Source organism: Contarinia nasturtii, unplaced genomic scaffold, assembly GCF_009176525.2.
Source record: "Contarinia nasturtii isolate CC-2019 unplaced genomic scaffold, AAFC_CNas_1.1 Cnas_scaffold_1699, whole genome shotgun sequence".
Taxonomy (NCBI): Eukaryota; Metazoa; Arthropoda; class Insecta; order Diptera; family Cecidomyiidae; genus Contarinia; species Contarinia nasturtii.
The window spans coordinates 105337-176351 of record NW_022199032.1 but is presented as its reverse complement, the minus strand read 5'-3'; the positions used below and the strand labels follow the sequence as shown (position 1 = coordinate 176351).

The 71015-nt window shown below is 33.2% G+C and overlaps 7 protein-coding genes and 1 long non-coding RNA gene across 29 annotated transcripts in view; 4 read left to right on the top strand and 4 right to left on the bottom strand.

The window, feature by feature from the left end:
- Positions 1–1643: 1643 nt before the first annotated feature.
- On the bottom strand, positions 1644–2693 carry LOC116347017. Of its 2 annotated transcripts, XM_031777387.1 has the most exons (4): positions 2509–2693; positions 1999–2413; positions 1741–1928; positions 1644–1705 (listed from the first exon to the last, which is right to left on the bottom strand). In XM_031777387.1, the coding sequence occupies exons 1-3, from the start codon at positions 2524–2526 to the stop codon at positions 1798–1800; spliced, it is 564 nt and encodes a 187-aa protein (XP_031633247.1). In that variant the 5' UTR covers positions 2527–2693; the 3' UTR covers positions 1644–1705; positions 1741–1797. The 2 variants fall into 2 exon arrangements, with proteins under 2 accessions (XP_031633247.1, XP_031633248.1); XM_031777388.1 differs by lacking the exon at positions 1644–1705 and having other exon boundaries at positions 1745–1911; positions 2509–2680.
- Positions 2694–14677: 11984 nt separating this feature from the next.
- LOC116347168 (G protein alpha q subunit) lies at positions 14678–28068 on the bottom strand. 16 transcript variants are annotated; one of them, XM_031777678.1, is made up of 10 exons: positions 27801–27915; positions 24603–24838; positions 21255–21439; positions 21020–21174; positions 20590–20718; positions 19655–19783; positions 19037–19166; positions 18791–18944; positions 17584–17691; positions 14678–16404 (listed from the first exon to the last, which is right to left on the bottom strand). In XM_031777678.1, exons 2-10 carry the CDS (start codon positions 24718–24720, stop codon positions 16322–16324), a joined length of 1191 nt encoding a protein of 396 aa, XP_031633538.1. In that variant the 5' UTR covers positions 24721–24838; positions 27801–27915; the 3' UTR covers positions 14678–16321. The 16 variants fall into 16 exon arrangements, with proteins under 16 accessions (XP_031633538.1, XP_031633534.1, XP_031633535.1 ...); XM_031777674.1 differs by lacking the exon at positions 19655–19783; XM_031777675.1 differs by lacking the exon at positions 20590–20718.
- Positions 28069–30877: 2809 nt separating this feature from the next.
- On the bottom strand, positions 30878–56085 carry LOC116347026 (GATA zinc finger domain-containing protein 14). 4 transcript variants are annotated; one of them, XM_031777408.1, is made up of 9 exons: positions 55975–56085; positions 50302–50724; positions 37042–37157; positions 36736–36832; positions 36389–36526; positions 35566–36130; positions 35011–35242; positions 31836–32224; positions 30878–31742 (listed from the first exon to the last, which is right to left on the bottom strand). In XM_031777408.1, the coding sequence occupies exons 2-9, from the start codon at positions 50464–50466 to the stop codon at positions 31630–31632; spliced, it is 1815 nt and encodes a 604-aa protein (XP_031633268.1). In that variant the 5' UTR covers positions 50467–50724; positions 55975–56085; the 3' UTR covers positions 30878–31629. The 4 variants fall into 4 exon arrangements, with proteins under 4 accessions (XP_031633268.1, XP_031633270.1, XP_031633269.1 ...); XM_031777410.1 differs by lacking the exon at positions 55975–56085 and adding an exon at positions 55837–55950; XM_031777409.1 differs by lacking the exon at positions 55975–56085 and adding an exon at positions 55653–55790.
- Positions 56086–59477: 3392 nt separating this feature from the next.
- LOC116346859 (protein THEM6-like) lies at positions 59478–61939 on the top strand. 3 transcript variants are annotated; one of them, XM_031777109.1, is made up of 4 exons: positions 59478–59589; positions 60970–61148; positions 61278–61671; positions 61730–61939. In XM_031777109.1, exons 2-4 carry the CDS (start codon positions 61010–61012, stop codon positions 61785–61787), a joined length of 591 nt encoding a protein of 196 aa, XP_031632969.1. In that variant the 5' UTR covers positions 59478–59589; positions 60970–61009; the 3' UTR covers positions 61788–61939. The 3 variants fall into 3 exon arrangements, with proteins under 3 accessions (XP_031632969.1, XP_031632970.1, XP_031632971.1); XM_031777110.1 differs by lacking the exon at positions 59478–59589 and adding an exon at positions 59596–59757; XM_031777111.1 differs by lacking the exon at positions 59478–59589 and adding an exon at positions 60411–60530.
- Positions 61940–62045: 106 nt separating this feature from the next.
- Positions 62046–64725, top strand: LOC116346857. Its single transcript, XM_031777106.1, has 5 exons — positions 62046–62674; positions 62752–62914; positions 62980–63647; positions 63720–63873; positions 63959–64725. Exons 1-5 carry the CDS (start codon positions 62202–62204, stop codon positions 64661–64663), a joined length of 2163 nt encoding a protein of 720 aa, XP_031632966.1. The 5' UTR covers positions 62046–62201; the 3' UTR covers positions 64664–64725.
- A 508-nt stretch (positions 64726–65233) lies between these two features.
- Positions 65234–65888, top strand: LOC116346860. The gene is made up of 3 exons (XR_004201637.1): positions 65234–65278; positions 65350–65633; positions 65716–65888. It is a non-coding gene; the product is annotated as an uncharacterized LOC116346860 (long non-coding RNA).
- Positions 65889–66066: 178 nt separating this feature from the next.
- Positions 66067–67523, top strand: LOC116346858 (exonuclease 3'-5' domain-containing protein 2-like). The gene is made up of 3 exons (XM_031777107.1): positions 66067–66554; positions 66635–66800; positions 66869–67523. Exons 1-3 carry the CDS (start codon positions 66160–66162, stop codon positions 67310–67312), a joined length of 1005 nt encoding a protein of 334 aa, XP_031632967.1. The 5' UTR covers positions 66067–66159; the 3' UTR covers positions 67313–67523.
- A 1360-nt stretch (positions 67524–68883) lies between these two features.
- LOC116346856 (exocyst complex component 3) overlaps positions 68884–71015 on the bottom strand; it is a 2809-nt gene continuing 677 nt past the window's right edge. The window contains exons 2-7 of the mRNA XM_031777105.1: positions 70854–71015; positions 70493–70774; positions 70230–70412; positions 69885–70166; positions 69654–69800; positions 68884–69588 (exon numbers count right to left, since the gene is read on the bottom strand). The exon at positions 70854–71015 is cut by the window's right edge and continues 289 nt beyond it. Of these exons, the coding sequence (XP_031632965.1) occupies positions 68965–69588; positions 69654–69800; positions 69885–70166; positions 70230–70412; positions 70493–70774; positions 70854–71015 (1680 nt within the window). The 3' untranslated portion in view covers positions 68884–68964. The remainder of the gene's footprint in view (positions 69589–69653; positions 69801–69884; positions 70167–70229; positions 70413–70492; positions 70775–70853) is intronic.

Genomic DNA, 71015 nt, shown 5'->3' with positions numbered 1-71015 from the left:
CATCGTCGATGAAGTTTACAAATGTCCAATCACAGTCGATTCAGTGTCTTTTAGAATGCATTTTTAGCTGCATTTGAACGAAACCAGAGTGGAAAGCTAATATTTTTCATGTTTCGTGTACAAACAAAAGAAAAGACACTCTTATGAATGCGAAAAAAAACTGTAAATTGGTTGATCATCACGACGCTGCTTAAGGTTTTGCATGTAAAAATTCGCTTTCAAGGCATGTGTGGGCTGTAAAGTAAGCAATAAACACGATCCGAGATTAATGTTTGTTGTTGCTAATGAACGTTCCGATATTTTGCAGCAATAATTGAATAAAGATGTAATAACAATATCATTTTCAAATATATTCAGGGCACATAATCGTTGCAATTTTTGTTTGACAGTGTTTGGTTGTCGGGGCGAATTTAATTATGAACGAACACAAATATTGTGAATGATGACATGCGAAGCAACTTTTTATGTGATGAATTTATGTGTGTGTGTGTGTTTTTTTTTCACGTTTCAAGTTTTGCTTTCTTTTTCTCTCTTTTCATAACCTTTTTCGGCATTTTGAATGCGACACGACGCATTCAAGTAATTATGACATTATAGACAAAGAGGTCGATCAATTACAACAAAGCATTTTAATTGTATGTTGCTATGCATACTTTATTCATGTGAGATATGCCTCTTTGCAAGCACTCGAAAACTCGAAAATGAATGTATGTATAGCAATCGTAATTCTATGCAAATCGGGTTTTTTTTTTGTTGTGTTCCGATTTTACTTCAGACGATTATTTCATTAAACGAGAGCTGATGATTTTTTGCTGCATTTTATACTGTTTCAGGCATACTTACGTTACTTATATTATGCGTGACGATTTCGTTTAAAAAAAAAAACAATTTCGACAGCTATAGATTACAAATCGTCAGCACAAATTCTGTGGTAGAATTAAATAGATGAGAGGGAGAAAAAAAAATCTGAATTTTTCATCGATTTATTCAAAATTCATGAAAGATAATGAATTAAGACGGTGGGAGAAAGAATGCAAATGTTCTATAATTTAAGTGCAATTGTTTGTGGCATTTAAATATTATATGCGGTAAATAGTTTGCATTTCATGAATGAAAACTGGTCCATTGTATCGGTATGGCGTAAAAAAAACCGAAGACGGTTTCACTCTTTCTTCTCCATTCGAAGCGAAACTTTATATCAACCTTGATATTTACGTTTCTTTTTTTACATTTTAAAGCGAAAAAATTGATGTAAACCACACCGAGAACATGCTAAATCCAACCTAAATTATTCAAATTAACAAGATTTAAACGAGTAAAAACTAGACAGAGCGAGAGAGAGAGAGAGAGAGAGAAGGGGAGAAAAAGTATTCTTTTATAAATTTTAAAACCAGAATTTATTTCTTTTATTGAGAGTGTTTGCTTACATTCAAAGTTCATAAGTGATGAATTTGTTAATTAAATAGATTTTAATTTTTTGTTTTCTTTTTTATTTGTTTTCTTTTTTATTTGTTTTCTTCGATAAATAAATAATTTGATATGTGATAAAAATTATTAGAATATTAAAGGTCCGCAGTTCATCTGCAGTTCTATATGATTCCCTTCAATTTCTATGTTCGTTTTTCTCCCATTTCTTTTTTTTCCGTTCTTTCAAAAGCTTAAAGTCTAAATGAACGGTCTAGAATAAAAACAACGTACTGAATGGTTGTTACCATTCTGTACGTTGTTTTTATTCTAGAGCGTTCAAATGTGAATTATCCTTAATTATGCTCTATATAATTTGTTGTAGGTATATTATCAATAGTTGAATGGTAATTGCTCCTTTTGCATCAACGTAGACATCGAAAGTCGTCGTCGATTGGCTAGCAAACGGCGTCGTCTGCGTTCTTCCTCACGTGCTAGTCTCCGTTCCTGAAATATCCGATAAACTAAATAAATAAAACGAATCTTATTTTTTTATCATTTCTTTTATAATTGAAATCCATATCAAACAGTTACCGAAAAGTGGACGGAATATCGCCCCCTGTGCACTGCGTTTATAACGTTTTGTTGAATCTTGTGAAATACCGAATATTGAGCTTGTTGGTGGTTCTTGTGTACGAATATAATCTTCAAATGTTGGTTGTTTCTTCTCACTAATGACAGTTGACGGTTTGTTATTGCTGTTACCACTAAATGTTTGACCGTTGCCGGCCTGTTGGAATAAATTATCCACACGCTTCAAATTGTCTTTGTCAAAGCGATACAATTGATGTATAAAATCCTGATATAGTCGTGATGCTAAATTACTTTGCGCATACGGTGCGGTTTTATCATTGAATGCTGTTTGCTCGGGTAGTGGTGCCAGATTGCTGTCATCGGCAGCTTGTTGTGCTAATGCATTCCATATGAACATTGCATTTAGCATAAAACACTACAATAACAAAGAAAAAAAGGGAGATCGCACTTGATTCAACCTTTCTTTTTCCATTCAATTTGTTTCAGAAGGCAAATTATTCTTAAACTCACAATTGTTAACTTATTCATATTGGTACTATTTTCTACTGGTTGGTTCTATTTTTTCGGAATTTCTTTTTTATTTAAGTAGAACTTTTCACAAAAACAAATAATAAAAAAATACGGTCAACAACAATAACAGAAAATTAAAGGTGCAAAAGAATGATGAAAAGAACAAAATCTGATGATAATTTGAAATGATCTCGCGATCGATTGCAACTCAACACTGAAACATCATTCACGTTGGCATTTTGCCTTTATAGTAGCGTGGAAGCGGCATGAACGATGTGTGAAAATCACTAATTTCGCGGCTCTGTGTATATACATTTTGAATTAAGCATACACGTGCTATACAAACATATAGTATTATTATCAATGGAGATACTGATGAGATTCCTCCCTCTCCATTAATCGGACGTGTTTTGATCACTTTTTTTGCGTCGGCATCATCACTGACTTCTTTTTTTTATTTCATCTATGTTTAAGTTTTCACTTTAATGTGGCTTTTTTCGGTTGCAACTCTTAGAGCGAGAGTCGGAGAGACGGGGTAAAGAAGAGAATGAGATTGATTCTCATTGCAACAAGTTCACACTCGTTAAAATACAATCGAAATGCGCTTATTCACATTTCAAAATGGGGACCAAAAGCCAATTTACAGCCTTAATTTACATAAATAGATTTGTTATTTATTTATAAATTTGGGTGATAATTTTGTGGGCAGCATTTCATGATCAAAGTTGAATTTTTAACCGGAACGATGTGACGAATGCGTTCATAATGATGAATATGCGTTCATTTTAAATTTCATAAAGTTATTGAATCATGTCAGTATTGACATTTGTTGATTGGATAAGAAATTATTTTGCGATGACGCTTATCGCAGAGCACGGACCAATCAACAATCTGATTAATAACGAACAAACTATTTAGGCGAGTTCTTTTCACACTTCAACAAATCTTAATTGAATTATCTCCAATTAAGCCATTGAACTATTTAAATGTGGAAAATCAATAAAGAGATCTCAAGCAATGGCATACGTGCGGTTTTTTGCTCTGCTCATGACGTGCTTGTTTTGTTTGTCGCACGCCAAAGAAAAAAATCGACATGTTTGACCAATTAGCTAAAAAACAACAACATATTTTCGAAATGAAATTATTCAGATATTGTGAATTCTGGTTGAAAACAAGACATTTTCGGCTCTCATTGTTTATAAATGTGAATCATATAGCAAATATATAATGTACTTTTGCTATTTACGTGAAATTTCAAGTGCCGGTAAACACACATACACACCAACCAATGATAACCAGTTATGGTTTACATCAAAATCCATTGATGTAAAATAGGCCCCATGCTAGAAATATACATAATAAATGGCGTTCATAGCAAAATGTTGTATGTTCAACAAAAATTTCCAAAAATAAATATTTCATGGTTCCGAATAAATATGCAAATTGTTAAGACTTTGTTCCGGTCGTTATTTAGAATGTTTGATATCAAGCATTTTTTGTGTGTGTTTTGCCATTTGTTTTTGTTTTTAGACCCAGTTGAGATGCCAAGTGATTTGCATGTCGAACCAGTTTAATCATCTTAAATATAAACGATGAATTGTTAACATGCCACCACGTGATTTTAAGCGCATCGCAAACCGTTAACACAATGAACCTATTGCCTTTACGCTTGTCATGATCTTTTTTTTTGCTCGCCACATTTTTCTTGATGACATAACAATAATTGTATCATTAACATACATTGTTTGTTGTCGTCGCTTTTGTTCCATTTTTTATGCTTCATCAAAAACTTGAATTATTTACATTTTCTTATTTAATCCGCATGGGTTGGGTAAGATTTTTGTTTTGTTTTTTGCTTTTGGAACAAAAAAACATAAATTTGGAGTTTGTATGAGACGTCACGTGACATTCCAGTTATTTCAATCCAAAAATAAATAAATAAAAGATCTTTCAACTGATTCGAAATATCAAGCAACCGAATTAATATGATGATGATAAGAAACGCGTTTCAAAAATGCGCCATGCAGGCGCCATAAATACAATTGGATCAATGCATTCCAAAAAAACTTACCTCTGTCGATCAAACTTACTTTCGGTTTCGGTGTCGATTTTGCATTTCAATTTGATTCTGACGCATTTTTTCTTCGTTTTCTTTCGGTTGATGTCGTTTGGTTTTTATTCAGATTGCAAACATTGATTTGCATTTTATGTGTTTTAATTTTGCATTTTCGTCATTTAAAGACTTTCTGTCTCTCGTCAAACGATGACCGCACATTTTCGCAAATAACACATTTGGTTCATGGATTTCATTCCAAAACATCCAATGCATTTTTTTTTTTCTCGAATTAATTAAGAAGATTTCATGTGTATCAATGCATGTGATCGCTTGTAGACCGCTTGTGCAGTGCGTCAATATGTGCTTTACTGATATCAGTCATTCACTGGGGAAATCAATAAATACCAAACAACATTTCAGGCAAACTAAAAGATTGGTAATTTTTTTTTTTTAAATATCACCTTTCACATGCTGCGCATTACTTGACGTATTCAAACCATTTAGCACCTTTGATCGGTTAGACAGTGAATCATTCCGAAAAAAAATTCTCAAACAAATCTTTTCAACGAAAAATAATTCAAATCACCATTCTGAGAAACCATTTTTGCTGTTTTTCCTCTTTCGGAGTCAAGGTATACTGTTTTGCAATCAAGCATAAAAATAGTTAGAAGCATGAAATAAATGTGAATCATGGAAATTTCCATTATTTTTGCCTGAAATTTTCGCTCGTGATCAAATTGATAATAAATGCGTGTTTTTAGTGTGCGGAAGGCAAAACACATAAAAATTAAGTAGTTTTATTGCATTTTGATTACATCAGTTGATTAGTTCAAGATTATGGTTAATAACCATTGCTTATGAGACGGAAGTTCATCGACATTTTAATGTTATTTGCATTAAAATAGTATAGATCGAGGAATTTCTGAAGTTTTTTTTTTACCTCGAATCCCATCGGACATTAAATGGTAATTTATATATCGTTTTTAAATTAAGCTCGAATGAAATTCACAAAATAAATCGAAATTATTGAGGTGGCACCTTAATGAATTCACAGAAGAGCAATAATTATTAAATGAAATGGTTTATGTTGAACTTTAAATTTAAAAGAAGAAAGACGAAAACGTAAAGAAATGTTAAAATTAAGACTTTGAAATATATTTAAACAAAGAATTCAATTTGGCTCCATAAATGTCAGTAGACTTGCAGCCTCTTTTAAAATTGTACCTTCTGCTCATAGAACGTTACGCCCGAAACAAATATATTTTAGTTGAAGTGGTACAAAGTGAATAATGTATTGTTGCCAAAAAAGAGTTTTGGACCTTTCCTTTGTGATCGTCTGAAAAACTGGTCGTATAGCATTGCAAAACACAATAAAGAGCAATAATTCGCCGAGAATTTCTTTCAAAAGGTCAGTGGCCATCACCTACCGAAACATACGAAATTTTGAGCCAAAGCGTTCGCTAGCCTTGGCAAAATAACTTCTATTGCAAAAGTGCTTCTCCGGCTCCTCAAAGCGCCACTGACATATATTCCTCTGACGAACAGTCTGTATAATTTAGTCGAAAAAGATGGCGATCAAAGTCATTGAATTCAATGATTTTTTTTTTAATAAAATTGATGAATTGAACATTTTGTCGGCTAATAATAGTATGCCTATGAGCAATTTTACTACAATCTCAAAGAACCAGGCGCTCAAATCCACTGTCAAACGTACGTATGCTATATTCACAGCTATAGCCTATTGTATACAATGTTATTGTTGTTGTATAAAAGTGACAGTGTAAATTTTCGGTTTTTGGGCGCGTGGTTCTTTCGATACTACAATCAAATAGTTTTTTTTTTTCGTTTTAAATAAAACGCAAAATCCATGTATATTTTTTTTCATTTATTAATTTGAATTATAAGCAAATTTTCATTTTTCATTTATTTTGTATTGTGTGTAATGCTGCGCAGTTTTTTTTTTATTTTATTTATTCATAAAAAAATGTGGTCTGAAGAAAGATCTTTGTTTTAAGTTTTATTTTTACAACTTACAACAAATAAATTTTGTTCTCACAGTTTTTTTTTGTATTTATTTTTTCTTCATTAATGTTTTTTTTTGTTTTTCATTTTGGTATCTTTGGTATTTTCACCCTAATACACGTCAATTTGACAAATCAATATTTGACGGATTTATTATAGTTTTTTTTTCTTCATTTCATTCTGTTTGACACAACACGATAAATAAATAAAAATAAACAAAAGCAACTGGAAATATATAATATTAACTAAAATGTTTTTTTTCTTCTTCTTCTTCAATTCTCCTTAAATACAACCCAAATTGGCAATTGTTTTGAGTTAAGTATTTAAGAAAGAAATCATTTATATATTAATTTATTTATTTATTATTATTTTTTTGTTAATTTTATATTCGGTTCAACACATTTTCGCGGCGAATGTGTGCGACGTGTGAAAATTTGCGAACAAATAATTTACATTTAAATAATAATCTGAAACTGCGTTATATATATTTATATGACAAATTCTTTTTTCCTTTTGTTGTTGCAATAACCAGGCAACGGTATAAATGGAGAAGAAGAAAAGAAAATTAAATGAAATACTCTCATTCTCTAAGTTTGTGCTATTTCTAATGCAAAATTGCCGGAGAGAATCGATGTGCTGTTGCCCACAAACGGATTTCACACTTGTAAATTACAATGTAATACACAAAATTTTCGTGCGAGAGCGAATAAGAGAAAAAAATAAGATGTATGGGCGCACAAGATTCTCTCATCAAACAAAATTAATGGAATTAGATTCATAGTTTGAGTCAAATTCATTTGACATTTCATAAAAAATAAGGATTCTCACTTTTCATGAACAGAAGAAAATCCAGTGATTTTTGCTACTTCGTCTTTTATTTTTTTTATTTTTAATATTCTCTATAAAGATTTCATTTTTTTTTTTAGTTTGGAACGTTGCTGAACAAAGGTCAAATGTTTGCATCTCAGTTTTTAGATAAAAAAAATGTGCGTTCTCCCGCTTTTAATCGAAACACTCGCAATGTGCAGTCAAATCCTTGAACCAGACACAAATTATTTTATCTAATTAACATCATGTTTTTTTTAATATAAAGTGTATTTACGCGTCATTTTTTCTAGCTCATATTAGACGCGACGACGATAAAAATTACGCAGCTACCGTGTTTTGACGAAGAAGAAAAATGAATGTAAGAGAGAACATACATTGTAACCGTTTAACTTTCATCGTTGCCAGTCATAGATCGCTTGTGATTCAATATCACGCGCAATGATGCTTCCGCAATTGATCCACGGCTAATGTGATGTCGGTGCAAATCTTTGAAGTTTGTTCAGACGATGTTGTTAGGGTGATTGTTGTTCATTAACTCAAACAAATTCCTATTTGTTGTATATATCTCTTCGTTTCTCTTGTGAATGTCACTGTGACGATTCTATCTTCCAACACATTTTAATTTTTGTTTTGTTTCATATTTATATTAATAGCGCTTAATAGTAAATTCCTTATATAATTTTGTTCAATTTTTTTTTTTGTAATTTTTTTTCTGTTTCATTTTTAACTTCAAATTTTGGTACAAAGTATGATTTTCATTAGTTTTCTTTCTTCTACTTCTTCTTGCATTTCGGTGAACTTTAGTCCCCTTGTTTCAAGTTTATAAATTTGTATGGTTTTCCTCATCTTTTTGTTTTGTTTGCTTTTTTTGGTTATTTATTAAATATTTCACATGATGTTTCTTTCTTTAGCTAATGTACGAAATGTTGAAAATGGTCAGATTGGAGTAAATATGCTCAAATGGTGTTTTGTAATTTATGAATTAATGGCAAAGATTGTTGTTGTGTGTGTGTGTGTGTTTTCCTTCCTTTTGTTTTGACTTGTGAAACATTTGGAAACGCAAATGAAGAACTATGTAAAAATGTGTTCAATTATCTTTGAATGCACGTTTTATTCACAATACGTTAAATACATAAAGTAAAAATCGTTGATATAAAAATTGGTTTGAAGACATTTTTTTTTGTTTATTTTTATGGTTTATTTTTTTATCATTATTCATATTTATTTGCTATAGTACCATTCTGGCCAAAACAAATTATAGCTATGTCTGCTAAAATGTGCAATGATTCACATCCGCAAGTAATCTTGGCTCTTCGGAACGAATTTCGATCTGGAGATTTTCAATATAATAAATTTGAACATGATGCAAACTGTACATTGCGCATACATGCATTTTGACAAACAGAGTTCGATACCAAACGATACAAATTAAATTTCAATTATTATATATCGACACCGAAATTCTTCATAGCTTTTTTTTTATTTTGATCGTGAAATCATGTGTTTGACAATTGTATGGAATAAATTGAATCGAATGGGATTTGGATAAGGACGACGACCGTTTGTGACATTAACCCTGCTATTTCTTTTGTATATGTGACGAAGTTCATCCAAATTGGCGGTGTAAATATTTTGAATTGAATGTAGAGTAGGGTGTTTCCCAAATCTCTAAATGAGAAAATGGTACTTTTAAATTCAAAGAACATAGAATTCTATTTGATGGTATTTATACAACGGAACAATTAATGTTAGCCCGAAGCGAAAAAGAAATATGAAACGCATGCAAACGTAACATATCTGAAAAAGCAGTTGATTACAGTTTAAAGTTTTTTTTCTTTGACGCTTGCACATATATAGACTCTATTCGATTGCTTTAATAACTTATTGTTGCGATTCCTTTGAATTCGATAAATAAACAAAAGAAAGTATTTATGTTAAGCAATTTTTGGTCAGTGAAGTCTGTCTTTGAATCAATATTAACACAGAAGCAGTCCATACAACACATACAGATTTGAGTATATCCATCGCGACAGGCTAATAATCATGCCGTTTCCTTTGCTCGTTAGTGTTTACACATACACAAACTGTGAGTCCGTTCATTAGTTCAGCACATACAACTTCCTTATTCAAACGGTTTATAAACAAAAAATTTGTGTGATTACAGTATAGGAATATTTCTAACATCGGAATGCAGTGTGAGTTGTGTGTTAGTCGAATGATCTGTCACATTTTGAACGTGCTGAAAATTGTGGGAATCATTGTTTTTTTATTTGAATCTGCATTCCTTGCATAATTTCTATGCATTCAATCGTTAAAGTGCTAAAACATATAATTTGAATGTGTCGGCGTATTTTGTATTTGTTTTATGCTTTCGAAGGAGTTAATTTCACTCTGTTGGTGGTTTTTTATGAATACAACAGATTCAGCATTCGGATCATTGTCAATCAATAAATTGCAAGAGAGATATTTTCAGTGGAACTTGTGTTCGATTTTGATTTGTTTTGATATCAACAAAACGTTCTCAAGCTGAAACTGCAAATATTTCGATACAACTTTAGACTGTGTTAGTGTCATTTGCATTCGAAAGAGTTCTTTTTCGATTTTGAATATCACTTCAGTCGCGACCATCAATCAGGTAATATCAAGTGTCAATTCTATCTCCGTTTTATGTGCTTTCTATTGATTCAATTCATTTACAAATTACACAGTGCAAAATACATATTTGTGATTTTATCAGTGTTTTAAATTGTGCGTGTTTTTTTTTCTATTTCGTTGCAGTTCAACATATCGACAACTGGTGAAACATCGGCTGCAAAGTCGAAAAAGAAACGATATGAATATCAAACAAAAAAGCAACAAGAGGAGGAGGCCGAGGACGAAAACTTCAATGACAATGGCTTATTAGCGATAAAAATGTGTCTCACAACAATTGTTCGGCCGGAGTACCATGATGTTGTCATACCATGGATCGAAAAGAAAAGTATCATGTAAACAAAGATCAGCGTTTTGGCATCGTTGCCGTTCCTTGACAAGGTGAAGTCCGCGCAAAGCAATCGCCAATGGGACTTTTTCACGAATAGAATGTATGTTAACCAAAAAGGAAAATTGGTTGAAAAAATCGTGCCAAAGATGTGATTGAGCGCTGCTTTTATGCAGTTTTTCATAAGAACAAAGAAAACGAGGACATGGAATCACATTTTCGTCGTTTTGTTGAGCAAGAATTGAGCCGAGATAATCAATTTGCCTGGCCAAACAACAAATATTTCGGCAACATCATGAAAACGTTATACCAAATTAAACGCGCCAATTGAAGACGAATCAAACATATTTGCAAATGAGAGGTTGACAGTAAAAAAATGGCAAGTAAACGCAGTGAGTCGCGGAAATCGATGGAGAGGTCGCTCAACAACCGTATGCAGTCGATGATGAATGTGTGACGGAAATCGATGACGAGCAACAACCAATGATTGTGCATTAGACAGCTTGGGATCGTAATATCGTGGCCGCCAAATGCATTCTCATCAAAGGTATGTATATAAAAAATGGATATTTTCATATTATAGATGTGTTATATCTGTGTTAAATGACATTTGTATTGTTTTTCGCTTCGGGAAGTGCTAACATCTATCGCTTCGTTGTATAAATGCCATTAACTACCATAGAATTTTGCCTATTTTGAAATAATAAATACAATTTTTCTATTTACAGATATGGGAAACACCCTAATTGTAGAGGAGTGTTTTGACTTTCGATTTTGACTTTTTAGAAAAAAATGTGACTCTTATTGTTAAAGAACATTCTCTCGTCCATATTCAATTGATTTGTGTTGAAAATGTCTTGTTGTTAATTTATTCAATAAATTCACTCGGACAGACCTCATTAGTGTCGAATTAGAGCAATGATGTGTGTTTGTGCGTATTTTTTTATATTATTTGGATATTTTTGCTGTAGTGTTTTGGAAATTGTATCAAAACAGAAGAGTTTCAGTTGTTCGAAAATCGAAAAATGATGACACACCTTGAAGATTACCGTATAGTGAATATGGTGTAATGATTTATTAAGATTTTGTTCTTCTCTTATTTCAAGGCTCAATTTACATCGCCAAACAAATCAAATGCATTTTGATGAGCGGAGAATATTTTTTATTTCGGTGGAAAATGTATGGTGAGTTCATCTTTCTGGCGAAATTGTTTGGTGTGTGCGTATCAGATCTACACAAATATCAATGTAAACTAGGCTTCAATGGGTGAACACGTTTTTTCTTTTCCAATAAATAAATCAAAATATAATCCATCCAATGCAATTATAGTTTTTCAATGTTGTTCACTGTATATAAAACGGGTTAAGTGTGTGTTTTTTTTTGTGTGCTTATCAGTGATAAATTGTTGAGTAAAAAGAAAGTTCGTCTTTCGAAAAGGCGACCATGGCCCTTTTATTACAAAATTGATCTCGTGCCCAACTTTTTTTCTAAATATTTACTTTTGTTCTTTGATTTTGGTTTGATTCCATCGATTTTATTTAGCCGCATCCTCACCCTATTTTCACATTCTGAATTGGAATTTCGTATGCAATTCATTTTTGTTTCCCTTCAAATACCTAATTTATCTATATTAGCAACTGATGTTGAAACCAATTTTATATGTGCAGCAAAACGTATATAAAATAAAAAATATAAATAAAATCTAAACATTCAATATAATAATTATAAAATTATAATAAAGAAATGAATAAATAAAGAAACAAACAAAAAAAAAATTCAACAGAAAAATACATGAATTTAATGTTTTATTTTTTTTCTCTTTCTCTATCGCTCTCTCACTCTCGACAGATTGTAATTTAAATTACATTTTTTTGTTTATTGTTTGTTGGCTTGAATTATTAAAAATTAACAATTGATTCAGTGGTTTTTATAGGCGGCACAAAATTTAAATGAAAAGTCTGACTTTTTGCAAATTTTAAAATTCATACGCACGCATCGACTGAAACGATTTCTAACTCTTAAACAAATGGCATCAAAAAAAAAAAAAAAAGGAAAAGAAAAACATTTTATAATAATAATTAAATAAATCGTAATAATAATATTAATAATAATAAAATTTCATAAAGTGATCATCATGCGCTATACAAATTCATTTTAAATAATTTAAAAACAAAAACACACACATCCCAAAGGAATCGAAGAACATCTTTGAATACGATAATCATTATGAATTGACCAAACATTTTGACTATGGTGTGTAATCCAGTGTAATCATCGATTACTAATCAACGAACACACCAGAATCGACATGTTTGTTGCAAAAATGTGACCATGAGTGTGTGCCTTTTTTCACCAATATTTTTTTTCATTGTTCATTGTAAACTATTTTTTTTTCTCGAAGAATGTGAAGACCATGAACGTGAACCGACGTAATGAACCGTGGGCTGGTTACCCAAAAACAAGAAATTGAAAGATGAAATGGAACAATGCACCGATAAATTGCCTTTCACCATGATGCAAAACGTGCACATTTTTTTGTGTTTATCAATCGCGCGCACACACACACACAATGGCGTTGAAAAAGGTTTTTCCTATAAAAACTGGACAAATTCCGATACTTCTTTTTTGCTTTTGCTCATTATGTGATAGACAGTTTTGATGTCATTAAATAAACTGGATTTCGTTCAATTGTTGTTAGAGGTTTTATTTTGGTATTGAAACAGTTGAATCAAAAAGAAGGCGGCAATTATAATATTCACAATATGAACGTCTAAAAGTCTGAATGATGTCATTTCTCTTTTTATTCGGTATGCATCTTCCAAACGAATCATGGCAAAATGGTAATATTTATCGTATTTAGAAAAATATTGAAACAATTCTATGCGGTTTTCTTTGTTTCCACTGATGAGGATGCTTTTGTTTTAAATAAATCATTCGAGAAAAAAAATGCAAACTTTTGTGTCATCATCCAAATATGTTTTTTTTTTGTTTTGTATCACATTTTTTTGGGTGATGCTTGTCGAAAGAGCACACACACATTGCTGGCAAGAAAATACCATCAACAAGAGAATTATCATTTCAAATGTTTTATTGAATGGAAAAGCGAATGAAATGAAGCAAACACAAAATCTATTACAAAATGGTTTTTGTTGTTGTTGTTGTTGTTGGTGTTGGTTGTTATCTATCGAACACGGAAAATTTATCGTAAAAGTATTTAGACAAATAACTATTGTGATGAGTCTAATATAGTCTCTATTTTTTGACACTCATTTTTGTTATCTTAAGAATAAACACATTATCAAAACGAAACGAAAGAAATGAAAAATAAACGAATTTGAAAAATGCATAATAATCGAAATGATGTGACGAAAATAGACAAATATTATTATATGTATTTGTGATTCGACGATGGTGTGTGTGTGGTTGGTATGAAAAATTCCTTGAAAAGCTCAAACATTTTTGGAAAATGGACACAATTGAGAAATAAATTGTTTGTTTGTTTGTTCACATCGCACACACATACACGCGCGATGACAAGTGAGTTCGTGGACATTTGCGCGATATAATTTGAAGAAAAACGATTCAATTATACGATTATTACTAAATATATATCAATCAACATGTAGTGTTTTTTTTTTCAACCACTTAAATATACAGGGTCTGTACAAGCATGTCACCGGATGACAAATTTGCAAATTCTTCGAATAATTTTGCGATTCTCGTGTGTATGTTTTATTTTCTCGACTTTTACCACCCTGCTCGCATAGAGCCTGTATATTTTTGCAACGAACTCTTTCTTCCGGTGTATGTGTGTGTATGTGTATGTGTGCGTGTCTGAATACTAAATTGTATCCATGTTGTAAAAATAATTTATTAATAATATTATCATTATTATTTTGTGTTTTTTTCTTCTTCTCTTCATTATTATTACTATTATTAATTTATTAATATTATTATTTTTTTGTTTCAAATTTTCATCATTTTTAAATATCTGTTCGTCTTCAACATTTCGATTATTTCACTAGATGTGGTTATCCCATTTTTGTTATAAAGTCTATTAAACTTGGTCGTTCTTAAATATTGGTTTGGATTCGTTTTTTTTGTTTTGCTTCAAAAAAAAAATCATTTTCCTTAGTGTATATATGTTGTTTTTTTGCTATTGGGATTTTCTTTTTCTCATTTAAATTTGAACCGCATATGTATAACATATGCGCGTGAAAAAATGGCGCATTTTATGTTTTGTTTACGCTTGTGTGCTGAATGAAGGGAGAAAGCGATGATGATTTTTTTTTTTTTTTTTTTTTTTTTTTTTTTTGAATGAAATATGTATGCAGGCTCAGTTGGGCTGTATTTTCTTCTTTAATTTCGTTTAAATTTTAAAAAAATCCTTTCTTCATATTGGATGAAAAAATGTCATTCTTTGATTTCATTTGTGTGTGTGTGTGTCGATAATTTTTGGTCAGCGCACAGATTTTTTTTTTTTCGTTTTGTTGTTGAGAAGATTACATAGAGGTCTTTTTTTGACAAGATTACATTGAAGAGAAAGAAAAACAGCCCAACAGCAACAGTCAAAATCAAAAAAAAAAAAATAATAATAATCGCGAAACCAATTTTTGGGCTTATTTAAATACATTTAGTATCCGATTGTTTGTTTTGTTTTTCTGGTTAAACTGAAAATTGGTTTCCATTTGGCAGAAAGAGGTAATGGAAATTCTCTTCACGGTTTCACTTATTTTACATAACTTTTATCATCCAGAAATACTAACGATCACAGTAATCGAGGTGCGTGTAATAAAAAATATAATATTATTATTATTTTTGTGTGTATGGGGTTGTGTGTGTGGTTTGTTTGCTCGGCTGAATAGAATCATTGGATTTTTTCTGTTTAGTTTCTGCTTTTATTTTACTAAATGATAAACACACAATCTACGATGGACATTACGTTTCAGTACCGTTTGTTTTCAAATATATTTGGGGAGGGGGAGGGGATTACATAGAGGAGGCGGATGCATTCATACGCTAACATCGGATTTGTTTTTTAATTTCCCGGTCTGTGTATTTGCTGGCCCATTCAATCGATTACTGCGATCAATGGCTTTTTGACTCATTCATTTTTATTCATTTCTCTCAGATCGGTCGAATGTTCCTTCGTAAACAATTTTTCATTCTTCATTTTACTCTGGACCTTATTTTCATTAATCGAACTAAACAAAAAAAAAAACAATTCTCGTAATTATTCAACACAACACGGTAGATTTTGTGGTCTTGTTTTATAAAATAATGTTTGTTGCAAATGACAGCGGTTATTAAATTTTTTTTTTTTTTTTTGTTTCTTGTTTGTTTTGGATTTATCTATCAATTTGTTGTTGTTTTCACTCATATTTTGTTAAGTATTCATAAATAAATTTATTACTAGCATTCCTATTTGACTTTAGATTGCTGGTTGTTGTTTTCTTTTGTTTGAAAATTTTCTTTCTTCTTCTTCTTCTTTGTTTTAGTTTGACTTTCTGGTTTTTTTACTTTATCTTTGTTATCATATAAAATATAATATTGTTTTTTTTTTTGCAATTTTTTCTTTCATTTTTTTCATTTTCATCTTTTTTTTAAATATATATCATTATATAGTAGGTATATAAATTATAGTTAATGTGTGTATGTGTAATTTTTCTTTCTTTCTCTTTTCATCCATCATTCTTGCCCTTCCATTCTTTATTTTCTAAATCTTTTTTTTTCATCTTACTTCCACTGTCTGTCTCACTGTGTGGGTCTTTCTATTCTTCACTCGCATTCTTATTTTCAACTTATCAATTTATTTATAATAAATGTGTGTGGGGGGTGTGGGGGTGTGTGTATGGTTTTCTTTTTGTTTGTTTGTTTTTTGATGCATGCGAAACGACGGAAATTGCACAATTCACACACACAAGTGTTCACACCAAATTGTATTCCTTAAGATTCGATTGTAAAATTGTGTCCTTAACCGCAGCAAAAACAAATCGAATATTTTCTGTATCTGTTTGATGTAAAAGAAAACGAGAAAAAGAATTAAAATGGATTAGTAAATGAGATACAACATTTTTAACATTTCAATTTATTCCTATTTCAATTAAGTAAATAAATTCCACTTGAAAAGAAGAGAATTGCACATATTTTTCCGTATATTTCAACTTCGTGAAGTGAGATTAGAAAATTTAAAAGACCTTTTATAGCGAATTTTTTTTTTTGTGAAAAATAAAAAAAATGTACAATTTCAATTCAGGTCAAGTTTCTTCGAAAAATTAAGAAAAAAAAGAGCTTAAATTTGTGGAAAAATGGTGTGTTTATTGACAATAAATTAAAATTCATATTTAAAATGCTTTTGAAAATTGGAATATGACAACCCCGACACTATATTTTAAAGACGATTACAGCTTCATTTTTTTCATCCATTTTAAACAATAATTGGAAATTGGACACATTTTTTTCTTTTATAATTTTCTCAAATTTTTCGATGTGGAGATGTCACAACTAGTTAAATTAGTATTGACTGGATTATTTTATCAAGAGAACCAAAAACAATTGTCTAAATAGATCAAATATTTGATAAGTAATAAAGATTTTAGTAATTTCATCAATGGGAAAAAAATTGATAATCCCATGATGTGCATTCGCAAAACTAGGCCAAATTGAATTCTTTGAGTGCCGATTGCATGATTGTGTCTTTCACCGCACAAAATACTAATTTAATATTTTCCGTATCTAGTGGCGAAAAAAAACGAATCACAAAATATGATGTTAAAGTCCCCGAGGTTGAATTGGAGCCAGTACATTCCAATGCAGTTTGAGTCAACAAAATAAAAAAAAATAAAATAATTTAACGGTTATTAAAAAAATGAATATAGTTTCAATTAAATTGTTCGACTTAAAATGAATAAACAACATTTTAAGAAGATTCAGATAAATAACAATTCAATGGCCATCTAGCGATACGTTAAGCGTGTTCATTTGTAATTTACTGTTGATACTTCGAAATAAGTTCTACTCATTAAAATGTATACCGCAATGGATTTTTGTCAACAACAAAAAGAAAAAAAGTGGGTGGGCGTTCTACAAGCGTATGTGGATTTCAATCAATTTCAAAAGCATTCGAATACATGAATAAAGATGCGAATATAATTCGCAATAGGTTCCGTTGATTTAATGAAACACTTACCTGTTGCACATGTAAAATGGGAATAAATAATTTTTTCTGAATCGGGATTTAAGTCTACAAACATACGCAAGATGAACTCTCTAGCTGTTATTGCATCTCTTTGTGGACCTGTTTTTTTTATATGGTGAAAGACGGAAAAGAAAAGATGTGGAAGCATAATGGTATTGTGAAATTGCACTAAAGGAATATAATTAAATAAATGTGTGCTATTTAGCGATAAATAATCTACTTGGCGTTGAATACAATCTAGCGAATATATTCCAAGAGTAATGCTACACGATTCAATGGGAAATGCATAAAATGTGAATAATTTCAATGCGCTCATAATTTGGGCAGGTTACGCGGAGCTGAACAGCAAACGGGGAATGAAGAGCAACAAATGGATGTTTAGCACATTGATAAAACGGAATTTTGTTTTGTTTTGTGAAAAAGAGAAAAAAAATTCTTTCATTTCGGATACACCTGTAGCAGTAGTGAAATGTGAATAACATGAACGATCTGGATCCGGATTGCACGCCATGTACAATTTCAAAACGAACTCTTTAGCCGGTTTATCTTCCTGCTTTGGCCCTGTGTGGTTTTATATTTAAATGATATTTCAGTATATTTTTTTTTGTATCATCTATATTTACGTAGCCGGTGTCTCAAAAAATTGTTATTTACACAAGATTATATTTTTCTAAAGTAATTTAAGTATTAAAAAAAATCGTTAATTAACTGCAGCCTTTGAGCGTTGAGCTCATCGCAAAATACATAGGCAAACACAGACAATTCACGTTCAGCGATGATTAATGATCGGTTTAGCCATCACATGCAAATTCAATGAAAGAGCATGCAGAGCTATTGAGTCACCATATCATTTAGCTGTCGTGTCATATGTCGCGTATACATTTTTTCTCTCTCTCTCTTGACTTATCGAATCAACTTCTGCAACGGATGTCAATTTTACATGAAACAATGAGAGATTTTTTTACAGGATTTAACAATGGACAATATCGTTTGGAAATGATTCGCTCATTATCGCTTCTTTTCGTTTTGCTCGGCACAGAGAGAAAGAATAGAGGTTGACACAGAGAATAGAGAAATATTCTATTTAAAAATACACTCCGTTGTATACGTTCAACAATAACTGTCCCAAGTGCCGAGAATTAACGGCTTCATTACATCACAAGATTAAAATCAAGAGCAATAATATAGAATTACTTACCATCATACTCTGGAAAATAGTCTACCAAATGTGAATACATAATTTTTTCCTCTAAGAGATCTTTTTTATTCAAAAAAAGAATGACTGATGAATGTTGGAACCACGGATACGTAATAATAGTTTTAAATAAAGCTTTTGATTCTTCCATTCGATTCTGCGAGAAAGAAAAAATTGTGAGAGAAAAAAAAAGAAGTGTGAAATAATTTGATGCATATCGTTAGCCATCACAAATATCAAATGTCATACCTCGTTCTCTGACTCAAACAAAATTTGATCATATTCGGAAAGTGCAACCAAGAATATAATTGATGTTACATTCTCGAAACAATGAATCCATTTTCTTCTTTCGGATCTCTGTCCGCCGACGTCTACCATTCTGTTGTTGGGCATTTTTTTGTTTTTTTTTTTGAAATAAAAAGAAAATATTCGATTGAGCATATGTTTTTTGTTTTTTGTTCTTATCGAAATTCAACGAAATCTTTGGATGACTAAAATAATTTACTATGATAAAATGTACAAATTCATGCAATAAGCGTTCACTTGCGATTTGTGTCAATGGGCGAAATGTGTTATTATGGGTGTTAAGCATGCAACAAATATATCTAAACTAGCAACAACATCAGAAACCTACATTGATGTTGAAAAAAAACATCACATTTCAAAAATGAATCAAATACCTCGGTTGCGATAAAAAAAATAATCTCTAGCGATTTTACATGTGAATTTTTCTTTGCGGCGACGGTGTCATTTGAAAAACAAACAAAAACATTTATTTGAACGAAAAAAAAAGAAAACGAAATTTGAATGTGAGACAAACTAAAATATTCGGAATGTGGGTTCCAAATCGGGACCAACCATATATACCTAAAAACGATTCCATCCAAATCAAATGGATATTCCAGAATGCCGGTAGTCGGAGCACGAGCACGCAAAATGTCTTGCTCAGTTGGCAAATATTCAGGTGCTTCGATTCTTGCCAAATCAGATAAATAACTTTTGTTTTCATTTTCCGACACACATACCAAACATAATATACCATTTGTTATCGAAAGTTTTTTTTTTCGTTTCACAGTCGATCACAGTCGGCAAGTTTGTGTACAAAATAATCAAAACAGAAGAAAAAAACAATTAGCATGCAAAAAAAACCAATACCAAGAACACATAGATGTATGGCGGAGAATGAGAATAACCGGACGCTTGTCTCACGTCATGGCACATACGGCCATAAGTGTGAGCAGGAGGTGGGAATTCTCTGAGTCACTCTCTTTCTCGGCGACACATATGTATTAAAACATATATAGAAAAGTATAAATAAAACACACATCGAGAAAGAATTCTTTGATCACGAGAACTGTCATGCAAAATTAAAACCCAAAACCATTGACGGCCGTTCATATGTGCTGGAAATCAAGTGCAACGATTTTTTCCATAGAAAAATTGAAATATAATTTTTGATTTTTGGTTAACCAATTTAACGGTGCAACACATCAATAATAACGGAGCCACACTAGGCTGCTCGCCTCTAAAGCAAATCGCAAATGTATAGTTATTAGTAAAGAAAAACAAAACAAAAAATATTTGAAAATTATATTATTTTGATATGAGAAAACGGTGAGCTTTTCTTAACCCATTCACATTGGCATGCAGTAATTTTTTGTCATATATGTATAAAAAAAAGTTCAAGAAAAATTTGTGAAAAGTTGTTAGAAACAGATAGAGTGAGTGTAAAATTAAACGTTTATATATGTGAAGAGAGTAGAGAAGAGAAAAAACGTAAAAAAGTGATATTGACTCTGTACCTAAACCGAATTTCCTCTAAATCGAAAGGGTATTCAATAATGCCCGTTGTCGGTACACGAACTCTTAAAATATCTTGTTCAGTTGGTAAATAATTTTGCGCAGCCACACGATCGATTTCCATAAGATAACTGAAGAGTGAAATAAATGTCGGTTAATATTCATTTTAAATTTATTTTGATTGTTGAATGTAGAGCATAAATTGTTCAAAAATCAATTTGTGTGTATGCTTTTTAATCGAAAATCTATAAATGTTTTGATCTCGATGTTGATCAGTGTGCTTTCATTGATGCATTCATTGAAAATGCGTTTGCGATGAAATTGTTGCGGTTTGTGATCAAATTCCAATCGATGTTGTTGATGGTGGTTGTCGTCGTTTGCACAATCGGAACTTTCAGAGAAAAAAAAACGTATATGAACGAACAAACTTACTATTTGGCTGAATCCGTTAGCTGGTATTCTCGTCGTCTATCGTAGCACTCTTGAATGCCAGCATCAGCCCATAAATCTTTGATAGCTTGCACATACGGCGGTTCAAATGAGGTTACTGTTTCAAAATCTACACTTCTGACCAACTCAGCGTTCTCCTGCAACATAAATGAAAAACAATCACAATGACAATGAACGGTAACATTCGGACGATTTCGCAAAATTTATTCACACTTACCGAATTATTTGGTGAACTATATTGAATTTTGAGTATGTCCATGGCACGAATCATGGACTGCATTGCCATAAATATGTTCTGGAATACCAGCTTAATAAAGCCACGTTTATCTTCATCGGAATAACCACTGCCGTGGATAATTCGCATCTGCTTGATAAATGTCGATTTGCCCGATTCACCAGTACCTGTAGTGAGCATCACACAAATGCAGAGCAAAGAAGAAAAATGAAACGAAAAGCGAAAAAAAAATCAAATTAAATGATCAAACAATGGAAAAATCCAAAAAAAAAACTTGGGTAAAATGAAACTTATAAAATGCCGCAACAATAATGTTTGAAAATAAACAATGCATAATTGGTGTGACAAGGGCAGTGAACTGACATGGAAAAATGCAAAAACCCAACATCAACAAACGACACATTGTTGAAAAATATTCGAATAATGTCGAAAGAATTTCCGTAAACAAATAACAAAAATACTGTTGATGACATTGGGGCGGCGACCACATTGTGGTGTGATAAACGCTTAAATATACATTATTGTTTTGGATTCATTTCACTTATTATATCGCACACGAAATAAACTTTATTCACGATTTATTCGGCTCTAAGACCAAAGTATCAACACCAATGTTGATAAATGTTCGGGCATCAAAGTGTTTGCATGTGTGTGTATGTGTGTGATGAGTAAGCAATGTGGTGGGAACTAGAAAAGTTTGCACAGTAAATTATTCTCATCTCATTTTCGATGAACGCAGTAGCGAGAGCCAAAAAAAAAAAACAAATTATGAATGTATGATAATAATAATTAAAATGTTGTCGCCAAGTCGCCACCGCACACAGACACAATCTGATGATGGTGTGATAAAATTCATACATATAAAATCCAAATTTGATTGACGGAATAGAAATTAGCATTCCTTTCTCTTTTTTTTTCGGCATTTAAACGTGTGTGATGTACCGTATTTTGGGCGAAAAGTGTCAATCAAAATCGGTTCATCGCTATTGACACGGAAATAAAAATTTGGGAAATGAACGAATTATTTCAGGTGGAAAGAAACAAATCTACAGAAAATCAAATTACATGAAAAAACCATGGAAATGGAACGATAGCGCATCAACAATAACCACATTTTTGAAAAGATCGTATAGATTGAAGCACATCGAAATCAATCGTCAGTTTTGCAAATTACATTTCGACAAATGCAATGAGTGTGCAACGGTAGAACACATGCACTTACAAAGGTACATGGCATTTCTTTTCATAATCAAAAGACGACACATCATTGAAGGTGCTTGTGTGTGTGTGTGTGTGTGTGCGCTCTCATTCAATGCGTTCAGTGATGAAATCTTCATGCTTATCAAGGCAACTGAACTAATTCAAAATGTTTGGGTTTTGTTGGCGTATACAGTGTCATAAAGTATGCACACAGTTCGTTTTTAATTTTTCGAGAACAGTAGCTGCGGTAGCAGCACAAAAAAGCCGTATTCAGTGAGATGAGATATGAAATCAATGTAATTTTCTCTGATAAACGTCATTCACCGGGAATGTTAAGATCATGCGCACTAAAATTGCGTTCATTTGTATTTGTGTGTATATACATACGGAATATAGTGGCGTGCACACAAGCGTTCCATCTAATTCGTTCGCTTAAATTTTCGAAGACCTCGCCAAAACATGTATATATATATATATTATATAGAAAAATTGCGGTGTTTAGGGAAACATTTACAAATGGATATGGAATGAATCGCATCACAAAATGCTTCTTTTCTCTCTCGCTCTCTCTCTCACTGAGAGAGTGTGTGTGTGTGTGTGTATCGGTTAACAAAATTTTCGATTTAAAAATGCATCAAACCAGAGATACTACTTACTTTTTACCAAATTCAATTTATATTTGATAAAATGCCACCGCATATGATATGGGAGTCGTATCGATAGCTAACTGCACTTAAACATATACAGTCAACAAACTGAATCAATAGTTCAAAATTTATGAATTTGATCCAAAATAAAAAAAAATTCGGCCTGAAAAAAATGCGATTGATACGAATCGAGAGAGAAATAAAAGGACACACGATGAACCGCAATGCAAGATTAACAATTGAATGAACAATTTCCCATAGGAATACATATCCAGATCTATTATATTTGTCTATCACAATTTATTTTCAATCTATTTCAATCTTCCTCTCTCGTTCTCTCTATCTTCCTCTATCAAAAGGAACATTTCTCAAACGAATCGTTCCAATCGTCAAACTGCGTGTGTCTTTCCCCTCCCTCTGTCTCCCTATAATTTCTCTCACGCGCATTATACATATGATCACAATACGCATTTATGGATGCGAATGAAATGTCCTGTGTTTATGTGTTTGTTCATTCATTCACAACTTTTCTCAGTCAATGCAATGCGTCATTCAATGGATGATGTTATGCCGAAACCAGGCACATACACACACTTACACAAGCAAGAACCACGAAAACGCACATAGTGATTCACATTTGTTCGCCCATTCATTGCTGTTACATTCTCGTATTGTATTTTTTCTTGCTCCTTCATTTGAGTGATTTTCCAAGGAAAAGAAAATCTCTTTAAGGCTTTTCTCATATACTCGCATCGAGGAATTTGAATTTTCTTTTCTCTTCAACATCTCTTCTCCTGAATGTTTTATTTTGATAACTGCAATGCACGCCTATATTGAATGAAAATCCAACAGCAGCTAGAAGTTTAATGGAGAGTAAGCGAGCGTTGGCGCGAGAGAGAGAGAGAGAGAGAGAGAAAACTGTTTTGTTTATATCATCGCTGTTTCTAAATATTTATTTACTTTGCTATCGTGCAAGTCAATGCATTGCTACATACATTAAATCGATACATAACGAATGGCTACCGCACCGAGAAATATGTAATATTTAAAAATAAAATTTCTATTAAATCAATGGCGCCATTGAGCAACAGAAAAATACGTATATCGTGAGAGAGATAGAGAGAAAACGAAGAAATATGATTTGTAGAAAAATTCCGTTAGACTATGTTTACAACCGGAATTTCTCCGAATTGAATTTTCATTGCGAAAAAAGTCAAACTCGTAGAGTTCAGGTGAAAAACGTGAAAGTGTGGGCTATGTGAGGTAATAATATTGGAATTTTAGACGGAAACGAATTTTCAGTCAGTTAGATTTTTATTGTTTATTTTTAAGGCCCAAATCGTGGCAAAATTCTTAACCGGAGACCGTAAATAAAAATAAAAACAATCGGACAGACAAAAAAAATAAAAGAACCGACACAGAAAGAAAAAAACAGAAGATGCGAAAAATGTATTATCGAAAAAAAGAAAATAACACGACTTACCGAGCAATAATAATTTGAGTTCACGCCGAGCATCACGTTTGTCGCGTCTCAGCTGTCGCTCGATTTCCTGATTGATTCGCTTTTGCTCTTTGGCTTCCTCAGACAGGCAGCACTCCATTATTTTGATTGGGATGTAAAATTACAAACAAGACTTGTTAATTAGATGTGATTTATGTTTCTAACGACGTTTTCCTACGCATCGATTCGTCCAAGAACAACGATGATGTGATTTCTATCTGTAAAAAAAACCAAGTAAAATAACATAACGATTATTAATTTGAAGAGAAAATAATGAGACGCATGGAAGCATTTTACAGCCACGAAAATAATCATTAGCTAATTATTTTCATGTGATTGCACACGCATACAAATTACATTTAGTTAATATGTTTATTGTTTGATTGGTTTGTTGTGTCACTTATGTGTCCATTTTTCGGTCGTTGAGGATTAGAACAAATGAATCCCGTTAAAATCAACAACCACAATTTCATCAAATTTGCGAAAACGATCTTTGATATACTTATTGCCATCACGATGGTATAAATATTACTTTAGCTACAGTTTTTTTGGATTTTTCTTCCAATACCATGGACGAAGACGAGGACGACGACTATGATTATAAATAAGAAGAAGAAACGCCAAATCGGAAGTGAACAAATGAAGGTTATATATTACAAAATTAGTTATGCCACCGCCGCCGCCGCCGTCGTCGTCGTCGTCGTCGTCGTTATCGTTGTTGTCGCCACAGTATCGATGTGCAACAATAGAGCGAGATAGCAATAGAGAGACCCATCGAAGTAAACGAATTACACGTGCTCATTATTTTGTCATTGAATTTCATTAACTAGATTCCATGTGCCATAATTGGATTATTGACCAAATGCAAAAATATTAAGATAATGGTATCAAGTTTAAAACTGAAGCTATAGAAAATTAGCGGAATCGAAAGTTTTGCACACGAATACACGTGCTTTAGCTGCACGCATTTTCATCGGCATCGATCGGCCCGACCGTTCGTCTTCTCTTCTCATGTCATTCAAGACAATTAACAACAACGACACAAATGTCGTCCGAACATTTCATCGTGAGAGATGAGATTTTTCTACTCCGATTTGCTTGTGCTTTTTACCACAGTTTCCCGATTCGATAAAAGTCGTGGTTTCAAAGATGTGGTTTTTTTTTCAATTGCTATCTTTTTATCTTTTAAGAATTTTTTTTATTTCAAAATCATAACCGAAAAATTTGAGCCGAGATAAAAAAAATCCATTCGTTCGCACAAAAAAAACATTGAACCGGCATTTTATCCGGTGTCACCATTTGATAATTTGAACTTTAGCAATTATTCTTCAACATTTTTCGGCATGTCGTTAACATTTGGCAAACGAAAACAACTTTTTCGATCAAAAATCGAATAATTATCAAAAATAATTGTGTTTGAAACATTCCAAAACGTGATAAGTGTCAAGGTACAAATTCCTTGGAAAAGTCTTTCTAAATGCGAATGAATTACGATAGATCACATTGTGTTTTCCTATCTTGTATTTATCGAACATGTGTTTTCCTATTTTGATCATTCACGTCGGACCAATGGGAATTTTAACAATTCCAAATGTTCCAAAAAAACATTCATCGATTGCTTCAATTGTAGTAGCTCGATATAAAATTCCCATTCAATGAATTTAATTCGAAACCGGCATTGTATATTCGGATGAAAATATTCTCTTCTCAATGATTCACCATTTCATTCAGCCAAAACGATAGCAAATTTGGATAATCAACAGTTGAAATTTTATCAAGAAACCATTGGGTTCCATTAAAAAATAAACTCTTTTATGATTAAAATGGAATTGCCCGCAAAGTGTACAAATCTCAAACAGCGAAAGTAAAATACTTTACCCGACTTGAAATATTTAAATGTGGGGTAGGGGCTGATGCAGGTGGATTGTGCAAATAAGATGAATATTCATCAAAGTTTTACGTTAGAAAAGAATGAACAATGCAACACCCTTTTCTTAGAAGGGTTCATTGGCTTCACAATCGAATGAATATTTTTCTTTAAATGTTGAACTTGAAAAGGATATACGGAATTTAAATTGATTTTAAACACTTTAAATTGTTGCATTACGGATTTTGATGTATACATTCTTGGAATGAAAAACAAATCTGCGCCATTTGGAGCATACTAACAATACCAGTATTCGACTGGGGCGAACTATCTGATAGATATGTTGAGAATACATAAAACATTTGCACATACGATGATATACTTGTTATGGTATACGATATTATATGTTGGTTCAATATACGATGTATTTGTCACGTTTTCAACTATTTGAAGTGTATTTTCTTTGGTTAAAGAGTACTTCCAATACATCTGATTGAAGAAGAAAAAAAAACATGAACTAGAATCGTTTTTCAAACACAATTACTCTTTTCTGTTCACTTAGTAATCCATATCTCAATTTTTAATCCAATAATATCTGTGCACTTCATACGTGGTTTTGTTTCTATCAACAGAGCGCTGTGAACAATGATCGTTGTGGTTTTGTATATGAAATAAATCGGTATCACTCGTTTGAATTGAACAATAAAGCGGTCACTGTGGAAAAAATGCAAACAAACCAAAGAAAAACAAACGAACCACCTGAAAATCACCACTGAACAAACCAATCGGAATGTGATGTATGTGAAATGGTTGGAAAATACGGGGTATTGGTTGTTGTTTGAACAAAATTTTGAATAAATATGACCGCTGTCGAAAGAGGGTTTCTGCTTTTTATACCTCCAAGCACATACAAGCACACAATTTGGCCAACAATTTCGTTAGACATTTCTTAGTCTCAGTTCGCGGTCACACTAATTGAATTTATTTTGAAAAACAAAAAAAAATGCGTTGTCGCTTCTTTCACAACAATCGACAGCATTTTTGACCAAATGTGTCCGTGATAATTGTGACAGAGGGAGATAGAGAGAGAGAGAGAGCGGATACGCTTTCGATGAGTGTGTGTAAGTGTGTTTTCTCTGTAATAAAACATTTTCCGCGGAAACGATTTTCAAATGGACATTGAAAATATTGACGAGTACATGATCCCAATTTCGTTCAATTCAGTTGATGAAAACGGAAAGCGAAACGAAAAAAAAAAGAATGGAAAAAACATTCGCCCCACAACAAACTAATGACTTGGTTTTGTTAAATACATTTTTTGCATTTTGGTGCCCCGTGTTAACACTTCTCGTTTAATTTTTTTTTTTGTTTTTGATTTACGATTTTTTTTTTCGGTTTGACACTTTGTGTGTGTGGTTACTTTTTTTTATTTTCGCGAAAAAACAAAAAGGGAAACAAAAACGAAACGAAACGAAAAGCACAATTTAGTATGCGTTTTATATTTTTGGAAATTCTTTTTTATAATTTGAGAACAAAAAAACTAAATGCTATTTTTTTCCAACTCGAATTTATGTGATAAAGCCGCCTTCAATATGGCGGATTCGAACTGTAACATTCTATGGAAATCCGAGCGAGTCTACCGATGTCATTTTTTTACTTTGTTCATTTGAATATATATGTGTGTACGCCTGTATGTGTGTGTGGTTGTGTGTGAGTGCGTGAGAGTGTTTGCGCGACCACTTTGTATCTGTGTGCGCTACTGTATGTAGCTTACTTTCCATCTTTTAGCCGTGAATATGGAATTATTTGGCCCGCTGCATACATTTGTATTTGTGCATAGTCGATAGTGTACGATACAATTGAAAGCACACAAGAGAGACAGAGACAGGACGAAAAAATGCCGTACTCAAAACGGTACACACAAATGTATATTTAACTTAGAACACGAACATTGATTGCAAATGACAGAAAGAGACAAAAGGTACTAAAAACACCAATCATATTAAGTACATGTGACAATATGAGAACGTTCTTACTGAGCCGACCACCGAATTTTAGTAATCGAACCTTTTTATTTCATTTGTTGCCTTACGCTTGCCTTTCGTATCGCTTGAATGAGATTTTTCCAAATTTGGACATGCTTGGCTTGCTGAACAGAAAAATCATAGTATTCCAGAGAATTTAATGCGATTGATAATTTTGATCAATGATAAACAGCAAAATGAAATGCGTTACTTATCAGAACATCTCAATCAAATCTTTTGAAAAAACATTCGAAAAACGCTTCACAAGAGTATTTTATTCACTCTCGAATCGTGGATCTTCTTTTTCAATCGAATTTGATTTTGTAATTATTTAAATTTATCGATGACAATTCAAACGATTCAATTAAAATAAATATCAATCGTGTGTACTTTGAATTTTGGAGTTTAGAACACATAACATTCAAAACAATTGAGTTGTTCGCAATTTTAGAACCGTACTTGTGTATGTGTGTGTATGAGTTTGTGTATTTGTATTTTGACAACTCTTTTTTGCTTGTATGTTTCTATGTGAATGGTGTATCGGTTGTCTTAAGTTCTCTTTTTTCGGGATTTGGATTTGTGTGAATGATGCAAGTGTCTGTGTGCATCGATTTGCTACATATTGTTCAGTTTGAAATATGGAATATGCGCGATACAATACGATTTTGATTACAATCGAACGAGAAGGAGAAAAATTCTCTAATTTGTTGTTTTCTCTTCCTCTTTTGACAAACGAAAAATACACACATATTTTTGAGGAAAATGTCATACTGATGATTTGAATGGATTAAAAAATATCGTATCTTTTGTAATCTAAAAGTATGCATGCATGATAAACGCAAATGTTCCACTTTAATGATACACACACCCTAAGAAGAAAAAGTGTCATCACATTTTGACATTGTATTATTTCAATAAGAACAAAAGTGTTCGATACAAGATTTTTCATCTGCTTACAAGTGTTTTTTTTTTTGGGCGAATCTGTGCACTGCTGTGCACCAATCCAGTCAACAAAACTTTTTCAACTGTTCAAGTTAAAAACAAACAAAAAAGCTTAGAGTCTTAATGTAAATATTTACGCCGCCGCATCGAAATGGAATTTTAGACGTTTGCAATGTTCAAACTTTGCAAGCTCAGCAATTGGAATTGGTTCAATTTACAACAGATGGCGATTGAATATTCAGCTTTATTTCAGATTCGACTTGCTTTTTATACATTTCAAATATTTCTCAAAAATTGATCAAACCGTTCGAACATCATTGTGAGAAGTTATAAAAGTATGAAATGCAAGTAAATCCATCAGGATCGCCAAAGTTGCAATTGAAAAAGCTAAATTTTGTGGATCCGAACTTGTAGAAATGTTCTCCGATTTAAAACATCCCCTTAACAAATTGTAAAAAACAAAAACGATTTCCTTGGAAAATTACCCAGTCTACTCTAGATTTATCGTGAAATTTCGAAAATTAACCCTCTCTCTAGATTGAATTAAGAAAGTCTGATAGACAGACTCTGGGAATTTTAATTCGAAACGGCTGCCAAAAACGTTAATAGTTTTCAAAAACCATGGTCGACAAATGCATCATGATTTCTCTCGGCGAAAATATGAAATCAGCTCTAAATGAACAAAAAACAAAAATGAACGCAAAAAAATCGTCGGTCAAGCGAACACATCACAAAATAAATAACTCTATTTTCATTTTTCACCGTAAACAATCTCATAATTGCTTGTGCTTAAATATGTTCGAAAGGCCCTTGAAAAACCAAACTGAATAATGAATCGATCGTTGCACTATTTATAATAAAGAATATATGGCATAGGTTTTATAATATATTTTAAAGTCCAATTTAGTTAATGTTTATTTAATTAATATTGAATACACTTTTAGTCACGAAGTAATCGGTAGAGTGTTATTCGTACTTTGTATGCTGGTGACACATATGTCCTACATTTTTATATGGAAATTAGAAAATTCATGCTAAAAATCGAAACGATGCACGTTTGAAATCAACTTAAAAAAAAAACATATTACACAATCAGTCACTTTGTAGTTATGTTTGATCTACAAATTCTACACATATGTGTACGAGACTTGCAACTTCATAAAAATACTTACCGAGAAAAGAAGTGTGACTAACATAGAAAATCTGTTTCACTTTCAAACTTTTTTACTCTCGTACAAATAGCAACTGTACCCTAGAGAGAGATAATTTGAAAAGCAAACCAGGTCTTCAGATTTCGTTTGAAAATTCAAAATTGATGAAAGGTAATGCCAAAAGTCGCAGCTGCCTATAAATACAATGTTTCGATCCGAAACTTTCGAATAAAGCTGTGGGGGTGGTGACAATAAAACATCAATTAAATAGAGTTTATTTAATAAATTCTAATTGGTTTTTTTTATTATTTTTCTTCTTAAACAAATATTACATCAATTTTATACAAATGACTATGTTCTGTCTCGTTTTCTCTGCACATTTCTTGTACTAAACATGAAGAATATTTTTCGACATACTTCAAAATGTCACAATATCTGTATTGAAATGTTCTCTCGAAGGGTTGTTCAATAAATTAATGCGTTTGGTTTTTGGTGACGAAGAGAATGAAAGAACTCCTTTCTTATGTTCATTTAACGGTAGCTTATTTTTCCATCAAACTGATTAATTGATTTTATTGCTTGTTCTATGTAATTAAAATGTCACCGAAATAGTTTTTGATGAAAATCTTGAGAAGTTATTACTATTCGAAAACATTTTAACAGTTTTCACATCAGTTTTTAAATCATAAATAGTCAATTTGATTGTGACAAACGAACGGTGCGTCGAAATTACATGGTTTTTCTTGTTTATGTGTGTGTGTCTATATATGTGTAAGATCAACTTCTTTTTTTTGATAGTGTCCTTAAGCACCTAAAATTTAAAAGCCTTTCAAATTTGGTAAAATTATTCAAAAGTATCAAATATTTGTTTGAAGGTGTCGCCTTTTGGCTCATAAGACGGCTAAACATTTTAAGTGGTTCAAACTCATTTGTTTCTTTTTTTCTTGCTTATGTAATATTGTGGGGTTTTTGTTTCTAAAAAAATTGACAGTTGTAAGTAATTATCACGGCCGTAAATGACGATTTCAAATGCGAGATTGAGCAGCTGAAAATTGACGTCGTCGGGGACTCGATGAGTTATTATTGGGCATTTGATGGATTAAACGTGGCTTTTGTTGAATATCCGAAAATGAGCGATCTAAATGAAAAGAAAATGAAAATGAACGAACATCGGTGAAATGAAAATGGACATTGAAAATGGTTGAAAGAATGAAAAAAAAATCAATCATACCTCTGAATTTCATTGCTTGTGCATCGTTCATGATGTTAAGCAATGCTGGATGCAAAACGGCCGACGATAAACCATTCATATTTCCATTGGTGTTGCAGTTGTTATTGTTCGTTCCATTCAAATGTCCATTTCCGGTGCTATACCGATCATGCTGTTGCTGTTGGTAATGATGATACGAATGCAATTGTGCTTGCGAATTATTATTTGCGGTGGCATGATTTATATTTGTTGCAGACGATGAAATCGATTGTGATGTTCCATCCAATTTATGATATTTATTTTGATTTGGATCATAATAGTCATTTGCAGACATTTTATTCGATGAATATTGATTTAAATATCGATTTTTTTCGTTGCGAAACTGCTGCAAATTCTCTTGCACACTTCGTCTGTTGAAGATAAATGTATTTGAATTAGATTAAAATCAACAGAATTATATTGAGGTGTTTGGGAAAATTAATAAAATGTATGTGTAATTGTCATTTAACTGATTATTTAAAATGTCCATTTATCTGCATTGGACTGCAACTTCTTCTTAATACATTCAAACTAGCCGACGTGCAAAATAGATGGAATAAATAATGAAATGAGTATAAATGAGCATTTTCGTGTTTTGGCATTTACATAATAACAATTTGCTGGATTTTCATAAGTAGAAAACGTGATGAAATGCACACAACACTGCTCTACATGAATGTGCTTAAGCTTATAGGGGTTTTTTCGGATGTACTTGAGATTGCCCATAGGCATATTTACACTAGGGTGGATAGATAGACCATTCTATGATTTTAATCCGGAAACTTCTTTAAGTAGTATTCCTAAGCTCATAATAGTTGTTCACTCTGAGTATATGTGTACGATTTGTAAAAAAAATCCAAGTGTAAATGACTTTGGTCTAGTCTGATTAGGACTTTTTGACCTATGGTTTGTACGTATGGTGAAATTTGAATCGAGATGAAAATCGATCAATTTGTCCATGTTTACAACGCTATCACTGTCTAATATGATATAAATTTCAACCTCAATTTACATAGCTTCTTAAAAATTAAGAAAAACATTCCGTCTATAGGTTAAGACCATTATTAGGTTATCACTTTTACCAGAGACATAAATTCTTTCAAATTGCTCGGATTAAAAAAAAATCTTTCGATTTGACAGAGTTTTTTTGCAGAGTATGAAATTTTCTTTGTGAAATAACACACTTGCTTAGAAATCGCAGTGCCTCAGAAGAACCCCTGAGTTCATATTAGTATACAGCTCACACAAACAACGTTAATTACACTAACACATTCATAGAGAGGAGCGGCTCCCAGCAAGAGCGCAAAAAAAAAATTGGTAAATTCTCAACATCCTCCGTAATCAATTTTGATGAAAATGAAAACCCTTTTTTGCTAGAAATTCTGTACGATAATTTTCTATTCTTTTAACTAATTGATAATTACATAGTCCGACAAATTGATAATTATGATAACTGATTATGATTATGACTAACTAGTCAAGCCTCCTTAGTTATATCTGTTGATCAGACTTATTCAGACCTTTTTATGTAAAAACTACAACGATTACATCATATCAAACATATTCAACGACTTTAATCCAACATGGCTGAAAAAAGTACTTTCAATGTAAACTAAGTTGAGCCAAATCAGAAAAAAGCGTGTTCCGTATTCAAACACTTTAAATTTCTTTGGTAACCACCCTAATGTCATTTAATGCTTTTACCAGTAGTGTGTGTGCGTGTGTGTATGCTCCGTTATCCTTCCATTGCATTAACTTTTTAATGTATTCTCATTTTTTTTCGCCAATGTAAAGTCGAGCGAAACAAATATGTGCTCTTGCATATATGTAAGCACAATCAGTGAAGCGACAGAAGTTGAGTAGACAAATCGAAATCAACATTAACTAACACGAAGCTTGTGGCAATGGACTCTTGAGCATACTATATGAATTTGCTTGAAGCGTCAGCATCAAAACTTCAAGTGAGATATTCATTCTCATAAAATCGGATAACATTTGAAATGTTTTCATTCAAATTCGTATGTTATGTCTCTAATAATGCATGACACAACAACATCACTTCAAATCATACCAACACACACACCATCGACAATAAAACAAATTCAAAGTGATCATACGTTGTTTGGAGAGACAAAAAAAGAGACGAGCAATGTCCCATTCAAGATGCTCTATCAAGTTGCACACGACTGATTATTACGGTGTGTCTGACATCTTGAACTCTGTTTCGTTCTCGTCTCTCGCTCTCTCGTCTACATAGCCACACACTTAATTTATGCGCCGTTATAATTTGCACCCGAGATAAACAAAAAAATACAAACAGCAATCATTCAACCGTGTTAAATATGAACAATTTGCAGTGCATTGACTGGTTTGGTGTATGTCTATCTTCTGCCTTATCATTATTATTTAAATGCTTTGTATTCGATGTGACTAAGGTGTTGACACAATACATTGATTCTTATGCGAACCCAGACCAAATCAAGTCTACGTGTTCAGACACAATTGTTTTTCTGCAACACTCGGAAACTGAATTGACAATCGAAACGAATCACCAGCAACGACCGACAATGATGTTGCTTTTATACTATAAATGGAAATTTTTACCTCAAATTATTTCTATATCAGTTTCCAAAATTTTCGAATAAATTTCATCGTCAGCATGAGCAGAGACAGAGGCCATTCATCGAGTGTCTGATTTTGAACAATTGTCAACACACACACACACACACACACATACGAAATGACTGTCTTTGGGATTTTCCATGCATTTGAAAATGTGCGTATTCGTTGAAGAAATTGCCAATAGATATCATTTGGTATAGGTAATTTTCAATGGTTCATCAATTTCATCGTCTGTCTAAATGTCGAATTTTCAAACAAAATCGAAACCAATCATCGTTGAGCAGAAAAAAAGACGATTTTTTTTTTCTAATTCAACCACACTGAAAATTAGCCGTCACTTCTGATATGCGTAGACATTTTTGTGTGAAAGTTTCCCAATTTGAATTTGGTCTAGCACTCAAGCTCATTCATCGAGTGATTGGCATATTTGATGTCGAAATGTCGTGTCTATGATTTATATACCATGATATCGTTGAAGATAATGATGTCTTTTGTTTAGTTTCATATTTTTTTTTATTTATCATTTGAATGTTACCTTAAAGCATTTCCATTTTCATGATTCGTACGGAAGCTGCCTTTTGGCGAAACCAATGTACCACGATTAAGTGTGCCACGTGACGAACTAACGCCCGTATCAGTTGAATCTCTAGCTGAATGCATCATATAATATGGTTCACGATAGCTGGATGGTCGATGTGTCGATGGTGGTGTATCCTGATCCTGATCCAAACCGCTGTCACAAGCCGATATATCAATGTCGGTTAATACTAAATACATCGAAAATGAAAGAAATACCAATAGATTAAACATTGAATATGAGTATAGCACACACCACAAAAATGAAAATGGAGTAAAACGCAAATAGAGAACAAAAGCCACGATGAACTACACGATACGATTTAAATATTCCACTTTTGTATCAATCGCTCTATTTGCGTTTGCATTTGTATGTGCTATATTTGCCTCTCCCTATCTATCAATGGTTTTTGCAATCAAAAAGCGCAATTCAAACAGCAACAACAAAAATATGCAATTTAATACAAAATCCAATTGAGTGTTTCACGTATTGCGAAACCAGTTGTGAACTTACATGAATGTCGGATGTCATTTGGAGCGTTTGGTCGACGGTACATCCAATCGTTTTGCTTGTCATTGGCATTGTTTTCATATGATGAGTTTGTGTTCATGTGTCCATTTCTTCGTCTTAATTGAACCACATTATCATCATTATCGTAGTCAATTGTTGATGCGGCCGATGTTTTGGTTGGTGTTGGTGTTTGGGTTGGTGTTGATGTTGTAATGCACTTTTTATTATGATTTTGTATTCGTAACGGTGTACCATAGCTATAGCCATTCATTAAGAAATTATTATTGTTGATGCCATTTGTTGTCATATGAAATGCGCCATTTTTTATTGGGATTTTACGTGGTGCCGACGATGTGGATGACGTAAAAGCACCACCGCCACCACCACCACCACAGCCGCTCAAATCAGGTACGCTATCACATAATTGGAAATTATATGTTGCACCGAGGCTCGAATGTGTTGTTTGAAATGATGAATGGCATGGCAATGCTGCAAGTGACGCACGCGATCTTGGCCCTTGCGTTATACGTAACGCGTGACGACGTTCTTTGCTAATCAATGTACACTCCTGGGTGTGCGTGCCACAAACGTTTGTTATTTTTGGTTTCAGACAGGTCATTTATTGTACGGTTTGATTTGGGATTTGTTTTAATTGTCGTCAAAACCATGAAATACATTCCGTTTTTGAATGTCGTAGATTATGTGTGCGAGAAAGAGAGAGAGAGAGAGAGAGAGAGAGAGAGAAAGAAAGAAAAAATACATCTAAATGAACTTCGTGCTTGTGATTAATTAAAAAGTAGTTTTTTTCATGTCGTTCGATTCTTACCTCAAGTAGTTCAAACCAGTCCTCGAGTCCCGTATCAGTACGCAATAAAACTCGACCTTCTCGACCAAGAAAGAGACTTATTGCGCTATACGACCGACGATTCAACCACTCAACTTTCTCTACATCCACTAATTTTATCTAAACAACAGATAAAACAGGTGACCAGACATCGGGCTCATTAATAAATATTATGTATGCGTTAAATTAATTTAATTTTGTTTTGGTATGGTGATTGTTTTTTTTTTAATCTGTTTAAGTATTTTGTTATTTATTTTCTGCAAATTGCGTGGGTTTAAAGGTCGATTTTCTAAGTGAATCGTTTTTACCATAAATCTTAATATATTTACCTTGAATATAAATTGTCCCATGTCGGAGATTCGTTCGTTCACCGATCCAGAAGCGCGCTTGAAACATTGCAAATAATCTCGTGTCAATACAAAGTACCTGTCAAATATCATCCATTAAATAATTACATATACATTGTTCAAACGACAATAAATAAAAAATCAAATGTTTCACCAAATTGAATACCAAAAAGCGACAATTTTGATTTGGAACATTATTAGCATAACATTACAAATGACATTAATCAACAATGTGGTAGAACAGTTTCAGGTACCATTGTGACAAAATATTTATTTACAATCACTTACCGCTCCTTCCATCGTGAAAAAATGCGATCGCGTTGTTGCCAGAGAAGTCCGCGTTTCACCACCGGACCAGTTGATGAATCAAGCGCTATTCGACCAATCATACTTGAACTATTTTTCTATTTTTTTGAAGAAAAGAAAAGAACACAACAGTCAATTTCAATTTCAGCGAACACCTGTTTTCAAATCATTTCTAAAAACACCAATTTCTTTATTTCTTTAGCAATTCAAGTGGCTCATATTTTCCACTGCTGTCAATCAATGCTATTCAACTTATTGTACAGATCACTCTAATCAAAGAATTGAATAGTATTGAAAGTAGATTTCTTTCTAGTTTACTCTCTCTCTCTCTCTCTCTCTCTCTCTTTCTCTCTCTTCTCCTCTTTCTTTCTCTTCATCAAATCTTCTGATCTCATTTTAATGATTAGCAATTTGATTGAATATAAATTAGAAATCAACGTCGTGCATATAGAATAGAAAATTGGAATGAAGCTAATGACCAATATCTTCTATTTCTGTGTATTACAAAATCCATGCACAAAACTAAGCGCTAAACTATGCAAAATTTTGGATTTTAAAATGAATTTCCAAGCAATGAACGGTTTGAATGTTTGTGTCATTGTCCCTCTTCGGTTTGAAATCAAAATAGATGCCATGCCAATGTCATCATTATGACTAGTTAAAATTCAAACAATAAAATTTTATCGATCCGTTGAATATTTGTTTTGTTTAATGACAAAGAAAAATCGATGGTATTGGATCTCTTTAAAATCAAAATTTAAGAATCTACATCACAAAAACAGTCTTGAAAAATATTAATTGCTACAAGTCTCTGTGTATGTGATAAATATCGAAATTTGAATTTTCACCAGAAAAAAAAAATCGAAAGCTTTGTAATTCGATACGAAAGTATAATTTTTTTTTAGCGTGAAACAAGTTTGGAATTTCTTCATTTAGAAAAATGAGTAGCGAAAATAAAAATCCGGTCGGACGAAGAAAATCGTCTGAATGTAATGCTGGGCTAAGTGGTTTTCGTGAATCAACAATCAAAGCGTATCCACATTGTCACACAAAAACCTAGAGCACTAAAAGCCATTGCGTGTATTTCATGCAATATTGTTCCATCGTGTTATAAACATGGGCGTCTAATTTCCTTGTTAAACGAATTTAGATTTAATTTATTCTGGGCATTTAATCGGTGAGGCACAGCGCCAACCATATTGTTATTACCCTCTCTCTCTCTCTCTGTTTCTTAATTCTAAATCGCATAACTGTTTGTCATACGAACAATAGACCAACAACACTATGTCACCAAATAGTCTGGTAAATGTTATTGTAATTTAACGACTTTGCGTTTTGGGCACATTCTGCGAAATAATTTTTTGGATAAAGTGATTCAATTCTCTTTGCATTTCCGCTATGTACGCCACTTTTTTTTTGCGTCGTCTTATTCTTCTGTGTGGTTTTTTGTTCTCTCTTCGTGTTGCTCTTCTGGTCTCTTCAACGGTTTGCAATTTTAATGTTTGGTATCTATCTGTTAACCGAAACCGTTTACGCTTTTGAGAGATGGATAAAAGTCGATGAACGAAAAAGTCAAGTATCGATGTGTGCACACACATACAATTTTTTTTTCTGGGGCGAACAATCGTTTCATATTCAACTGCTGAATTGCTGGTGTCCCATTGAAATCGACTAAACTTCCTTTAACTTGAGACCGCATCAATTCTGCACTTCTCAAACGACCGAAATGATTTTTAGTCACAAGAGATACAATAATAATGTAATGTTTTTTGGACTGGAGCAGAAAAATGGATGAGAGAATATATAAAAGAAGACGAAGAATAAAAAAAAGAGCAGAACTAGCATAGAGAAAACTGTGCAGAAAAGTGTGCTAATTGGCTGTGCCACATGTTTGTTCTACGGAAAATCGACTAAAAAGAAACTTATTATTATGGGCCTGAAGCTTCATTGTGCATTACGCGCTTACCATACAACCGAAATGCTCGTCAATGTTGCTCGGTGCTCTATGCGTATCACGTTGTTTACAACAACAACATCAACAACAGCTAATAGGTTAGACACGAAAGCATACCGCTGAAGAGATGTACATAGATAGAGAGAAAAGAGTAGAGACACTTACTGATTTGATTATATTTTCTTGTTAGTTGCGTTCAACATTCCGTTTTGCCATTTGAAATGGATCGCTAATTCTTAGATGTAAAAATGAATACATATATTTGTATATTGTCGTTTATTTCCTTCCCGTTTGATTGTGGCGGTGGCGGTGGCGGCAGTTGCGACCGTTGTCGTGCCAATGCGTCGTGTGACTTGCATTCAAAACAACACTCGCAATGCTACTTCGTATCGAAGGCATACACAAACGAAACGAAGAAAAAAAAACAATCATATGATATGTAAAAAAGCGGTATATATTTGGAATGAACGGCAAATGAATTACAAATGTATGTGACCGAGCACAAAAAAAAGTTCGTAAGAAACTGAACATGGCACATAGTGTGTGTTACAATAAGAACAACAAAAGACCCAAAGACATGGAAAACGATTTGATAGCCATTTTGAAGAAACGAAAGAAATGATATTGTTGATACATCTTCAAACCACACAGATTATGATTACGTTATATATATTTTTTTTTCTTCAGTACTCTGCGCATATTATGCATGCATAGAAAATATAAATTCCGAGTCGGTCCGTTTTGTCGTTTTTTTTTCTTCTCGTCTCTCTGTTTATTTGTTTGAATATGACGCTTTATTAATATTTAAAATGATTATTTTTCCGGCTACTAGTAAGTAGCAGCGGTACATCCGTTTCCCAGGCGCATATTTTCATGTTATGCGACACGATGATGTGTGTGCATACCAGATACTCTTCTGTCTTTTTAAATAACGGAGAGTACATTGTCGTTGAGTCGACGAATGCATAAAAATGTGACTGTATATATATATATGATTTCGCACAAATAACAAAGAATGGAATGTTGACGGCATTTACACAATATGAACATGAAACAAATGTGTGTGTGCTATCGATAAATCATCTGCATTCGCTACTTGAAACTTGATTTCATTATCAAATTGGAACGCACAGGATGTTTTAACGCACTACAATAGTATCACCAACTATAGTTGTTCTCTATTCGTCGAAGAAATAATCAGTTCTTGAGTTGGTTTGCTCATAAGGAAGTGCTGCAATTATGACTTGAAAACAATACTGAAAAACAATGTTTCGTTTTTTTTATCTCACAAACAAAATTCAGTTTTAAATATTTCCACATTCATTAAAAATTCTCTGTATTTTTTTTTCGTAAATTTCGCCGTATTTTCATCATCGCTTGATGAAATGCTTTCATTTTCACTACTGCGATATAAATCAAATACACAAAAAACTTATCATTTAAAACCTTTCGAAAATACAGATTATTTTGTGTTGTGTTTTTTTTTGTTTTGCATAGAACATAAATAGTACACACTATAATTATTTTCTCAGCCAACGGAACGCGAAAGCGAATACCGAACGAGAGACAATAAAATAAGAAAGAAGCGGGTTTTTCTTTCTGTATATTTTTTTTGCGTTGAAAGTAATTTTGCATCATTGCATTAGAACTTGTTTGAAAAAGAAGACAAAAAAACCGGAACATTATAGTTCCAGAAACATTTTGTACTGTCACTCAAGACTTCAAAAGACTCATAACATACGAGGTTATCATGAAATTTATTCTTTTCTATTCCTCGCTCTCTTTTTTTATCTCTCTCTCTTTCCATTGTCGCGTTCTCTGTCTCTTGAAAATTGGCTCTCACAACTTTACAATCGTGTTATTTTACTGTCACACTTTATATTTCCCGATAGTGAGTCAGTTAATTTGGAAAATTGTTTTAAAGTTTGTCCGTTTTTTCTTCTCTCTGTTGTTGTTTTAGTTGAAGCCAAAACTTTTAAACTGTGAAAATTGACTGACATTTTACCGAAAAGTGACGGCTTTGAAACTTTGCTTTGGAATATGCTGTCAGCGTTGAAGAATGAATTCATAAGCGGCGTTATGGTTTTGATATTGCAAAACATCGCAACACATTCAATTTATATTGTGTCGAATGAATTTGCTCAAAAAAGAAAACTGTTCTGCTTTCCTCTGTTAGATAATAAGTGTAAATTAGTTGTTGATGCATTGTGCCGGCATTGTTCGAACGCTCGATAATAAAAGACACTCATTGCAAATGTTACACTCTCGACGAAAAAAGCGACTCACCCAAACAGCTGGAGTCTCATCAAAAGAATCTCAATGATTATATTTGACTTGTAGTTGTTTTTTTTCCTTCTGCTCTTATTTAAACATTTAAATATGCATTGTTGAATTTTTAACTTCTGTTTGGACAGAAAGAAAGAATTTTAATGAAAAAAAAAACTAATGGAATCAAAACACAAAATCATCGAACGAAAAAAACAACCGACAAAGATAAACTTTAGATTGAAAACAAAAAAAACATTCATTCCGCTTCAAACTGAAACGATAAGAATGGTAACGATATCCAAACTATAAAGATGAGCGAATCAAGCGCATAAGAAATGCACACAGAGAATGTAAAAATCGACAAAAAAACGAGAACAAGAACGATGGCATTCGGTATGGTGTGTGAGTGTGTGAGTGAGCGCATTTTATATATATATATCAACACATTCTGCAACACAATTTCGAATCGGATTGAATTTATTGTTATTACATGAAAAAATATACAAGCTCGTTGTCAATATTTCTGGAGAGTTTTGTACATTTTTACAAGAGTTATGAGCTTATGTTTACTCGCATTTTCTTAATTAATACTGAATGATATTTGCATTTCTTCTTGCTGTCGAAAAAAAATGCATCTTTCATGAATTGTAAAAAATTGCCATCTGAAGAGCACACTAAAAGAGAGCAAGAGAGAGAGATAGAGAGCACAAAAGAGAAGTGCAATCACTTTCCCATCAAGTGCAATGAATTGGACGAAACGAAACGCTGGCGAAATCGTTAAAATCGTGAGGCGATGCAATTGCACCATAACTGCAAGAAAGCACAACGGCTTGAAAAATATTATTGCATGGAATCAGATTATTATTAAGCGACCATCGCTTCAGTTTTACAAACGAATTCTTAAAATGAATGAATACATCTTTTGGTGTTTGCAACACGCAAACTTATAAAGCCGATTATATGAATTGATTTTCGTTTCTTTGCTTAACTTTGCTTCTTATTTTATTTTATTTCGGTTTTGTTTTGTTTTTTTTTTTATCTTTTCGTTCACATTCTTTCGGCGAAGTGTGGTGTAAGTGCAACTTAGAGCGCATATGGCGTTAATGTGAATGCAGGGCGAATCATCGCAATTTGTATTGTTTTATGATATTATACATTTGAACAGAAACATAACAATAACAACAACAGTTCAAGTGAAAACAAATCCCACAAAACGATGAACTTATTGCATTCATCTTTTTTTCTCTTTGTGTGTGATGTGTTATTCTCTCTTTTCAATTAACAAATATTTGCATTGCATTTGTTTACTTGTTACGTTATTGTTGCTTTTCTTTCATTTTGTGGAGCCAGTCAGTGTGTGTGTGTGTCATAATTCTTTTTCAATGTTGTTGCGTTAAAAAATGTGGTGTTTGTATCTTCATAATCCTCTCAGAATACCAAGAATAAGTACAATAAGTGAATTAAAACAACGATTCTCTCTTTCTCTCTTTGTATAGCTGAAGTTCTGAAGTTCTTTGACTCGATTATGCGTGCAATGGAAGAGTCACAAAGAAAGCATTTGAAACATTGTGAAAAACAGAGACAAAGGATGTGGCAAACACACAAAAAGAACCGTATTTAAAGCACAGACGAAAAATTAAATGCATATGTATACACATGGGAGAGCGAGGAGTGAACGAAACAAAAAACTGATATGAAAACGAAGAAAAAATATTTGTTGATATAAACGAAACCGATGAGACTACGAACAAAAAACCATGCCTTTCTGTTTCAATCGTATAAACATTATCTGTAAATGATTTTTGATACGCTAAATTGGTATCTGTATCGTTGAATCTTTGCAATCGTATTAGCTAAATAATAGCTTATATTGTATTGTTTCTCTGCCTTGATAAGCCATTTTTTTTTTCAAAGAAAAAAAACTGTAAAGCGATAAACGATATGCAAGCCACTGAATTCTCCTCTTTCCCGTTCTCTCGATGTCGATAAAACACGTACTCCTCAAAATTCACAATCATGACTAAGAAATGAATGAAGCGACTGGTATATATCTCTCTGCCTTATCAGAACGTTGTTGTTTTTTTTTCGTACAAAGGTGCCACACGATGCAAAATACTTATTCATATAATCAAAAATAATAATTGTAGAAGGTTTTCTGCTGCGACTCGAACAAAAAAAACATTTAATTTTGTTTGTTTGCACCGACCGCTATCGTTGTTTTTCCTTCTTTTTGCACCGAGAACGAAATTATATCTTTTATTGTCAATGATATCATTTTTGGCTTGTTTTGGACGTATTCCATCCTGTGCTATTTGCAGTTCTTTTTTTTTCGCGATAAACTATCAAGATATATGAACTTTGTACACTTTGGTCAAAATATTTCAATCGGTACAAATGATAATCACCTTTTTTTGCATAAGTAAAAGTTTTGATTGCAGACAATGCCAAATTTCACCTCTTTTTTCCTTCAGTTCATTTCATGAAAGTTGATTTTTTTTGCCATTTTTATATTTTTCGCTATTTTTTCATCGTTTTTTTTTCTGCTTGAATGAATGTAAAAGTTCAAATTTGTTTGCTTTGAATGTAAAAGTACAATATTTTACCAAAAACATGGTCAATGTCTTACGGTCACACAGCTCTTAATCCGCATGTACATTGGCGGGGTTACATTTGGATGAAAAAATACAATTATGCAGTGGATATAAATCTAAAATTTTTATGGCCAAATCGCTGAAAAAAAGACGCATTGGAGCTTGCAAAAAAAGCGTTCATTGTGTAATTGATTAAGAGGTGATGATTTCATTCAAAAAAATTGAATCGTTCTGAACATGTTGTATTTACTATTTACTATTGTGATTCCCTTTTTTACGCCGATTTTCCCATCGCTTTGATGAAGGTGTTAAAATACACTGTGTTCATATCTCTATCTCTCTTGGTTCTTTGTTTGTGGTGTGTTTCTTACACATAAACCGTTATAGCACTCGGTAATGACGGTGAAACGTATTTTTCTTGAAAAAGTTGTGTTTTTTTTTCGTTTCGGTTTGAAATGTTTCCCTCACAACGAAAACCGTCAGCAGTATAATGAGAATCTAACCGATTTGCGTCTGGCAACCAATTTTGACCGTGAGAAATGAGCGAAAAAGCCCAATAGAGAGAGAGAAAAAAAACAACGCACAAAATGTAACAGAAGAAGCAAACACACGATGAAATCCATTTAGCAATTCGTTTAGTTGTATACAAAAGCTTTTCCACTGCTTTGCATTATGCTATTATTATCATTATTCTATATTGTACTTTTTTCTCTCTTCATTTGTATGTGTGTGTGTTATTCTTTCTAATGCTGAGAAATTACGTGTTTTACCATATAAGGTGGTGCGGTGTTTATTGTGTCAAACTTTATTATTGGCATTGGCAAACGTGAGATTTTTGTAGTTTTTTTTTTTGAACGCGTTGCATTTTCACTCTGTAATATGTTTATCTTGTTGCAATAAATGATTAAGTAATTTCTTAAATAACTTTTGAATAATATGGACTGAGAAAGACAGCGAGAGAGAGAGAGAGAGAGAGAAAGAATGTCTTGGAATGCGAACGAAATGCGAGAACGAACGAAAAACGTAATTGATAAAGAACTATAAGTGCTGCGATAACACAAAAATCCAACAACAACAACAAGTTAAACAAAGCTATTATTATCATGAAGTGATTCCGGTGTGCGGGTGTCGACAGCACTAACAACAAAATTCATTTGGATGATAAAACCAAATTCATGCAAACGCGCAATTCAAAGTGCATACAGATTTCGACGTTTTTTTTTTCAACATCTTTTCTTTTCATTTTGGGATTTGCTGCGGAATGCACGTTTCGACACACACACAAACATATTCACAAATATAAACAAACAATTAATAAACATGCTTCGTTTGTACGAAACGATTTAGCTAAAGTAGCAAAAGACGTCGATAAATAAATTATATCTGTTTGCGGTGTAGATCATCGATCGACAGAAATGATGAAATGAAAAGTGAATGAGCGAGAGCGGGAGAGATTGTGTGCGAGTGTAAGAAATGCTGTTGAAAAATTAGGAAATGATGAACAAATCAACTGCATTACTAAAAGTGGGAAGGTGTAATTTATAGAAGGCATTGAACATTTAGAAATAGCGAAAGTTGTTTCCGCTGCTCGCACAACGAACGAAAGCAAAAAAGCGAATATATATATATAAATGGAGAATATAAAACACGGAAAACAAAAATAAAAACACATTAATTTAATAAAGACGACGGACTGGCATCAATTGATGTTTGTTAAGCTGAACGAAAAGAGAAAAAAAAAAACAAACGAAAGAAAGAAAAATTAAATGCGACACAAACACGTTGCATGCACTTGAGTAGCTTATGTGATACGAAACAAACAAAACTATGTTTGAGCAAAAAAGAAACATTTTTGTCGAACAGGCAGCTCATATCACTTTTGCCATATAAGTGGCATTTAAAACTTGAATATATGGTGATCGAGAAAAATGATGCGCACACACACATATCGTACAGCATCATCATAGCGCCATCAAGTGTAACCAATTCCAATTGCTTATCTATCACGCGCATCTCCCTTTTTCCATTCCATTTCTACGCTCTAATCACTTTTGATATTCATTCGACGATGACTTTGTCATTTCTCTCTATAGCTCTTCACCTCGATTTTTCTCGTATGAAATGCGATCAATAATAAATGTTTTACACACGAAACGAGTTACAATTTCTCCTTGATATAGTAAAATTTCATTGAATCTGCATACGCATTGACACGATCAAAATGGCTTCAATATCACTCATTGCCGTGTGTTGATTAGATCTAACCTCTCGTGTTCTATTTTAATGATGTCAAGAAAATTGCAGCTCTCTTCATTTGAAAGGAAAAAGAATTTCGAAAAACAAAAGAATTGCTTTGAGTAGCAAATTTCTTCAAAGTTGATTACGACCAGCGTTTAATGGCAATATCTAATAGAGTTTGTTTTTTTGAAAAACTCGATATGAAAACTCGATGAAATTGGCGAAAGGTTTGCAATAAAAATGCAATAGCCTCATTAGTTCTATCTAGTAGGCATACACACTTTGCGCTCTCGTACATCATTTGTGCACGCTGAGATTTTTTTTATTCACATGCTTTGTTGAAATGTTTCTGTGGTCTACTGAGCACACTGGACGTACACAGTGGCGATCATGGCATTGCACGCAAAAAAAAAATTAACAAAATCGAAAACAGAAAACCAAAACTAAATCGTAGCCAGTTGGGGCGATTCGCTTTGTCCGATAGAGAGATACAAAGTCATTGGTCTTAAAATTCATGTGTTCGCTTCGTTGGTTCAAAATTTACAACATCGCCGCCCGTTCAACTGCCGTGCAATGGTGTTGTTTTGTGGTTGTGTGTGTGTGTATGGCTTTTTTCTCCATTTTATTATTGAAACTGTACTCTTTGATGGCAGTACAATGTACTCTTTGATTAGCAAGCGAATAAGATGCCGCCGTACACGATCTCCGCGGCAAACACACATTCAATGTTTATTTCGAAACTAACGGTAATTTTAACTGGTTTTCATTTGATTTATCGCAAGAGGTAGCACAGCAGATATTGGTCAGATATACTTGCATAACATTTACCAATTTAAATTGTGTGAACTCAAATGCAAACTATGACACTCGAGAGTCACTGCCGAAAAATTATCACATCCATACACACACACATACGCACACACATCGAATCAAGGTCGTCGATCAGCGAATTACAGATAATTGTATGCACGCCATGAAGGGCAATTGGCCCCAAAACAAACCATTTTCATTTTAACGCCAATTTTATTACGACAAAATTGTAATTCAGTGCTTTATAAGTACAATGTAAGAAAGGCGCGCGATTGTAAACTGGACTCAAAAATATGGTAATAAAAAAAAACATACGAAAGAATTGTTGCAACTTGTTTGCAAGGGGCTGACCATTCATAAATTAATAGATTGAAATGAATAACGCTTCAATTTACCATCAAATTTTGCTTGAATGCAAAAATATTCAGTGAATTCCCATCGCATCATAATCATTTTTTTTCACATTTTTTTCTTACATTGGGTCAAGCCCAATGTGAATAGGAAAAAAAAGGCTGATAACTAACTCATGATCACCTTTGCAATTCAGTTTATTGTTTGAAAGTGCCAAAGTAACATCTGCACTTGAACTAACTCTGCTCGGTAATTCAGGTTATTGTTATACACCTGAAACATGTTTCAAAAAAGCATTTTTCAACCGCACACCAGTCATTTGTCAATCGGGCTACAATATACATGAATTCCGGAAATTTTCCAAAAAGAAATTTTTATTTTGTTGTTTTTGCGCGCAATACGTCATTTTGAAGTAGCACCGCTCGCATTTTATTAAGTACACATTCGAAATAAACATGTCTACACGCAACATGCCAATTACACATTTATTCACAGACATTGTGACGCCGAAAAAAAAGAGTATACAATATTATCGGCTGCACATGGAATGTTGAACGAAATCCAAACAATAATAACGACGAAAAGTACGGTTGCAGCTGCCAATCGAAGAACATATTTACGAGACGGAAGAGGTAACATACACTGAACAATGACGACAATGTGCCAACAAACACACACACACACAAACATATTTGTTGACAAAATCTGGAGATCAAACGAACAGTTGCGACCGACGACAATAAAAACACCTCTATTCAAAGTAGCTAGCAGAAATTACGTAAATACAATAGTTTTCCAAAAAACACAAAGTTTTCTGTTTCGAAACGGTTTTTGTTTGTGAAGCGAAAAGTTTTCGGGTACGGAATATGGTCATATGAGCTAAATGATTTTTACAGATTAAAAATGTCATTTTTCTTGTTGAAAATCTTCCGGGTTTTACCATATATACCAATCGTTTAACATTTCCGTATGACGAAACAATCGATATTCGATTGCTCAAATGATGATTTTTTTTAATGTATCATACTTATCGTTGATTTCGACTTATATCTGTCATTGTTCTGTCTTTCCATTTCCTAATTAATAGATTTTATATCGAATCTGACACATTTGACATAATCATAAAGGTCAACCAATCGCCATTTCGGTCGATCGACCACATTGAATCGTGCGTTGTGTGCATCCAAAATAAAGTGAGTCACATCGTTTATTAAAGGCAAATGTTTTCTTCTGTGTGTCAACCTTCGGTTCAGATTTAAGGCGTAAAAAATGATTCTAATACATATAAAATACAATTCAACGATCAGCGTCTAATAATTGCAATTTCACTAGATGTACTTTTCATTGTTGAATTCGTTTATTTTGAATGATTTTTTGTTTTGTTCATTTCGGAAATTTACGCAATCGCGCACGCAAAATGGTTGGCAAATGAACGAATATTTAATATGCTTCTACAGTTCAATCAATTCGATATGCAAATTTTCGGAAATTTTCGCATGTGTCATAATGGTTTCGAGTGTTGAGCGAATCAACAACTCAGCTGCCACCATAAATATTGATTTGATTGAATAATATGAATACTAAGCAAGATCGCACCTAGCATCAGTTGTTGCTTGATTTTATTTTTCACAGCAAAAATGATTCAAATATCATAATAGCACGATGGTGCCACAGTATATTGTAGTATGAAGAAGATCGCAAGTGAATAACGAATGAGGTGGAAGCGCACAAAAACATATACATGAATCATCATGGCAAATCGATTCTCCATGAGACGAGAGAGAATGACATCACCTAAAAAAAAATTGGTGATGTCGTGAACAGCACATTTTATGCTTAAGAGATTATGACACTTAGGTAATTATTTCGCATTTTCTTAATTTTTTTTATTTATCATCATGTTTGTTCAATGCAAAGTATTATTAGGTCACCAATCACAGGCCTGATAATTTTTTTTTTATTATTGACAACCTGTGTCTATGAGAAAAAAAGGTGTTTTATTCATTTGGGAATAAATGTCGTTTATATTGTTCCAATACACATAGTATTTGGTTGCGTGAGAAATGGTGAAAGGATTATGGTTTTTCATTCATTTTGTCACGCCGGATTTTTGAATTCGAGACAACATCTCTTGCTTTCAAGTGAAAATAAAAACTCATGAAATTACCGGGAATCGCAATGTATTCAATAAAATTGTCTCTATTTTATTTAGTACTTTGTCTCGCTCATTTTTTCATGTTTGACAATTGTTTCTCTTTCGATTCGTGGTACATCGTTTCGTCTGTCTCGTTTTTTTTAATTCAAAATTCGCTCGAAATCGATGCATTTTATGATTTCAATTTATTAAAATATTGAGACAAATATATTGAATGAAGAGAAACAGCGAATGGAAAAAACGAATAACAAAAGAAAATAGTTCAATGACTTTGTGTGTGTGTGGTGCATATTATTGATACCTGTGTGTTGCAGTACATATGTTTAGCTACCCGATATACGCATACACAAACACTTATCGCTTAGTGAAGCACACACAAAAATTGAAAATTGCCAAAAATAACAATATCCGAAACCGAAGAGAAAATGAGAAAGAGATTGACGAAGAAATGAGAAAATAAAAAGCATAAGACGAGCGCGCACATAACCCAAACGATTTGAGGGAACACAAAATTGTGAATTCTTTTGGCATTTAATGGCGCGGAGTTACGCACGTATCAAATTAACATAAATTGATTCTTTATGTTCGATTGAAATGAATGCCAATGCCGTCAGAAATCGATGAATATCGAATGCAATGAAGCACACATGAAACAATATTAGAAATAGTGATACAAGCGCAGCGTATGGATTGCATGTGTGGTGTACGTAACGAACATAAATAGAGATCAATTGTATATGGAGAAACTAATGAGTCAATCGATTGCAATCAGTAAAATCGGTTGTAAAAGTGCCAATGTAGAAAATGACAATAACAACGTAAAAAAAGAAAAACAACAACAGAAAAATAAAATCATATTTGTGGCTGTGACTCACCTTTGAATCGATGATGCGTTGATCTAAACTGTGGTTTTCATTATTGTTCATTGCTTGCACTTCTAATCGAATACGTGCACGTTCAACACGTGCCAATGTTGGGCTGTCCATTATTGATGGTCCACGGCTTTGTGGGCCCGAACTCGGATCCATTGTTACAAGCATTTTTAAATATTCGTTTCGAATTCTATTTTTCTTTTTATTCCTCTTCTTCTTATTCTTTATTTCACTTTGTCCTTTATTTCGGTCACTGTTTGTTTTTTCTCTTTTTCGTCTTTCGTGTTTTCCTTCTTTGTTTCGAAGCCTTCTATTACTTCGTTTTACGCCTTGCTAATGCATATTACGAGTAAAAGGATATTATACCGCAATGATTACTGTCAATTATATCGTATGATGAATAATTTCCAGTCTCTTTAAGAGGTTCTAGAAACAAAATAAAAAGATTAAAAATATAATAAATTCAATTTTAAACTGGCTTTAAAACAAAATTATCGCTATGATAAAAAAATAATAATTTGTTTATCTACGTGAACTAGAAAACAAACACCATCGTTGAGCCATCTCGTGAAGATGACGAAATTAATTATGAAAAAAAAAAACAAAAAAAGGAACGAGAAGAATAATGTAATAAAATGAAGAAGTGAAACAAAAACAAGGGCAAATGTTGAAATTCGGACCGAAAAACTGGTACAATCCAGATAAATAATTGTTGATAAAAACTGGGAACGCTCCCGTTTGACGTGCACACAGTCAGCACAATGGAATGCGAATGTGTACCATTGAACGATTGAAGAATGAGAGAGCAAAAAAAAAAACAACAACTTTGAATCCGCGAACTAACCAAGCCACACACTAAAAGGGGAAAAAAGAGCACCGAACCGAGTTGTCTTTCGGTCATCAAAGCGGTCAAACTCTCTTTATTCGACCTTTTTTCCGCATAATTTTTGTTGTTTTCTCTTGGTTGTCGGTCGGTCGGCTTGCCAAAATCGAATCGAGCACATTAAAACAAAACTTTTATGGCACATGAAACGATTAGAACAGATGTAAAGAAGAGAGGAACAACAACAACAGAAACATAGAGAAAATCATTATATTTGTTGTTTTCTCTGCAATACACTCGGTATTTTTTTTTTTTTTTTTTTAGTTTGTTCGTTCGTTCTTTTGTGTCTCAGCACATTTCTCATCTAGAGCATAAAGAGCTGCAAAGACCGGCGATGTAAACAAACATAGTATATATGTGGATTATTGCCGTTGTATACGCATTGTCTTTGGTCGTGTATTCGAATGATTATTATAGGTTTGTGTCTGGAAAACACTGCCCATTTGATTTTGATGATGCTCTTGGTTTAGACCGAACACACAAAAAATAGATGACTTTCACAGGAAAATTCCATGGATTTTTTTTTTTACTGAATACACATTCATTTCTCTCATGAGCACCAGCATTTCAAAAAACAATTGTTTAATGCTTTGGGTCGATTTCATTTTAGCACATTAGACTGTAAATTTCATATATCGTTCTAAGGCGGTAATTGAAACTAAAAACAAACCCACTAATTTCACGTTTAAACTTTACATTCTATGTGACCGTGCTGCGTATCATTCACGTGCATCTCTGTGCGATGAAATAAAAAAAAACATGACACTTCAAAGTGTATGTGTGACATGGTGCACACGGTTTTTCAAAGCACATTCAGCATATTCCCCGCGGACTAATTTGAAATAGATAAATGCATCAAAATTTTTTGCCTTTTTCTCGTTTCGGACGTACCAATCACCTTTTAGACCACATCTCAATAACATATCATAGCAATAAATTGGCAAAATTCGATTCGAAAAGAGAACGATAAACAAAATTCAATATGAGTCACGTATGTCGAATGAAAAGAGAAACAGAAAAGGTATTCATTCACACATTAGCTTCTGTGAATGAATCAAACGTTGAAGATTTTAAGTAATCGACTCGAGTGTGAGTGTGTGTGAGCGCAAAAAGAGAAGAAAAAAAACAAACAGAACAGAATTAACTGGCGCATAGCTGTCTATTGACTCATTCAGCAAGCATTCAAACATGTGTAATTACACACACAATTTTGCTGATCGAATTGAAAAAAAAGGAAGTGGAGAAAATTGAGAAAATAAGCATAATGGACATAATGCTTAATTTGCATCTCTTTGCCTTCTTAGGCCAGTTTCACAATAATTACAATGGTCTTACAGTGAGCGAAAAAGAGAGAAAACGAGAGATATGAAAGGCTCTTATTCTAATGGGTCCGAATTGCAATAAAAAAGAACAACAACAAAAATAAGACACACATGATTAGTGTGGTTTTCGGTCAAAGCGCTTTCAAATGTTGCCTTCTACTTTCTCAGTTTTTCATCGTCTCTTGGGTTAATTACATTTTATGTGACTCGGTTTTTTGTGCTGCTTTTTAAAATTACTTGTTTTTTTTCTCGGTTGGTCGGTGTGCATATTTGTTTTTGTCATGTCTTTTTTTTTCAAACATTTTTTCCACTGTATTATTTTTTAGACCATTTTCTACGTGTTTTGTGTAATTTCTTTTCATTCATTAACTGACAGCTAATTCTTTTGCGCGCATATGATTTTAAGCGCACACACGCGAATATCGTTGATTTCAAAACGCCACGTATGCCATTCTCTTTAGTTTTGCAAGTGTATCATGCAAAAGTCGAAATAGAAAAAAAAGTAGCGCTGGAGTTACGAACAAATTGTTATTTAACGATCGAATTAGAATTCAACGAGCGGCACTGTTAGTACAATGGTTTGGATGATACGATAGTGCGGAGCAACGACACACAATTGGCGATAGCGGTGGCGGCAATGGTGGTAGTGTTAATACGTCTTGCAACGTGTGTGCACAGTGAATGAATCTTGTACCATAGAAGCAATTCATCGAAACATAAGTGCTTTAATTATGCTTCGTATAAAATATAGAGAGCAACAACAATAACAAAAATCTGAAAAAGAAACAGTGCACACCATCATATGATGCAGCACGTTTTCATCTAGTCTAGAGACAGAAGAGAGAAAAAACCAGGCTATAGAGGTTAAAAAAAAGTAGAAGGTAAAAGAGTATCAGCACCAAGCGATTGTTAATGACAACAAATGATATTTCATTCGGTGGAAAATGTGAGAGAGCAATGCAGATGAACGACAGCGAATACATGACATGAAGAGTAAAAGAAAAAAAAACTCTCGGTCCAAGTGTATTTACGTGCGAATTGCCTCCGGGCGATCTCAGAGTTTTGAGAGTAGAAATTACTACACACGACACGCAAATAGACTCACCAAAATGCTCAAACACACAGAGCATACGTATATTACTAATCTACCGAGTGAGTCACACAATGCCATTAAAAATCACAATTCTGTGTTTTTTTTCATGAAACTTTTTTCTGCTCGCTTCTTCAGTGTGGTGGTTTTTTTTTTTTTGAAATTCGTTTCGTCAGAGTTTGCCACTCTGACATTTTTGAGAGGTTTCTTATGGAAGTTTCGATGGTGCTAGCGGTGGCAGTGGTAGTGGAGGTGGTGGGTCGCGCACACATATTTTACCAGTTCCCATAAATGATAATTTGCCGAAAGCGGCAAGTGATTGCATACAGCCAACATCACTGAATATGACTGAATTCGCTTTTTTCTGCGCTTTTTTTTCGGGGACTCTCGGTTTTCGCGCGCATTTACAAACTGTTGAAGAAACAAACTTCATACCTACCGAAAATGCCAAACAGAAGAGAAACAAATTACAAACTGTATGTGGACGCTCACAAAAGTACATGAGTGTGAGTGTTTGTATCTATATTCTTCTATCTATACGACAAAACCACCATTCAACACCATTCATATCCAAATATATATTCCGAACGATTTTTACCATGTTCTAAAATTAAAAAAGAAACACGTTTCCCTTTACGCTCTTGAAAATTGTCGAACGTACAAAGAAAAAGAATGAAACTGGTACTCTTTGCTTGGTGCATGCAAAAATTAAATAAAAAAAAACAACAACAACAAAAAACGACGACGAAAACACAAAACGTGCATGGAGAAAATAAAAAGATATAACACAAGAACTTATATTTCCTCGATGATGCCGCATGTCGATACAAAAAGGACACTTGCTCTTTTTTTTCTTGGTTGCTCTTTCTCTCTTGCTCTTGGTCTCTTCAAACCGTTTGTGTCTGTTATTGTTGCCGTTTCGAAGCGATTTTTATGCTCAAAAGACAGATGAACCACCATACACCACATACACACATGCAGCAGCAACAGCAGGAATAGCACATTTTATATTGTATCAAAAGCATTCACAACCGAAGGAATTCAGTTCAGCTGTGCACTTCTTTCGCATACACACATTTGCGAATACAACAACAACAATAACAACAAAAATTACGGCACAAAAACAAAATTATTAAATTTGTAAACGTTTCTTCCCTTTCGCTGTCGATTTTATTTATTATTTGTATCTTTACGCTCATGTGTGCACATCTTCTCTTAACATTTGTGTGTCTGTGTGTGTGTGAGTCTTTTATTCTTGTTTTTTTTTTTTTGAGAGTTTTCTCATGTGCATATAGATTTTGTCTTTATTTCATACACTCTCCGGGTGTGTGTGTGTGTTTTTATCTTTTGTGCGTTTCGCCTAAGAGCGGAAAACACATCAAAATAAATTCGCCTCAATATCGGATCAATTACGCTCGATATATACACGACCGACACATGTATATTGAATGATTGTAAAAGATCGACACTCTCATATAAATATATATGCAATGAGGTGCATTATAAAGTCGTGAACTGTATGTAACCATTGTCTGTATGAAAAAAAGAACATATTGGCAACTAACAAAAACCATATAAAATGAAACCAAATAATATGTATATATCAATAAAAAAAATAAAAGAAGAGCGGATGGGGAGAGAACGAAGGCTAAACGCTCTCTAACTAAGGTTATTTTAATATACCAAAAAATATATTTTTTTTTCGCTTATTTTGCGTTGGCTGTGTGTTTCTTCCATGCCGTTTGGAAATTGTAAATACAATTCACGTTATTATTATTGTTATTGTTGTTGTTGGATTATTTTGCTTCAATTTGCCGTCGCTATTATTATTTCCATGTTGTAATCCACGAGAATCGTTCGTTTTGGAATGATGATTGAGTTTGCATTTACGCAGTTTCTGTTTTCTTCCTTTTTTTACAACTGAAACACACACACACACACACACACACCGAAAACTTTTCACGACTTTAAATGAATTTAAATATTTCCAAAAAAGACAAACTCAATGCTTCAATGGCGAGACAATGACTTCTTTAAAGAATATTTCTTTTTATCATACCATTTAAAAAATTTCAAATATAAAAAGTCCGGCTCCAAAAGCTTTTGACGTGACTGACAACAATCCACTCATTCAAATGGTAATGGTTTTCATTGAACGATAGTTTCACTTAGATTACAGAACAATTCAAAAGACACTTAAAGCAAAACAACAAAAAAAATTGTTTTTTTTTTAAATAACATACACTATATACTGCCAACACAATAAAATAAAGCAATCCGAGTCGTAAATGATAAAAAACCAAACAATTTCCAAATGATGCGAATTTTATTAGTAATTTTTCTATGGTGTATTAAATCATAATTTTAAAAACAAAAATTACGTGTTCGTTATTAGGAGTCGAAGTAGTTGCTTGTTTTCCTTTTCGTGTTCGATAAACACGCGACTGCATCGAACAACAAAGCGAAAAACGAACTGGGCGTGTGAAAGGCTGTTTCAATACTGATTCAAAGTCTTCATCGCTGTGCCGTACAAAGCTTACTACCTAAAGTGTGTAGAATGAACAAGTGTGTTCGATTAGAGTGGCGCGCACTTTTCGGATACATTTTTGAACCTATTGTATGGTGACAAATAATTAGTGTATATACGCAAAGGTGCAGACTTCTGCGTCCGTGCCATTTCAAAGGCACATAGAGAAAACACGGGATGAAATTAAATACAATCAGAAAAATCGCAAAATACCTAGCAAAAAATTCATTTTTGGTGCGAAACACCTGTGTTTCGGTGAGAAATTCAAAATATTCTATCGCACTGTCATGTTAATTTGAAACTATATTGGTATAATGATGAATTGAAATCATAATTTGATTTAAAAATGTTCAAAAAAATTGATTTGAACTGAATCACAATTCAAATAAATATTTTTCATTGAGTTAATGATTTGTGATTTGATTTGATGATTTTTTTAAAAATTGATCCCAAATCTGAGAACCATAATACTCAATTCGATCATCACAAAATATACAATACTTTTCTTGGAAACACTCCAAATACTTACAGCCATTATATTGAGATATTTTCAGCCAATTGATCAACTCAAGGCACTGAAATTGACTGAAATGGATTGAAAACAATGGAAGTGATTGTTATAGTGATTATAACAAAAGTGAAAACAATAGAAGTGTTTTTATACCTATAACAATCACATTCGTTTTCCTATCGTTGTCGTTCATTTTCAGCACTTGACGGGAGCTCCCTGAACTGATTCAGCTGGCTGAAAATATCTCAATATAATGTCTGAGTACTTAAGAGAATTGTAAAAAATCTGAATGATTTTACTTTTAAAAAATGTAGATGGCTTAAATAAAGTTCATCGATATTGGTGTGTTTGAACGGCAACGCATGTAAAGACCAAAAGACCAAAAAATTGTAGCAAAATTACATCCAAATTCCATTTTTATACATTTTTTCGACCTTTTGGACCGAGCACGTAGAATGAAATTTTGACATTATTACAATAACAATTTTCTACACGTAGTGCACCCTACTGTAGTGTACTACTATAGTAGTCAATGGAAAGCAGTCTCTCCGATAAACAAAGTGTATTGTATACGGGACACGAATATTGAGTTCATGTACTGTATAGAGTATACCCAACAACAAATACATGCGATCTGATAGGGGCTGTTTGGACATATTCTTCGTGCTCATTTTGGACCTAAAACTTTTGGGTTAAAATGTGTCGCAAATCTGACGGCAATCGTGTTGGAAATTTTGTATTCTATAAAATTTATAAATAAAAATAATGAGATCAATTGGTTTGAGAAGCCTAGCTTAAATCAAATATATCATTTGATTTGATTTCACCTTATCATTTTTTCTCAAATCAAATCATGTGATTTATTTGAACTGTAATTTTCAAATCAGAGATGTGTCACAATTTTAAAATTCTTGTAAAAAAATCGTTCCACTCTAAAACCATTGAACTGGCTGTTGAATGGATTTCAATATGCTAGAGCCGAAACGTTATGACACAAGTCAAAAGAGCAAGAGAGAAACTCTTCTTCGATAGAGTAGTTGATTCATCACGTACCGTGTATACATTTTTATATATATATATGTATAGTACAAACACGTTTGACGGTGTGTTGTTGATGCACAAAAAGCCGAACAGCAGAGAGTACGATCCAATAGTATTCTTGCGAGAACCAAAATGTGTTGGAGTGTTACACAAAGGGAAAGAGCGAGAGAGATAGAGAGAATTATGACTTTCACGTGCTTGCAAACATGTCTTGATACTTTGCTTTGATGCTAGTTTTATTTTTCGTCATTCTTTTCATATATGTACGCAACACTTTGAAAACATTAACCGAAATTTTATTCTGTGCATCACACACGTATGCGAACATGACATGCTCCGAACGAAACTGAATTGTGATCCATTTGAATGAAAAATGAATCTGAATAATATCCACGGAAATCACATTCAAAGTTAGTGAATCTAATCGAATTGACAATGATACAGTTTAAATACCATTTCTATGAGAGGCCTGGCATTCCGAGAAATTAAACACACTCAATTTAGTAATTTCTTATCACGAAAATTCTTTGAATTATTATTACTTTTTTTTATCTAATTACAGGGTTATTCTGATTCATAAATTCGATTCTGTTCAGCGGACGTCATCCACAGAACACACGCACATAATTGAGACTCTCTCATTTATATTCCGATATTGCTTCGCACACATATGCATCGAGTTAAGCAGAAAAAATTGATGTGCATCACACTTTAGCAAACAGATTTCATTTTATGGACCAATACTGTCTTCGTTGGTAATATAGTGTAATATTTCAATGTGTGTGTGTGTTTGTTCATCTTAAAAACACCGATCTGATGGCATAATTTGAAGCGAACACATGATAACGGAAGTGTTTGTAGATGCATCACACATATGTTTGTTTTTAGCGCCGGATTTCGGGGTAAAAAGAAGAAATTGACGAGACAATTGGTAAAATGACACCAACCGACATAAGAAATGAACATACATTTTTTGTTGTCACCATAGTTTTCTCTCTCTCTCTCTATCTCTCTCTTTCTTCTCTGTCTGTCTCCGCTATTAGAAAAATACTGGTGCGTTATCTTTTACAAAAGAGACCGCACATGCTGCACATCATAATAATTTCGATTTTATCGCATTTGCAAAGTTATTAGCAAATGGAATGCTTAATCAGACAACTTAATAAAAAATGCACAGACATTTCTGTTTCTCTCATTGTCTCTGTCTCTGCGTCATAGTAATTATCATTGTAATTTTTCATAAAATTCTAAATGGCATGAATGAATGCATTAATTTATGTATACTGTTTCAATTACATTCGAGAACTGCATTCGAACTGAAAATATTCCACATTTTACCTTATATTTATCTCAATAGTCGTCATTTTTCTGCGATCAATTTTGTGTGAGTGTGTGTGTGTCATTGTTGTGGCGATGCATTTTCGCTGCTTGTTAGTATCGAATGATCAAAGGACAGTTTTGTTTCGTTCATACGAAGAACTGTAAGTTGAACGATGAAAAATCACAGAAGGAAAAAAACCGCATCCAAATACCCCATAAAACATACATTTTAGCCATGATCAACGCGTTGAAGCGTTGAACACATTTTGGAAGCGAAGCAAAAACTACCATGTCCATCGTTAAATTCAAAATAGAAAGGTGTAACCCACTTATACATACACATTTATTGGACGCTTGCTGTTGTTGTTGAAATAATATTCGATGATTATGTGTCCGAAAAAGAAGTGATTCGAAAATAACATTAACCAAAAGGCATACATAATTTATAAAGAAGAAGACAGAATAAACGTAGGAAAAAACCACTTCTTTTTTATTTCAAAATCAAGCAATATGCGTGCATATACATACAGGTATTCGATCGAGGTATAAAACCGTGTTATATTGTCAGTACGACTTTTAACGTGGACTTTATCGCACGTAAGTGACTGGCTCCAGCCAATTCTTTTATATAGTTAATAACTCGCAATTTATTGTTCTGTTGTAAAAAAAAAACAAATTCAAAAAAAGTCTATAAACTTGCGCGCGAGAATAAACAACAATCTCCAATACATCACACTTCTCGCCTCCTTCTCGCCTCTTTGTCATGTAAATATTAAAAAAAGCAAATTGTAGAAATGTAATCTGAAAAAGAAAAGCCAGTTTTATGAATACGGAATATTTTTTCTCTCTGTAATTTATTCATTGTATTTTCAATCAGTTTTTTTTTTCACCGTATCATTTAATAATTTTGTATGTTTCGGGTATGTGTCATTTCATTATTACCGGTCATTATATGAGTTGGAATGATTTTTTTTTCTCGCTCGTTATATGGATCTTTCGCGAACCATGGCTTTGGTAATGGCGATGAATGTGTAGCTCGTTGTAATGGACAACAATTGAAGAATGTGCACAATAGCACATATTTGTATTAGAACCTCGGCATTTCAAATGAGCTGCAACAATTTGCGCAACGATTTAGTTTTTTTTCATACTCGATTTAATACGTCTTATTCAATCGGTAGCCATGACGAACCGAAGTGAAAGTGTAATATGACTTAATGATAACCATTTTGGTGATGATAATCATGGTTACCGTGTTTATGATAATTTTTTTCCGTTCATGATTGAGTGTATTTTTAGATTCATCACAATTAAGTCGAACTTTTTTTTATTGCCAATGCTTCCAAGGTTATGTGGAGAGGGAAATTTCAATTCGTTTTTCAAATGTCAGTTTTCTGTTTCTGTTGAAAAATTAAAGAGCCATAGACTCAGTTGGACGATGGAAGTCATGAAGAAAACGGATTTTTACTTCCCACATACCATTGAAGTGTCCATTTGAGCAAATCTCAAGGGAGTTTAATCTTCATATCGAGTACTATGTAAGTACTATGTGAGCGTCGGCAACTTGAAAATATTCTCGGCTTATTAAAAAAAAAAACTGTTCGACTATTGACGTACAAAATTCGGTTTTGCCAGTCATTTTAAATTGAACTTTTTTCCCTTGCCGATTGCAATTCCAATTGATATGCATAATATAATTAGGGGTCACCAAAGAAATGCATAAATAGAGGCGGAACAATGTTGAAAAAAAATAAATACTATATATAAATATTTGCGTTGGCACTTTCGTTTCGGCCGTTCGTTTCATGTCAACACTATACACTCGCACATACATTTGGTTTTTTTGCTTCGTTATCCATTTCCCGCCTCATATTCTTATCATATTCGCTGTTGTGTGAATTTACAAATGTAAATACACCGAATGTATGTGATGAATATATGCTAATTTGATGCGTCTGTGCTTTTTTTTCATTTCAGAAATTCGATCGGAATAATTTTTTTTTTTTGGAAAACAAAAATGGGATTTGGACTGATTTTATTGTTGATTTTATACATTATTTGGGATGTAAACTATTTTATACGATGCGTGTTCACCGTGGCCATGGGACGTTTGTTTCAAAGCAAACGAAAGATTACTGAAACAACCACTATTTATGGTTTGTGATTTTTGCTGCGTACATTTTCTTTTTCTCTTTCGATTTGAATATTTTTGTAATTTTCCACATTTTTTGTTTTCATATGGTTTTTTCCACCAAATGTGATGGTCCGTTTCAACAACAACATAGGCTTGTGCACAACGCAAGATGTGGATATTTTCATTCGTCATATGAACAATGCTCGGTATGTAAGAGAGCTCGATTTTGCTCGGTTCCATTTCTATGGACTGACAGGATTGTATGAAGGTGTACGCAAAAACAAAGGTGGTGCCGTACAAGGTGCTTCATCTGTTCGGTATCGCAAAACGATCCCAATTTTCAGCCCATACAAAGTTGAAACCAAATTGATTTGGTGGGACGAAAAGGCCATTTATCTCGAACAGAAATTCATTACATTTGATGGATTTGTACGAGCTATTGCGATGTCAAAACAATGCATCACCAACTGTAATGTGGTCGAATTGTTGAAAGGATTCCAAGGTGGCGAGAAAATTCCAGATCCACCACAAGAACTTCAATTATGGTAAGAGCAATTATAACGTCTGTGGTTTTCCTTTCATTAAACATTTGTTTTCTTGTAGGTTGAATGCCATCGAAGTATCCAGCGAAAAGTTACGCAAAGATAAAAAAAGCTCTTAAAGATGGTTCACAAGTTTGAACTTTAAATAAGTCTTTAGATTTACAATTCTTTTGTTATTGAAACATTTTTATTTTTTATTTTTGGTGTATTCGTATGATATGAACGTAGCAAGGTCATCAAATTAAAAAAAACTTTTTTATCTGTATTGAAATATCAAAGCGATTTTTTTTTATTTTTTAATAATTCAGTTTCCAAACAAATGCACTGTCTATTAAAAATTGCATTGGTTCACATTAGCAATGGTATTTTTGCAATGACAGCCGGTAAACAATGACATTTAGTGTCAAAATGAAATTTAAAGCGAAAGATCTTTGTTCATTTTGGAAACGCATTCTTGTAATTTGATCAAGTGAAAAAAAAAAGAAGTATAACATTTATTAAGAAGTATAAGTCAAATGATCAAATGATTTAGAATGAATCAGAGAAGTGAAACTGAGGCCAAGATTCAATCGATGATAACATCTGCCCTGAATCTTTTGCCTGATCCACAAAGTGAAGGTGCGGCTGCAATTGGATCGCTTCTTTCGGCTGGAGCCGCTTCACTTTTTTCTTCGGGACCAGATCGGCAAAGAAGTCAAAGAAGTGGAAGTAGCACAGTTACAAAAGTTGTGGCAACAGCTGCAGTTGGTGCTGCGATTGGGTATGCTTTGTATAAGTATAACGAACTACAACCAAATGAACGGGTTCAAAGTCGACAAATCGAAAATCGACATGTTAAAATCGAAGAAATTGAAGATGATGAAAGTGAAGATGACGTTATTTCAAATCGATCAACATCGCAATCTACCTCATCCGGATCGAATTTCGAACCATTTTCGAGAGACTCGAAATTTCATATTGTTGACACTCTCCAAGAATGCCGACGTGTTGTGAAAGAGCTAAGATTGTATGTGACATCAAATACAGCCTGTCAAGTAGCTTGTTTTAGTTTATCCAATACATTTTTTCTTCTCAATAATATAGGCATTGCATCAAATACAAGGTGCTAGGTATTGGCTTCGTACTGATGAATAGTAGCGATAACGATAGAAAAGAGATTGCATTACTACAACTAGCCTCTTATCATAATAATGTGTGTGGCGTTTTTCATTTGTCCAAACTAAAGCACATTCCGATCGAATTAGAGGTAAAATAATCATGCATTTGTATTGCTAATAGCACTGTGATATTTGATGCCACCTCTTTTTGCAGGATTTATTACAAGATGTAAACATTATAAAAGTTGGCGAAAACATAATCTATTTGAAGTCATTGTTAGAATATCGCGGCGAAAATATTGAAAGTATAGTTAATTTGAGAGACGTGGCTCTTTTGACATCTGATCTTTCCTCCGCCTTTCCTTATCTTTCACCGTATGATGACCTTCGACTGGAAAAAATGTCCAGCGACTATTTGGGGGTGTCATTCGATGAAAGTATTCAAAACTCGAATTGGAATGCAATGACATTGTCAAAGGAACAAATTTATTATGCTGCACAGAGGGCACTTGTTGCTATTGATTTGTTTAAATACTTTGCGCAAATATTGAAACCAACAGAATCATTCGAAAATCAGTATGATCACATAAAATGCATCATCGCCAATCACAATTGTGTTGAAAATCAACAAATTGTAAATCCACCACCAATTCTAACGACAGGAGCACCGCCAATTTTATCACCAATTGAAAATCAACAGTCCAAGAAACGATCCATCAAAAAGAAACCAAACAAAAACAATCCAAACGAAAAACGGGATGATTTTCTATCACAATCAATTCCATTCCGATCAAATTCGATCCACGAATTTCCGGATGATTCAAAAATTTATGTGGTTAACACTATACTCAAGTGTCGATATGTAACGAAAGAGCTCCAATTGTATGTTATAGTCAAATATCTGCCACTGATTTTATATTTAACTACTGATTTTGTTTTTGTTATAATTTAAAGGCATTGCGATAATATGCTTGGTGTTGACTTCGAACCGGTAAGCAGTTGGGGCGATGGCAGCAAAGAGATTGCATCATTGCAATTGGCTACTCGTCGTGGTCTTTGTGCCATCTTTCGTTTGAAGGAATTGAAACATGTTCCGTTGGAGCTACAGGTAATTATTCTATGGTTGATGAATATCAATTATAACAAATCCCCGTATCTCTAATATGCATAATATCATCCATTCCAATTTCCAGAAATTATTGAATAGAACCGATATCATAAAAGTTGGCGGCAACTTGTCTACTCTGAAAAAATTATTACATGACAATTATGATGATCATGTTACAAGTACATTTGATGTGCGCTATATGCGTGATATGGCCGGCTTTTCGTTTTCCGGTGGACTGGAAAAGATGTCGAATAAATATTTGGGAGTGTCATTCGAGAAAACAATTCAAAACTCGAATTGGAATGCAGCGACATTGTCTGAAGAACAAATTCAATATGCTGCTGAGAAGGCACTTGTTGCAGTCGAATTGTTCAAATATTTTGCTAAAAAAATCGAAGCAGATGACTCCTTTCAAAATGAGTCTGAACACCTTAAGTATATCATCGATATCCACGTACGGAAATTGTTGAATATTAACTACGAGAAAAACATGAAGATTAAGCCACAAACGAGAGGTCAAAAGAACAAGATCATGTCATCCGTGTTGAAGAACCAGATCGTTGGAAGCGGAAATATTTGGGAAACTAATACTTCTGACGACCGAAGAGTATATGAGCATCCATTGAAACAAACCGAGCGCGAAACACCCATCGCACATTCGCGAATCTATGAATCTGGCGAATATTTGGCAAATCTATTACTTGGTCATCACTTGCAATTCGATTTGTCGATTTGCTTTTTGGCAATCATTTTGAAAGTGACTATATTCATTTTGAATTTATTTTTTTAACTTTAATATTGATTTCGAAATTACGCATATACCACCCATTTTATTGACTTTTTATACAAATAAAATATATACCTATTATAGAAACTTAAGAAAATATCATTTTATCGAGTATTCTATGAAGCTTGATTAAGCCTTTTTGGCTACAATTTTATACTTATAAAGTTACGCATTTCAAAATATATTTTATTAATTGAACTGATGAAAACATGCTGTCTATAATTTATGATGAATGTAAATATTTGCACAAAATGAGAAAAAACTTTTGAATTGCAAAGTTTTTTTTCGATTTGCCGCTTTTCAATGAACTGATCCGATAGGATACAAGTAGAAGTCATCCCAATCGTGCGCGATGTATTGACATTATATTAATATCAATTTTTAATTGCGCCTAAAAGTAGTCTTGTCACAACTACAAATGTGTTGGAGAAACATCCTCTCCTCACACTATATTCGGATATGCGAAGAATGATCGAGAGGCTTCTGCGTGTATGTGTAAACCGTGCCTTATTGCACATGCAAATTCAACACCCTTGTTCGGTACACTTGTTGAATGGTCATTGGTCAATCATTTCAGTTTGAGCAGTGATAGTGTGAACATTAAAAGAACCGGAAAACGTAAGCGATATTCTCCGTTGCATGAAGTGATGAAATCATTTCAGAATTTTTTTTATTTCATTTTTTTATAGCTAACTATAAAAATGCCGAATCAAAATGAAAATAATAATTTGAGAAATGCTTTGATAATTGCGGCTGTTATTTCTGGTGTTGCATTGATTGGTGCTATTCTGTTACAAAATCACTTGAACAACAGTGAAGCTGTTATTGAACTACCTGATGAGTTTGAAGAGTTCCAAGGGAACAACCGTTCTGATTCAGATCGGCGGTTAGTAGTTGGACTCTCACCATTTCCATGTGGAAATTTTGTACCACCAGCAGAGGGAAATTGTGTGCCACCAATCGGTTTTGTTGAGTAAGTATTTTTCATTTAAATAAAAAGTTTCTATAGATGATTTCCATTAACTGTTGAAATTTTTTCGTCAAAATCATTCAAGAACCGGCGAAGAATGCATCTTTTGCACCATAAGATTCGATGGATGTGAGCCAATATCGGTTCTTCAATGTAATCACCGATTTCATAGACGATGTCTACAGTACTCAATGCATTGCAGTGATGGAAACAGAAATCAATGTCCTCTTTGCAGAGCTGCCATCCAATTCAAAAACGAATAAATGTATTTTCAATATCAATTAAATTGTATACGAATATCAATAAAAACAATTCAATTGTTCATTTTTATTATATCCAAAATGGTTTTGTTTTGGCGCCTTTTTTCAAAGTATTGGTTCACATTACGAATTGATTTGCTGCTTTGACATTTTTTCAAATGTCAAAATAAACACTTAACTGTGTTCTTCATTTTTTTTCACTCAAGTTCTGTCGTTTATCTGATTAAAACGAATTGTTGTGTATTACTTTTCAAGAAAAGAACAAAAAAATGGCTGGTCGTAATCGTAATGCACAAGATGAAACCATTGCGACCATTGCGACTTTGGCGGCTGGAGCTGCTGTTGGATACGGTTGTTACAAGGTGTTCAAATCGATTTTTAGTTCGGAAGATACGCAACAAAATCGCCCAATAAGTTCTTCACAATCACAACCATCTAGATCATCATCTTTTGGATCAATGCTGCAGTCAGCTGCCGTTGCATATCATTCCGCTCAAAATTCCGATAATTTATCAATACAGCCAAATGATGACGACGATTATGAGACGCATCCACAATTAGTGCCATTTCAGAGAAATTCTCCTTATTCATTCCCAAAAGAGTCGAAAATTTATGTGGTTAACACAATCGAAGAGTGCCGATACGCGATGAGAGAGCTTAAATCGTATGTGTTTTTTTGTCTTAATTTTTATTTAAAATTTCGATTTTTCATTCATTTTTTCTTTTTGTTAAAATTATTTGCAGACATTGTGATCTGTATAATGTGCTTGGATTTGATTGTGAATGGGTGAACAAAAGTCAATGGGAAGGTGGCCGTCAAAAAGTTGCATTATTACAATTTGCCACACACCGTGGACTCTGTGTTGTTATCCGTTTGTGTAAATTACGGTATATTCCATCGGAATTGAAGGTAATTCAAATGCTTAGAAGATTCAATAAACAAATTCTAAATATAATTGTTTCTCTCTAATTTGACAGAACATCTTGATGGACCGTAACATAATAAAGGTTGGCATTTCTCCATCGAATGATGCACAGTACTTATGTCAAGACTATTTTGAGTGGGGAGATGCACGTGATCATATTGCTGGTACACTTGATTTACGCTACGTTGCCAATGTGGCAAAATGCTATGATGGAAATATTTCATTGGCCAAAATGGCTAATAGATACTTGAATGTTATACTTGATAAAGATATCAGTGTTCGCTGCTCGGATTGGGATGCATCAAATTTGGATAACGCACAAATCCAATATGCAGCAAAGGATGCAATCATTGCGATTGAATTATTCAAACATTTTGCCGAGATAATTGAGCCAACTTCTTTGTTTGGCAGCAATTTATCGCGCTTGGAAACTATTCTGAGGAAGTTTTCGACACTATTTGATCAGGAGTATGATGAAGATTGGGAGTATAAATAAATTGCATGCAATAAAAGATATTCGAAGCAGCATCGCATTATATACCTTTGACCACCGAATGACGTTTCAAGATTTTGAAATTAATTTATTTTATGAAATGTTAGTCTCTATCATTTTTAATTTAAAAATTAATCTCCTTGTATTTTCAATGTAATAATATATATTGTATTGAATAAATAATCATGTGCTTCTACTACCTTTGATATTTCAACAATTGATGTCCTCTATGCATATAAAATGACTTTCTGCGAAATTATTTACTTCTGTTGGTTTGGTAATTGGACCGACACATCAACAATAGTGCCGAAAACATTGATTAAAATCATAGTTAAACAGAGCCCTTCTCACAAATATAAAGCATTGGAATTTAATTTTAGCGACCGAATATCCAAATTGTTCATTTTGTGTGAGTAAAAGTCATTAGTTTGATGTCAAATGAGAGCCTGAAACCCAAAACAAATTATAAAAATTATTTTCGGAAAAAGAGCATAAGAAATTATTGAGCACAAAACGAGAATATAGAGAACTGAGAGTTAAAAAAACACATAGAATACTGAGAGCAAAAGTAGCATATATCGATTTGCTGTTTTTACTCTCAATTCTGTATATTGTATTTTAACTCTCAGTTTTTATTCGCCTCATTTTAGCACTGAAAATGTATATCTTTTTATTTGGAACCGATAAATATTATATTTGCTTTCGTCAAAAACATGAGACGAATAAAAATTGAGAGTCAAAATATAACATATCGCTTGTTTGTTTTGTCGCTAACTGAATTTATATTTTGTTTTAATTCTCAGTTCTGTATATGCTCCGAAAAGAATTTTTATAACTTGTTTTGGGTTTCAGGCTCTCAAATGTGCAACGTATTGATTTATTTAATTAAATGATAACGCATCAGGTAAACACAAATTCATACGTATTTGGATTACCTTTCACGTGCACATTTCATGATCTCATTTGTATGTATGAAAATCCAAACATTCGTTATTCAAACTCTGCTTAATGACAAAACAAATCAATTAAGAATGTTTCCCCTATCCCATATGCAAACGAATTTATGCCTTCGTAACACAGACAATGAGAAATTGTATTTGTGTGCTCATTAAAGACCATTTGAATTATTTGATTTACGGTTGGACGATGAAGATTCGAGTAAATAAATCAATGCTATTATAAATAAATTTTACTATAAAAAACATGTTTACTGTGAAGATAAAAACCATTCTAACAACACAGTAGTTGACGAAAACCGCTTGAGCATCTCAAAATGTTCAACTTACAAAATTTTGGGATACTCTACGTATAAGTACAACACTATTCAGGTTTACTGTCAACATCTTCACACTTTTCAAACAGCACCATGTTCCTGCTATCAATCATTACGTCCATACAAAGAACAATCAATTTGAACTCCATTCTGAGTGAACTCAATGAAAGAACTGTTTGTATGTAATAATATGAACAAAAATCGTTTTAATGAATATTGAGTTAATAATATTTCTTAAATATAATTTAATTTAATAAACAATAGAATAAACTCTTCGAATTCAACTCAATCAATTGTTTCCATCGAAAATATAATAGTCATACAGATTTTCGCAAGCAATTACAATAATAATTTTTTTGTTTAAATTAAAATCCGTCTAAATTTACCACAATTTATCGGTGAAAACGATTTCTTTGAAGACAACATCTTGTTTGTCAACGCTAACTTTGGATTTTTTCTCTTTGATAGCGTCTTGAATTTTCGTTTTGACTTCGTTTGTTTTAATGTCATTCCGAATATAAAACAATCGAACAAGATGATCTTCGGTGAGCGATGGATAATTGCCGAATAATGTGTGCAAATCTAAAATCAACATTTCCATATCACAGCTGATGAGATTGCCCATAACCGTAATTAAATCAATCGGTGAATCCGTATCGATCATATTCGGCGCAATTTTACCGAAAAATGTTTTAATTTGTTTGGCTTCTTTGTTAATTTTCTTTGTAATTGCATCGCAATCTTGACGCGGTTTACTCAATCGTTTTGATAACATTGCCTTAATATAACGTTTTGTGACCATTTTTTGTGCCTCATTTATGACATAGACGAAATTATTTTCGCGCAACAGATTGTAGTCGTGAAAGTAATCTTCGAGCGTTACCAAAATTGTGTCCACCGAATGTGAGGAGCCAAGCCAAGCTGTCGTAAATAAATCGCTGAAATGCTTTTCAAGGTCCAAAAATGCTTCCTCCAACAGAAATACACCAACCTCATCGCGAAGATTCTGTGTGATATAACGTAGGGAAAATCTTAATTAATCGAATTAAACAAGATGTCGCAGGCGCTTACTTGAAATGTTTTCAAAAGTCGTTCGAATTCTTCATAATGATCTGTTCGAGATTTGGGCCAATACAATTGTTTCATATGCTGGGCCAGCTCCATGATTTGCTGACAATTATTCACAATTGTGATGAGATGTTGCGTGAAATACGGTATCTACGTATAAAACATAATAATAATCAAAGATATGATTTGAAAAAAAAAAAAAAAAAACAAAGTTAAATAATGATGTGGTAGTACCTGGCTACGATCTTTGAAATGCTTATCTTTATATTCGATGATGCATTGACGAAAGTTTTGTCCATATTTGGTGACTTGTTGTATGCTCAAAACTAAGGCACTAAATGTGAATTCGGAATGAATGGTGTTGGTGACTTGCAAGTGTTGATCAATCATTTGGAAAATGATGACCGCCGCCGATCTTTCTTGGCATTCATGATTCGGTGGTGAATCCGACATCCATTCTTGTTTATCCGTTTCAACGGCTCTTGTCATCCAATCTTCGTAATTTTTCTCCATAATCTAATGGAATTGAATTCATGTGTTCAGTCGAATTTATATTGAAACTGAGTGCATACAATATACCTTTAAATATTCATTTTCCAATTCCTTCAGAGATTCAGGTTTGATTAATGGTTCCATATTGGATAGATCGACTTGTAAATCAGGATGGGCCATAAGTTCTGGACCTGGATAGACGTTCATCACCCAAGCTAACAACGATACATATTCATTACCCTCCAAACCGCCTTGAATTATTTCCTCCAACTAATGGTCAACATTTAACCAAAACAAACCGATCAATTAACAGTTTAAACTAAAGAATTTACAAAATGGCCAAGACTCACATGTTTCGACAGTGCTGTATGGTACATTTTCACATACTCTTCGAATATATTGAATTCAGGCGGAAAGCATGGTACACAGCATTGTTTCACCACACGTAAATCATCCAAAATAAATTGACGTGCTATTTCCAAATCTCGAACCAGCCACAATTTATTGTCGGAACGTTCCTCAAGTTTGGAGCCTTCAATGCGAACGGTTACCGTTGCATACAGTGCATCCATTGCCATTTTACGCCAATTTTTCGGACGATCGGGTGGAATGAAGCCAGATTGTTGCTTTTGCTACAAAATTCAATTATTTTAGTTTTTTTCCGAGGAAAAAAAAGCATTTTAAAGACTATATTTGAATGAATTTGTGTACCTGTAATGCGAATGCATCGGCCGTTTCTTCGCGTTTTATTATTCTCATGGCAGTGACAATAATTGTTGGTTCTTTGCGAACAGTAGCCAAGCATCGATCAAGTATCAAGCGAATTTTCTGTCCCAATTGCGCCGAAACGGCTTCAACTTTGGCAAAATTGCT

Excerpts from the sequence above, each read along its gene's own strand:
- LOC116347017 (XM_031777387.1), bottom strand. Across the intron at positions 1,929-1,998 it reads GATATTCCGTCCACTTTTCG|TTTATCGGATATTTCAGGAA; the intron begins GTAACTGTTTGA and ends TTATTTATTTAG.
- LOC116347168 (XM_031777678.1), bottom strand. The coding sequence starts at position 24,720 with ATGGAGTGCTGCCTGTCTGAGGAAGCCAAAGAGCAAAAGCGAATCAAT. Across the intron at positions 19,784-20,589 it reads TTAGAGGAAATTCGGTTTAG|TTATTTATCTGATTTGGCAA; the intron begins GTACAGAGTCAA and ends TGAAAACAAAAG. Across the intron at positions 17,692-18,790 it reads CTATTTTCCAGAGTATGATG|GTCCACAAAGAGATGCAATA; the intron begins GTAAGTAATTCT and ends TAAAAAAAACAG.
- LOC116347026 (XM_031777408.1), bottom strand. The coding sequence starts at position 50,466 with ATGCTTGTAACAATGGATCCGAGTTCGGGCCCACAAAGCCGTGGACCA. Across the intron at positions 36,527-36,735 it reads TGGGACAATTTATATTCAAG|ATAAAATTAGTGGATGTAGA; the intron begins GTAAATATATTA and ends TCTGTTGTTTAG. Across the intron at positions 31,743-31,835 it reads ACAAGCAATGAAATTCAGAG|ATCGCTCATTTTCGGATATT; the intron begins GTATGATTGATT and ends CTTTTCATTTAG.
- LOC116346859 (XM_031777109.1), top strand. The coding sequence starts at position 61,010 with ATGGGATTTGGACTGATTTTATTGTTGATTTTATACATTATTTGGGAT. Across the intron at positions 61,149-61,277 it reads TGAAACAACCACTATTTATG|GCTTGTGCACAACGCAAGAT; the intron begins GTTTGTGATTTT and ends ACAACAACATAG. Across the intron at positions 61,672-61,729 it reads CCACAAGAACTTCAATTATG|GTTGAATGCCATCGAAGTAT; the intron begins GTAAGAGCAATT and ends GTTTTCTTGTAG.
- LOC116346857 (XM_031777106.1), top strand. The coding sequence starts at position 62,202 with ATGAATCAGAGAAGTGAAACTGAGGCCAAGATTCAATCGATGATAACA. Across the intron at positions 62,675-62,751 it reads GTTGTGAAAGAGCTAAGATT|GCATTGCATCAAATACAAGG; the intron begins GTATGTGACATC and ends TCAATAATATAG. Across the intron at positions 63,874-63,958 it reads ATGTTCCGTTGGAGCTACAG|AAATTATTGAATAGAACCGA; the intron begins GTAATTATTCTA and ends TCCAATTTCCAG.
- LOC116346858 (XM_031777107.1), top strand. The coding sequence starts at position 66,160 with ATGGCTGGTCGTAATCGTAATGCACAAGATGAAACCATTGCGACCATT. Across the intron at positions 66,555-66,634 it reads GCGATGAGAGAGCTTAAATC|ACATTGTGATCTGTATAATG; the intron begins GTATGTGTTTTT and ends AATTATTTGCAG. Across the intron at positions 66,801-66,868 it reads ATATTCCATCGGAATTGAAG|AACATCTTGATGGACCGTAA; the intron begins GTAATTCAAATG and ends CTAATTTGACAG.